The 71322-nt window shown below is 45.5% G+C and overlaps 3 protein-coding genes, 1 long non-coding RNA gene and 1 other non-coding gene across 9 annotated transcripts; 4 read left to right on the top strand and 1 right to left on the bottom strand.

Moving 5' to 3' along the window:
- Positions 1 to 1053: 1053 nt before the first annotated feature.
- Positions 1054 to 8235, bottom strand: LOC123123405 (uncharacterized). Of its 5 annotated transcripts, XR_006460613.1 has the most exons (9): positions 7496 to 8226; positions 7312 to 7412; positions 5869 to 6257; positions 5285 to 5349; positions 4957 to 5112; positions 4353 to 4442; positions 3995 to 4130; positions 2026 to 2150; positions 1054 to 1816 (listed from the first exon to the last, which is right to left on the bottom strand). It is a non-coding gene; the product is annotated as an uncharacterized lncRNA (long non-coding RNA). The 5 variants fall into 5 exon arrangements; XR_006460615.1 differs by having other exon boundaries at positions 4353 to 5112; positions 7496 to 8232; XR_006460616.1 differs by having other exon boundaries at positions 3995 to 5108; positions 7496 to 8235.
- Positions 8236 to 10072: 1837 nt separating this feature from the next.
- On the top strand, positions 10073 to 17230 carry LOC123123406 (magnesium-chelatase subunit ChlD, chloroplastic). The gene is made up of 15 exons (XM_044543909.1): positions 10073 to 10368; positions 10749 to 10927; positions 11049 to 11133; positions 11214 to 11530; positions 11618 to 11741; positions 12659 to 12751; positions 14237 to 14332; positions 14611 to 14775; positions 14858 to 15055; positions 15333 to 15488; positions 15632 to 15739; positions 15923 to 16057; positions 16140 to 16301; positions 16406 to 16526; positions 16792 to 17230. The coding sequence occupies exons 1-15, from the start codon at positions 10105 to 10107 to the stop codon at positions 16872 to 16874; spliced, it is 2286 nt and encodes a 761-aa protein (XP_044399844.1). The 5' UTR covers positions 10073 to 10104; the 3' UTR covers positions 16875 to 17230.
- A 506-nt stretch (positions 17231 to 17736) lies between these two features.
- Positions 17737 to 23939, top strand: LOC123123407 (uncharacterized). The gene is made up of 10 exons (XM_044543910.1): positions 17737 to 17847; positions 17956 to 18054; positions 18402 to 18545; positions 19044 to 20141; positions 20251 to 21109; positions 21220 to 21467; positions 21661 to 21767; positions 22375 to 22522; positions 22754 to 22906; positions 23246 to 23939. Exons 1-10 carry the CDS (start codon positions 17809 to 17811, stop codon positions 23381 to 23383), a joined length of 3033 nt encoding a protein of 1010 aa, XP_044399845.1. The 5' UTR covers positions 17737 to 17808; the 3' UTR covers positions 23384 to 23939.
- Positions 23940 to 24440: 501 nt separating this feature from the next.
- Positions 24441 to 24513, top strand: TRNAE-CUC (transfer RNA glutamic acid (anticodon CUC)). Its single transcript has one exon. It is a non-coding gene; the product is annotated as a tRNA-Glu (tRNA).
- Positions 24514 to 33870: 9357 nt separating this feature from the next.
- LOC123123409 (transcription factor bHLH106) lies at positions 33871 to 35752 on the top strand. Its single transcript, XM_044543911.1, has 2 exons — positions 33871 to 34339; positions 34890 to 35752. Exons 1-2 carry the CDS (start codon positions 34073 to 34075, stop codon positions 35376 to 35378), a joined length of 756 nt encoding a protein of 251 aa, XP_044399846.1. The 5' UTR covers positions 33871 to 34072; the 3' UTR covers positions 35379 to 35752.
- The last annotated feature ends 35570 nt before the right edge of the window (positions 35753 to 71322 follow it).

Consider the following 71322-nt stretch of genomic DNA (forward strand, 5'->3'; position numbering starts at 1 on the left):
GTGACTTTGGAGTGACTCTTTGTTGCATGTTGAGGGATAGTTATATGATCCAATTATGTTATTATTGTTGAGAGAACTTGCACTAGTGAAAGTATGAACCCTAGGCCTTGTTCCTAGCATTGCAATACCGTTTACGCTCACTTTTACCACTTGCTAGCTTGTTGTTTTTATATTTTCATATTACAAAAACCTATATCTATCATCCATATTGCACTTGTATCACCATCTCTTCGCCGAACTAGTGCATCTATACAATTTACCATTGTATTGGGTGTGTTGGGGACACAAGAGACTCTTTGTTATTTGGTTGCAGGGTTGCTTGAGAGAGACCATCTTCATCCGACGCCTCCCACGGATTGATAAACCTTAGGTCATCCACTTGAGGGAAATTTGCTACTGTCCTACAAACCTCTGCACTTGGATGCCCAACAACGACAAGAAGAAGGTTGTGTAGTAGACATCAACTTCCACTGAGAGAAATTTGATTCCCCCCACTAATCCCTTGCGGATCTTGTTACTCTTGGGTGTTTGAGCACCCTAGACAGTTGAGGTCACCTCGGAGCCACATTCTATTGTGGTGAAGCTCCGTGGTATCGTTGGGAGCCTCCAATTAAGTTGTGGAGATAGCCCCAACCTTGTTTGTAAAGGTTCGGTCGCCACCTTCAAGGGCACCAATAGTGGAATCATGGCATCTCGCATTGTGTGAGGGCGTGAGGAGAATACGGTGGCCCTAGTGGCTTCTTGGGGAGCATTGTGCCTCCACACCGCTCCAACGGAGACGTACTTCCTCTCAAAGGGAAGGAACTTCGGTAACACATCCTCGTCTCCACCGGCTCCGCTATTGATTATTTCTTACCTTTACTTGCGCAAGCTTATATTGTGTTGTATCCCTTGCTTGTTCGTTGTGCTTGTTGTTGTTGCATCATATGGGTTACTCACCTAGTTGCATATCTAGACAACCTATTTTGATGCTAAGTTTAATTTGGTCAAGAAAAGCTAAAAATTGTTAGTTGCCTATTAATCCCCCCCCCCCCTCTAGTCAACCATATCGATCCTTTCAATATGTACATGTCAAGTTATGATATTTTTCATATGGTAATAAACACTATTAGATTAACATTGTACGGAGTATGTGTGTGCATGCACACGACACAACAATAATAGATTGTGCTCTTCCGCACGACTACCTTTTCACATGGTAATAATAACTTAGGATGGATAATATCTTACAGAATGATTTCCTGACATGTTACATTTTTGTGATGCACTGGTCTTGGTATCAGGGGAAAATAAGACAACAATGAATTTTGAATATACAATCTACAAATCATAACAGCGGTGACAAGAATGACAACCCATCTGCACATATATATGATCCCAAATTATAAACCTACATCATACTAAAGGAAGCATAGGCGTCAACACAGTGCCCTAACCTAAATTGTACCAAAAAGAAGCTATTATGAAGTGCAAACAATTATACAAAAAAAACTCTCTATTTCCTTAGCTGCTCCAGCAGGCCTATTTGCATCTGTAATCAATACAGGAGATGCATATACATACCAATCCTAGTTACTTTTTTGTGTGTACCAATAAAGACTAGAAACACAATGGCACAACACATCAGAATTCATATACAAAATTCCCATTGCTCTGCTTTCAAGTTCAGTGACAAGATGATGGCTACCTACCTGTCATGATGTACTCCGTGGCGGCATAGCCATAGGTGCTTACGATGCAGGCCAAGATGTGTGACTCGTCACTGACCGGTCCAGTCTTTCGCTAGGCTGAAGTCAGAGAGCTTCGCATTGTACTTCTGATTATGAACATTGCCAGAGGGATTCAAAGAAGAGAAATGCAAGCAAGAAGTATTAGTTTCGTGTCACCAGTCATGAAAAATGATAGGTGTTCATTTTGCTTTCTGAACCATTTATGTGAATCATTCTACTGTTTTTCATGTATAAGGAGTCTTGAATTTGTGCGGATGAAAGCAAACATCAAAGCGATCAAACACGGTATATATACCTCATCGGGCAATATGTTGGATGTCTCGAAATCCCTGTAGATGACGGGCTTCTCAGCTTCGTGCAGGAAGGCAATCCCCCTTGCAGCCCCGAGTGTGGTTGACCATGGCAGTGGCAGCATTACCCCTGCATTAGCAAATCCAAGTACTTGAACAAATCTACATAATGTGGTATTTGATACCATGTGAATAAAATAATGGGACAATTCCATTTCTCCCCCTAACTTGAACCCACACCTGGCATTTACCCCTAAATTTTGAGTATGCTCAAATCTGCCCCTGTGCCGTTAGGTGGTGTTATAGAAATACCCCTGAGCGTCGTTTCTGTTAGGTCAAAGGGGTTTGACCGGCTTCAAGACTTTTCTTGGACAATTATACCCCTTCTTACAAGTGGGGCCAATGGTAGGAAAAAAACAAAAAGATTGAGGCCCACCGTACCGGTTCACCTATTCCTCCTTCTTCAACCTCCCGACGCACGTGAAACAGAAGGGAGGAGCTCGGGCTCCGATCATTGCCGGCGACTCCCGACGCGGGAGCGCTCACAGAGTACCGTGGCAGTCCGCAACACCCTGCCGCATCCGAGATACATAAGCGCGGCACCCGAAGGCCACGGGGGCCTCACCCTGCTCAACAGAGGTGCGGCCATGGCAGGACGTTATGTCGGGGTCCACCCTACGGTCAACCACACAACCATTTGTAGAGGGAGAAATCTTCATCACGATGAGAGAGGCGCTCTGGAGGAAGGAATCGGAGAGGGGAAGCCTCAGGGCTCGGCATCGACGGCGCACTTCTTGTCTTCTTCAACTCCGGCGGCATCATCTCTCGTGCGCGTGTGGTCAATGGACTCCCAGAGTTCAAAAATCGCCTCCATGAGCTTTGCCACTGTCTACTTTGTCTCCCCGCCGAAGGAATTGGCCTGGGATTGCCCCAATCGCCGGCGCCCCTCTCCTTCTTCCTCAGCTCCGGTCCACCGCCGCCGCGGCCGATCTCCGGCCATGGTGAGCCCCCGGCCTCTACGCCATCTTCCTCGCGTTCCTTATTGCTTCCTGAAGCTATTCACGTCGTTCCCTTGGAGCCGCACGACCCGAGTATATCCCCCCGCGAGCTCCGAGATCCACTGCCCCACTGCCCTCGTCGCCGTACCTCGAGCTCACTGTTTCCCATCCTCCCGGCCACCTTGATCCACTTCGGATTCTCGCCCACAGCCTCGTATGACATCTCTGCAGCACATAGACCGCCGACATCTTCCTGTACATCGCCGTCGTGCCTTAGTGCACGCGCTGGTGTTTACCTTCTTTTTTTTTTAGATCCGCTGGTGTTTAACTGCTATCGTTAAAAACTTGTCTAGCCTAATCGTCCTCGTTAGGTATTCCATGGACCCATGGGCCCTCTACTAACTAAAACAAAAATGCATTAAAAAGACAATGACATGTGGGCCTCCAATATCTAATGACCAGTCCTTGTTGACTGGTCTAGCTTTGACTTATTTTTTTTCTTTTTATAGTTTACCTAAATGTGGACTAGTACCACTAAGGGGCATTTTGGACAAATTGCACGGTCAAACCCCTTTGACCTAACAGAAACGACACTCAGGGGTATTTCTATAACACCACCTAACGGCACAGGGGCAGATTTGAGCATACTCGAAATTTAGGGGTAAATGCCAGGTGTGGGCTCAAGTTAGGGGGAGAAATGGAATTGTCCCTAAAATAATAGTGCATACTCGACCACACTGGTCATGCAATTATGAAGAAATACGGCAAAAAGTTTGACTGGACTTTAAAATATCACTGAGTAAATATACAAAATTGCACAGATTTATTACTCAGTGATTTGGAACCAAATTCACGGTAGATGCAAAGCTCGCATAATTGAATGATAGAATGGTTCATGTGAATTAAACCGGTGGGTGACATAATCAAGAGACAATCTTTAGCAAAACAAGCAGCATGCAAAGAATAGGCGCCTTACTCGAAAACAGATGCGATTACACACTCCATAGGGACATCAACTCGTAGACAAGAACCAAGTGATCATCTTCGGAACAATAACCGACCAACTTCACAAGATTTGGGTGTGAGAGCTGCCCAAGGAAAATGACCCCAGCCTGAAAACATAAACATACCAAAAATCAACTTCATATCTACTCCTTCCGTTCCAAAATATAAGTCTTTGTAGAGATGCCACTATAAACTACATACGGAGCAAAATGACTGAATCTACACTCTAAAATGCATCTACATGCATCCGTATGTGGTCCATAGTGAAATTTCTACAAAGACTTATATTTAGGAACAGAGGGAGTAATAACCAGTAAACCAGAGCATACCCAAAATACATATATCGCACTGAGAAATGGTAATCACCAGCCACTCCCTGTGGCCTTGGTAACTGTTGTCTCGGTTCCCTTCGATGGGCTCTGCAATTTTGGAGATTCCACAAAAGATATAACGGAAAGTTGCAAATGGTTCAAAATACTTTGCACAGATCACTGGAATTTTTATCACTGATTTGGTTGGAGAAAAATAACTTGAAAATAATGCATGATGAATGGATTAGATCAGACTGAAACCTATTTCTGGATTGAGAATTAATTGCTTGAAGATGCCAGCGATGAGCGGCAGCGGCCATGCGCCGGAGATCGAGAAGAGGAGGAGAGAAACAAAGAGAAAGTGGAGATGCGCGGGGCTCAAGGACGTGAGCGGATTGGTAGAGCGTCGCCGCTGTTGCCTTTGCCTGCAAGTCGTCACCGCCGCCGGGACGAACGCGGGAGAGGAAGAAATGAGCGACGGCGACCATGCGCGGGGGGCGGGCAGAGGAGTAGAGAAGTGGAGGGGAGGAGGAAATCATTATATATAGCTAGAAACCTAACAGTATTGGCGGATCAAAGAAATAACAGAAAGTATTGCACTTCGTAGTCACATAAGCCATACCAGGAAAGAACACGAGTAGTGCTTGACTTTGTTGAACAGGAAGAAACCCTGTTAAAGTATGGATTCCCACAAAACCAGCAGTCCCTCTTCGCTCGATTAGAAGGGACTAAATACTGAATCCCATTGGCATCTAACATCTCACGCTTGACCACCTTACTGCCAATAAAGTTTATTGCTCAATAAATCATTTTATGACTTATAATTTGTACCACCACACTAATTCTATCATAGAAAACACCGTCTTCCCAGATGGGAAAAAAGCAGGCAATAGCAAGCATATCCAAACCCAAAATGCAAAGAATCAAATTCGGCACAGATAGAAGGATACCTCTGGGGCCACGGCGTCACAGATAGGAGGGTGCAGCTAGTGTAACCCAAGGAAAAAGGAAATCGCTGGCCCAGAAAAGAAAGAATGTTCAGGAAAAAATATAAATTCTACTTACTGCAATGGAAAAGAAGGAAAGGATTGTCAGTACATAATTAAACAAAAAATGATGTTCGGGGAACAGTATAGAATTAAACACTAATATCCTATTCCGAAAAATGCATTATCAAAAGCAAAATAATCTTCCTGGCCTCTGTAACACATGCCTCGACCTTATGAGGCATAACACAAAACCAAGTCTCTGGAATTGAAACCAAGTATTATGAGGCATAGCACAAAACCACTCTAAAATCTCTGAAACACACATCATATTCCTCCCCAAGGTGCTAATTATTCAACTGCGATGATCTAATCAGATTCACATTTCACGACCAAACAGAGCAAGCTCATAGTATGTTACTTGGTCCTAGTTAACTTCAAGAAGTTTTAACAAGATATAATGCTACTTCTTTTTGACTGTATATATACTGTGGAGCAAAGAGAATAAATGGTCCCAAGACGAAAGAAAGAGAAAAAAGGAAACTTACCTAAGAGAGCACATCCAAAACCTAAGGGGGGCTTTGGATCCAGGCCAAGAGTGGAGTAAAAACAGGAAGCATGTCATTCCTTTGTATGAATTGTGAATTTCCGTTCACTCGCTGCCCCCATGCTGCCCGCTCCGTTCGCTCCCCTTTTGTCCGTTCGCTCGCTGCCCCCATGCTGCCCGCTCGCTCGTTTCCTCATAGATGACGTGGATGGCTTCCTTCTTCCTAGCGACCCCTTCGACCTTTATATGTTCGATGATATAGCCGAAATGCAGAAGCACACTTACCGTTTAGGCCCTTCTGCGCAGTAGTCGATGAGGCCGGCGAGGTGCTTGTGCCTCACTCTGCTGATGGCTTCCACCTCCGCCTTGAATTCCTGCTCGGCCTGACCCCTACAAATTACAAAACCAATCCAACATTCAGGTCAACATCCAAGCTGTTAATATCACACTGCATCTCTGACCATATGTGCAAAATTTTCTTCAAATCCTCACTGTTCCATTTCAAATCATCTAGATTACTTATAGAGTGGGCTCTCTGAATGACCTGAAAGATGTTGTCAGAACCTCAACAGAAAACATTCTGATTGGATATTTATAGGATATTTACGACTGCTGCTACGCATGTGTCGATCTTCAGCAATCCATGTGGGTGCATTTGGTTCACTTCAAAGTTAAAACAGCTCCAAAGATGGCACATACTACTACTATATTTCTGCTTGGATATTTGTAGGATCAGGAAAAGGGGAGAAAAGTTTGGTCACCGCTTTGCCTTTTTTGTTGCTTTATCTTTTCTTGAAAGTAAGGACATCCATGAGATCGGTGCATATGATTGCCAACGGACGGACGGATGATCTCAAGTTCTCAACCAACCAAGTAGATGGATACATGCTACGTGCCATCACAAAAAAGCACAAAAGAGCCACCTACCAATATCTCAATCATGTGTAACCGGGAAACAAAACAAAGGCAATGTTGCCATTCTCTGTAGCATTGGCTTAATGCCATAGTGTAGTATAACTACATGGGTTCAATTAATTTGGTTCACATGAGTATACAGCACAACGGAGACCAACCCTATCAATAATCACACACACATAATGCTAAAAAGAATATAGGGTGTGAAACGCCCTGCATTTTATTTGGCCCTTGAGTCAAATGGCATCACAAGATTCTGATGAACTCAAAATAAATTACAATCTTAACAAAAGTCAGATTGTGCACTTCAGTAGACAAAACATGATTGCCGCAAGTTTATTTTGCCCTAAGATATGGCCAGATAAAATAACAGAAATCTTAATCCACAGCCAACAGGAGAACTACAACTAATACCGCACATGCTGTGATTAATTACCAACACATGCATGGACTAATGGAGACCAAGCCATAATTGAGCAGAAATGTACGATGTGGAAGCAAAAGCATCTCTGCAAAGGACAAATTGGACCTTTAACTTAACAGAAGCATATCCTTGCCACAAGTTCATTTTGCCCTTTTGATATGACCAGGCACATGAGCAGCAATCTTGAAGCCACACCAATAGGAAAACTGCAACAACCTCACTTACGGTGACCAATTACCCAACACTTGAATTTAGTTCAGGAAAGCACCAAAGGTATATGGCCACATACCGCCAAACAGCAGCCGCTGGTGAGTAGCCGACCAGCCGGCGTCACCTCTCCCACTGCACCGCAGATCCACGTCTCCGGTGACGACGCCTAACCTCCGTCCACCTTGTATCCCCTGTCCTCTGCATCGTTTCTCTCTCTCCTCAATCTCCCACCCTCTCCCATGATCGATCCTCTTCTTCGCTGCCAGATGGGGAAATGGGAAGAGGCGGCGGCTCCTGCGAGATGGGGAGAGCAGGGAGAGGCAGCGGCTGTGCGGGGAGGGTGGGAGTGGAAAGTGGGGGAGGAGGGCAGCGACCCGGCTCCTTCTGTTGATTACAGAGGCAGAGGGAGGAGACGAGGATACGCAGGAGGAGGAGAGGCAGGAGGTGGTGGAGGCGGAGGCAGAAGGAGAGGAGGCGGCTGCGGGGGCGCGGGCTAGGTCTGGCTGCTTTTCCATTCGTTCGCTCGCTGCCCCAACGCTGCCCGCTCCGTTCGCTCCCTTTTGTCCGTTCGCTCGCTGCCCAGGCTGCCCGCTCGTTTCCTCTCCACTATTCATAGATGACGTGTAAGGCTTCCTTCTGCCTAGCGACCCCTTCGACCTTTATATGTTCAATTCATAGATGACGTGGATGGCTTCCTTCTGCCTAGCGACCCCTTTGACCTTTATATGTTCAATTCTTCCCATAGTTTGTCATACTTGTAATCGAACCATTGCATACGGAGATATTGTAAGACTTTATACGATTATTCATCTATCAATGCCATCTACAACGTGTTTTCCGTCTGTGATATGATTACGATGTGGGAGTAATCCCTTCAGGTCATGGGCTGCATAGCCATGTCGCACTATGTACTTGTGCACATGATCATTGGTAGTTACTTTGCTTAATTGAACGTTATTTATATGTATTATTTGCAACGGATTTGTCTCTTGTCAGAACTGTGTGGTTGTGTGGGGATCATCACTAGAGTCACGTTGTAGATGACGTGATCGATTTTGTCGTCTGATACGGTCTTACCATCATTGATGTCGCATCTTGTAGAAATGTCTATCAGAGGACACTAAAGGTCTTCATCTTGTAAAGGCAGAGTCGTGTTGACAAAGCGATGTCGATGAAGACCTTGGCGATGAGTGTACGTAATGGCGTAGCGAGAAACGTGTAGTGTAGACGATGATACGCCACCTGAAAGTGCCCCTTGCGGTGACGAGTGTCGATGCCCTGTCATGATAAGTCATCAAATTAGGGGGGGTATGCCAAGAAGAAATTCATGGAAAACAACATTCCAAGAACAATAAGTTGGTACTTTCTTTTAAGCCTAAACTATTTATTGAGGGAAAAGATAAGGAAAAACTAGAGTGGAGTGAATAATTGTATCCTTTCCACATCTCGTGTGGATGGTGCATGTCGGTGGCGTCTCTCGTAGATGTGCTAGATGATGATTTTTTCGTGGGCGTACTCGTACAGTGGATGCAGAGACAATGTAGCCCGTCCAGGTTGACTCTGTGTAGATGATCACGGTGTCATGGATCGAGTTTGTTGTGCGTGTGGTGAAGAAACCGTGTCTCATGTTGATGTAGGTGCAAGATGTCGATGATGGGACTGTCGATGCGTCCTGGTTGTTCGTTGGCCGTGCGTGCGAGGCCATTCTACTTGGCCCTGCTCGAGTGGCCTGCTAGCCCTCAGCTTGTTGGGTTGCACACACCCCCCCCCCCCCCCCCCCTTACAGCGCTGGCCCATGGTATCGTCTCGTCCAAACCGCCCTCTTGAATGCACCATACAACATAGGCGGTGCCGCGACATAGGGCAACCTTAGATGCGCATCACCTTTCGATTACACTGACAATACAATGTCACGGTTGGTCTCCGTGGACCTATGACGTTCTATTACACTAACGGTGCTCCTTGATGTAACGTGTTACCCATTGTCATGTTCTGTTGACTTTTCTCGATACATATGGCTCTTAGGGCGTGACGGGTTCTTCTTGTCGGATAATTGTCTTCAAGGATATACATCGTGACCTCTTTTGTTTCTTTCTATACACGTGTGTTGAAACCTTCACACATGGACAAGGGCATCACCTCGAGCTTTGTAAGAAGAGGATCATTTGTCTCCAAAACCAGGATCTATCCATCGAGTCGAAATGAGGTGGAAAAAACCCACGGTGGTTGACGAGAGCACAGAAAAGGTGTGTACGTGACAGATATGGAATCATGGGAATGATATCGTCGCGCAACCGGCCACAGCAACGGTACTACGTGGAGTTGAGGAGGAAGGCCAAGTTTGGAGAAGAGCAGGGCTCCTCAACGGCGAGCTAGACGTTTTGTTTGCGGGTATAGCAGTGCGGGTACCTAACTAAGCGGTAGGGTGACCGACATGTGGACTGGGGCAACACCCATGTAACGAATCTTGTAACGTCGGGGCTCTCTCCCTCCTTCTTTATTTAATGATAAGAAAAGGTGGGTAAAATGGTGTTCGGTAAGCTATTACATCCTGCCGTTTCCGATCGGACGGCCGTGGATCCCCGAGCAAGAACCACGCGGCCGAGATGCGTGCGATGCGGATCCCCGGGAAACCAGATAAGAAACGATAAGCGCTCCCACGCCCACAGAGGACACTCCCCAGTCCCCATGGCTGCCATGGCCACCGCCCTCTCCGCCTCCCTCCCGCACCTCCCGCCCCGCCGCCTCCCTTCCTCTCCCGCCGCCTCGGTCTCCCTCGCCCCCCGCGGCTTGCGGCGTCGAGAGGCTCCTCCTCGCCTGGCGGCCGTCGCCTCGGCCTCCGAGGTCCTCGACTCCACCAACGGCGCCGTTCCCGCGCCCGCGAGCCCCGCGCCGTCGGGGCAGCAGCAGTACGGACGGGAGTACTTCCCGCTGGCCGCCGTCGTCGGGCAGGTGAGGAGATTTCTTTCGGAAGATTCGTGCTGCCCTGGGTGCTGCTGGTTGACTGATTGGGCTGTGGGATTGGTCGCAGCATTTCCCCGAGCTGGTTAGGCGCATTAGGTCGTTCTAATCGACAACTTATGCCATTTCAACCACAATGTAGAAGTGGCAACAGCCAACACGCACAAATTTACATGATTTAGAGTTGTTCACGGAAAATGGAATGCAATTTGTTATGATTTAATCCCAGTAAGGCTTTCCGGAATCCGGAGCTGAAAATGCGGTAGCCAATCAATCGCCTGCAAGCTGTAGTTTTGCTCCATTGGTTTCCTGCATTGCTTTGCGAACTCTACTTGGTTGTAACCTGTGAATAATTTCATGTGGCTATCCAGGATGCAATTAAAACTTCTCTGCTGCTCGGGGCGATTGACCGTGAGGTTGGAGGCATTGCCATCTCCGGGAAGCGCGGGACGGCAAAGACGGTGATGGCCCGCGGCTTGCACGCTATGCTTCCGCCAATCGAAGTGGTTGTTGGCTCAATCGCAAACGCTGACCCCAACATTCCAGAAGAGTAATGTCTTCGCAATGCCATATCTGAAAATTGCTTTGATCATTTCGTCATTTGATGTTCAGCTTCTTCTTGTTTCTTAAACGTTTCACCGGCTTACTTGATTAAGCTCCTCTTATGGTAGATGGGAGGACCATTTGGCTGACCAAGTGCAATATGATGCTGATGGTAATGTCAAATCTGAGATTGTCAAAGCACCTTTTGTGCAGGTAAGGCACACCGATTTAGTGTCATGGTATCTTCCCAGATCGTTGTTAGTTTAATAATGCCGCAGGTTTCCCTATGACAGATTCCACTTGGTGTCACAGAGGACAGGCTCATTGGGTCTGTTGATGTTGAACAATCAGTGAGATCAGGGACTACTGTGTTTCAACCTGGTCTTCTTGCTGAAGCTCACAGAGGTGTCCTTTATGTTGATGAGATAAATCTGTTGGACGACGGCATAAGCAATCTGCTTTTGAATGTCTTGACGGAAGGAGTTAATATTGTGGAAAGAGAGGGAATTAGCTTCCGTCATCCATGCAAACCACTTCTAATTGCTACGTACAACCCGGAGGAAGGATCCGTACGTGAACACTTACTTGATCGTATTGCAATTAATTTAAGGTACTTTAGACTTGAAAGATTGCTTGCTTATTTACTTTTATTACCAAATTCATGGTTTGTTCATTGTCATAACGTTTCATTTTGCAGTGCTGACCTTCCATTGAGTTTTGATGACCGCGTGGCAGCCGTCAATATTGCAACCCAATTTCAGGAGTCTAGCAAAGATGTTTTTAAGATGGTGGAAGAGGAAACTGAGGTCGCAAAAACTCAGGTACTACTGAATGACCGAGTTACTGAGATCATTAATTGACAAAGCTGCACTGTACTTGCTTTATCAAATCAGAGTAGGGTGCAAATTCCATTTAGTTTCGGTTTCGGTTTTCTTTTTTGTTGCGTACAAAACACCTTCCAAGAGCATTGTATATATAAAATCATTCAGTTACAAAATGTATGGGGTCCACAATTATGTAGCTATCAAACAAATGCTCATGGTTACAAAGTAGAAACCAGTGGTCATATGAAAAGCAAGAAATTACATCTGGCACAAGTGGAGCGCATGCTTGGACTTAAAAAAGCATGGACTCTTTATGTTTATAGTGTATATATTATTAGTTAAACTTGGACTTAACGTATATTCCTTCATTTTATATAAATAATTAAGTTTGTGCGAAATAATGAATTTTATAAAATTACCATTTTAAGATGTGTTGATGCATGAGACAATATTAATGTTTCGCATGATCTTCCAACTAAGTAAAGGGCATTGATGGACTGAATGTGAGAACTTTGTCCTCAAAAGGAGGCATGGTTTATATGTGAAAATATTGGAAACTCAAATTGTCTTCAGTTGTGAAATCAAGGACAGATCTCTCTTTTAACTGCATATTGTTGAGTAAACAAGGTAGGCATATATTACACAGGAAAAAACAAAGGATGCATGTCACTCATCCAGTTGGAATATATAGACAGGAAACACAAATTACGAATAATATTAGACATGAGCACGCAGATTGACCACATGACTTCCACTATATGCAACTTTTATCATTTGTTTTGAAGTATGCAAAATCTCAAGTCAAGACTAAATAGGTAAAAAAAAACAGCTTATATGTAGTGACAAGGCAGTATTTGAGTTAAAATCTGTGTTATGTACTGCTCGTCTCACAATGATAATACATGGTCACTCAGATAATTTTGGCAAGAGAATATCTGAAGGATGTTGCTATCAGCACAGAGCAGCTCAAATATCTTGTCATGGAAGCTATACGGGGTGGTTGTCAGGTTAGTTGACTTGTTGAAGCTTGATGTTCTTCCAGCCAATGAGCTTACTTTGAGGCATTGAGCCAACTGATGTAGATAACAATCAATGTTGTTTTGTATTATGCGCAGTACTACTAGCTGCAGATAACAGTCAACATATGTAGCCATGATTGGCTACCCTAGTTTGTATCATATCATTGGAAATATGCATACCTTCTTTAGTTTGACATCATTATTCAAGGTCTTCGGCGAATCTTTTATCTATATATGTACATCAAATGTAACTGGATCGACTAATCAACCCATTTTCAAGTGCTCCAAACTATTTGAGCTTTTGGCAACAAAGCCAATGTTACTGATTTTTTTTACCTTGACCCCATTTCCTGTTGTTACCTCCAGTTGCAAGATGCCACCTGGGCTATTTCATTGTGCCCATTTGGTATGTTATAACCTCGTGTGATCAACTCGTTATATGTTGTAACCAGTGATGTCATTCTACTTCTACTCTGCTTTTTTTTGGGTTGGGTGGGGGGGGGGGGGGGGGGCGAAAACAGGAACCCCAGAAACAAATACGGAAATACATATTGCTGGAAACGAATACAGAGCGAATATGGTGCGGACATGGATATGAAAGTGAATGCTTGCTGGAACTAAGAGACACCTTCAATGCAAAAGAAAAAAATTTAACTAAGAGACCCCTTGAATCATGCAGAAAAACACAAGTAAATGAACAAACTTGTTCTATTACTAAGATGACTATGAATATTATGATATACGATGGTTTATCGTCAATTCATCGTGACAAGTTCTCAATATAAGCGAGCAACACATTGAAAATAAAAATACAGCAGTACATGCCGGGGGGTTGGGTGAGAGGCGTCGTCGGTGGAGGATCGAGGGAGGACGTGCGGGGAACGGCGGAGGATGACCAATAGACGGCTGGAGGACACTGCCGACACCATCGTGTCGTTCCAGCGATGAGGACCCGGTTTGGTTGCCCGGGTGCAGGTGTGTGCGAGCAGGCAGCGGTGTATGATGACCCAATGAGGCAGTGAGTAGGGGAGAACGATTGTGAGATTAAGTTTAGGTGTGTTAAGATTAGGGTTGGGTTGGGCCAGGCCAAAGGTATATGGGCTTTTGCCTGTTGGAATGGGCTAGATATATGAAAAATGTAAACGGAAAATTCAGCGCCTTTGGATATGAAAATTCCGTTTCCATACGTGCTCCGCCAGGAAATGTCATTGCGTGTTTGTTTCCGTTTCTGTTTCCATATTTTCTCTACGTTCCCGTTTTTCTGTGGAACTGGCGGAAAGATTCCGCACCGTTGTCATCCCTAATCTAGATTCTACACACTTACACAGCTATACCTGTTTGACGTCCATCACACCAACGTATTGCTTGTTGAGACAGTTATGCTTATTTATTGTGGTTAGTGCTGAGTTGGAAAGTTAAAAGGAATGTTTTCATATTTATATATTAATTTCTGAGTCTTGAAACTTGTTGCAGGGGCACCGGGCTGAGTTGTATGCTGCTCGAGTGGCAAAATGTCTTGCTGCCATGGAAGGACGTGAAAAAGTTTTTGCAGAGGACCTTAAGAAAGCTGTTAAGTATTTTTATGCTTGTGGATTCTTCATTAAGTAATGAAGCAACACACCCTGTGGAATTTCAGTTGATTGTTTTCTTCATCTCTTAACTTGACTGTTCCAAATGAAGTTTGCTGTGTCTGGTTGTTAAAAATAAACTATAAAGTAGCATGGAAATTTTAGTGCTGGCATAACCCATTTTTTCTTTCTTTTGCTATGCTATTTCTGTTTGCATCTGTATCAAAAATTTGAAGTGTGTTCTACTTAATATTTGACACGCATGACATCTTCTTGCAGGTAGAGCTAGTTATTCTACCTCGTTCGATCATATCTGATAACCCACAAGAGCAGCAAAACCAACCGCCTCCACCCCCACCTCCACCACCTCCACAAAATCAAGATAACGCAGAAGATCAAGATGAGAAGGAGGAAGATGAGGAGAAGGATGAGGAGGAAAAGGAGGTTGAATATTATAATTGAGCAACCCGTACTTGATGCCTATTCATTTGTTTCTTAGAGCTCATTAATTGTTGTTTTCTGACAGGATGATGACGAAGAAAACGAAAAACAAGATGACCAGATACCCGAGGAGTTTATTTTTGATGCCGAAGGTGGACTAGTAGATGATAAACTCCTTTTCTTTGCTCAGCAAGCACAAAGAAAAAAAGGAAAGGCTGGACGAGCAAAAAATGTCATTTTCTCAGAAGACAGGGGCCGATACATAAAGCCTATGCTTCCAAAGGTTTTAAGTTTTACCTCATCACACTGCAACTTAAAACACTTGATTGTTCGAACATTCCTGAATCCATGCTCGTGTTTTTTCGTTATTCAAATAATGCTTTGGCACTTCTCTTATCTAGGTCTGTTTTATTGCATTTTGAATTCCTCCGATGCCTTCCAGTCTTTTCCATTAATTTTACTGATATAACAGACACCTTCCTTTGCATATCACTCCCACCTTATTGCTTGGTACCCTTTCTCACCAAATTGGCTCATCTAAACAGTTCATTCTGTTGTAGGGTCCAGTCAGGAGGTTAGCTGTTGACGCGACACTTCGGGCAGCTGCACCATACCAAAAACTGCGGAGAGAAAAAAGTCTTGACAAGACAAGAAAAGTTTTTGTTGAGAAGACTGATATGAGAGCCAAGAGAATGGCTCGAAAAGCCGGTGCTCTGGTCTGTCTCTCTGTCTCTCCACACTTGCTTGTGCAATTTCATGGGAATCTTTATATTAGGCCAGTCATGTTTTATGTATGTGGCAAACCTGATTTTTCTTACCGTGAGACATCACAACTCTGTTTGGACTTATTTCATGACAGGTCATATTTGTTGTGGACGCTAGTGGCAGCATGGCTCTGAACCGCATGCAGAATGCCAAAGGTGCAGCATTGAAGTTGCTTGCAGAAAGTTACACAAGCAGAGATCAGGTACTTATGAAATGTAAAAGTTTAGCATTAGAATTTGTTATCTTTTCTTTAGTGATTGTGATTAGCATTTGTTACTTGTTGCATACCTTGTAAGCCACCTCCATTTGTGATTCCCCTTTGGGTAATCATCGTTATATGGACAGTTCGTGCACTAACTTTCGCTTCCATTTTGGCATCCCTCAGGTTGCAATTATTCCCTTCCGTGGAGACTATGCTGAGGTTCTGCTTCCACCATCAAGATCCATTGCAATGGCTCGCAAACGTCTTGAAAAGCTACCATGCGGTGGCGGTTCTCCTTTAGCTCATGGCCTGAGTACAGTAAGAACCAAGAACTGCGTTGAATTCTTCTGTAGTGCCAGGACATCTATAATCTGGATAACATTGTGGATTCTACTTCAAGGCTGTCAGAGTGGGATTGAACGCTGAAAAGAGTGGCGACGTTGGGCGTATCATGATCGTTGCAATCACCGATGGAAGAGCTAATGTATCACTGAAGAAATCCAATGACCCAGAAGCTGCAGCTGCTTCAGACGCACCAAGACCATCTACTCAAGAATTGAAGGTACCACTCTTATCCTAACACCAAACAATGTATCCTTGGGCCATCATTTTGAAGTTTCCTGCTGTGTTCAAAGGGCACTGAAGAATTTGTTTCCTCTTTGCAAGGATGAGATACTTGATGTGTCTGCAAAAATATTCAAAGCAGGAATGTCGCTTCTCGTCATCGATACCGAGAACAAGTTTGTATCTACGGGATTCGCCAAGGAAATCGCAAGGGTTGCCCAAGGTATTCTCAACACTACATCTCTCAGATTACTAAGAATAATTACACTACTCCATCTGAAGCCTGTAGGAAACCATGCCTGTTCTTGTTTCGATTTTTTTAACGCATTTTCATGGTATAAGGTAATATGAGTGGAGTTCGAGGAACCTTGTCACCACTTAAAAAGATAGACCTGCCATCTTCATCACTAATTATAAGCACCAACATACCGTAGATTTGTTATCTGCATAACCTTCCATGAACACAGCCTTTTTCCTTGCTGTGCCAGGGAAATACTACTACCTGCCAAACGCTTCGGACGCCGTGATTTCGGCCGCCACCAAGACCGCGCTGGCGGACTTGAAGAGCTAGAGAGCGATCTCGGAGCGTCGATCAGCACCCGCCCAACTATTGTTTGTACCGTCTGATGATAAAAGTTGTTTCGTGCAGTAATTTGTGCAGCTGTCCTTAGTTCTTTCTGTAACTTTTTTGGGACGTGCGTTTCAGCTCTTATGACCCAATTTTGGTGTAGGTTTTCTTTTCTTCTTTCTTTCTCTTTTACCAGCACCAGCAGGGCTAAAGTCCGAGCATAACTTCGTGTAAATGTCGGAATTCTCCCACTGCCTCTCTGATAATTGGCCTTGTAAATCTACTGCTGTTAATTTTCGAGGCAGAAATGTGCTGCTGTTGGGTGTCACTAAATAATATTCCTTCATTTTTGTAAAGCATATAAACTGATATTCTTTCTAAAATTATGCGAAGAAAGTTACCACCGGTGACGGCACGGTCGAAACATATGATGCGTTTACCCAAAAAAAATTGATGCTGTTGAGTATCACGAAATAATATTTCCTTTTTAAAAGCAAAAATAAGTTTTTTTAGGTAAATTAAAGGAAAAAGTAAGTGTGGGAAGGAAATTGTTACCTTTGGCAGAGCGTGGTTGACAACAGTAACATTTTTTTTACGCAACGTTAATAAGAGTAACAAATTTCCAACAAAAGGCTGTGGTCAAAAAAAAAATTCCAACAAAAGGCACCCTAAAAATAGATCCATCAGAAGATGACGGCCCAGGCCCATACCTCGGGGGCACCAGGCCGGGCCCACCTGTCAGACGGTGCGGCGGGAAGAAAGACCTTTGCTGCCACATTATGGCGCGAACCGCTGCGGTGACCGGTGGCGGGAGACGGAGGAGAGAGAGGCTTATCAAGCAAGCCAAATTTAGTACAGAGAGAAAACCAGAGGACCCCCCCCCCCCCCCTCGTGGCGGCGCCCAGGCCCAGCCGCAGCCGGCGACTGCCCCGCCGCCATGTCGACCTGCGCCTACCACTCGCCGCGCTTCTCCGAGGTAACCCCGTCCCCCGCTCTCTGTCTCTCGGTTCGGCGGGAGGGAAACGTAAACTGTTGGGGATGCGCCCTCTTCTGACGCCCTTCTGCGCTTCTTCGAGTTCTTCAGGATAACGCGTGGCTCCCGCAATGGCTTCAGCCGCATCGGCACCCGACGGCCGGCGAGCGCCCAGGAGACAGCGCCGGCGTGTCGTCGCCGCCTTGTGAGGTGATTTTCTATTCTTATTTGTGCGTCCATTTGGTGGTAGGTAACCCTATAGGCTCTGAGTGTCTGGTCTGTCCTTTGATTTCTCAAATGCTTGCAAGAGCCTTGCTATATTTCAGTCGAGTGTGTTCCCGGAAGGGGGGGAACCCCGGTTCAGTTATTATTTTTGCCTAACCATGCCACCTTGTCGACAACAACTGAAACTGGAGATTGGCCATCGGTACGAAATGGCATAAGATTGAATTGGATCTGAATGCATTTGCTGTGTTTGTGCATATTTATCTATATATGTTTCTCGGTGCACTGTCTGTTCTGATCTGATGCGATGTGTTATCTTCACTGAACTGCAGAACTGTGTGTTTATTCTGGACCCTGCACAAGAGCAACGGAGTTGTCTGAATGCCACCGTAAACGCTGGTGGTTACAGCGGGTTCCGTCTGCATTTGTCGGGAGATGAGGACACACCTGCTGCAAGTATTCCAACAGGCAGAGAGGTAGGCTAAGATTCTTGATGCTAATCACTGAAGCTTGGTAAACACTTAGGTTATTGTCATTCTGTTGGATCAAATAAATCAGAAGATGGTAGTACATGTAGATGTAGCCTTTAATGATTCAATCCTGCATACCAATTATGACTGTGGATTTCCTCTTGCCCTGAGTTACATTATTTGTTCCAGGGATGCACACTTGTACAGTGTACTTACTTTTGTTCCTTCAGTAATCTTCCATTGAATGTGGAAAGAATAAAATTGTAGGTTCAGTATGCCATTTTCATCTTGCCTATTGTTATGGTTTTAATGGGGTTCTAACTTTGTGCATGTGTTTTCATTTTCAATCACCTTGATGGATTGCATTATGAGCGAACAAGTTAGTATAGTAGCAAACATAGGCTTGAAACAGCCAAAATAAATGGCTCTTTCCTCTGCTGCACAAACATAATCTTCTTCTTGTCGTGTGCTGTTATAACATAGGTTGGGTATTTTTCCCTCCAGGTACTGCCTTTCTCTCTGCACCTTTCTTCAGAAAGTGCAGCACAACTCTCCTCAGTTCAAGCCAATGTTAGCCCTCAGATTCTAAACTCTGGTGCATGCAAAGGACAATTCAAGGGCTCTTACGTTGATGGTCAAGTACAAGAGATCAAAGCTGAACAAGAGGCTAAAAGCCTTAAGGATGATAAACAACTAGAAGTCCGTAGAGTGGCTAGCAAGGATATCTCCTCAGTTCAAGCCAATGTTAGCCCACAGATTCTAAATTCTGGTACATGCAAAGGACCATTAAAGGACTCTTATGTTGATGGTCAAGCACAAGAGGTCAAAGCTGCGCAAGAGGCTAAAGGCCTTAAGGATGATACACAACAAGGAGTCAGTAGAGTGTCTAGCAAGGATGTCACTAAACCACTTGGTGCAAGAAAACATCAACCATCTGGTGGAAAAGTTCATGTTCAGAAGCTCCGTAAGGCAGATGCTAATGATGCGGTTGAGCTATCTATTGCTGCCTCTGAGGCTATGGTTATTGCAGAAATGATACTTGATGATTGCCAGCCTGATAAGTTGACTGCAGCTGCCCTCGAAGCTGCTTTGCGTGTAAAGGAAGCTCGGAAACAGTGTTTTCTTGAGGAAATAGAACATGATAGTGGATCCTTTCAAAATGGTCTGGATGAGAGTGATTGGCTTGCAGAATTGGATGAGATCGAAATGCTTGATGTATTCAAAGATGTTGGCCTGTGTACTGTTCAAACTGCTTGTTCATCTCAAGGCCACAACACAACTAACTTGAAACAGAGCATCTCTCAGCCTAGTTGTGCCCCACATGATGTAGACATTTGTTCTTCCGAGGAGCAAAATAAAGAATGGCGCAGCCAAGATGATTGGACCAGTGACCATGTACCTGATTCTTTGGCAGAGAACATTTCTGCTGGTACGCTAGTAAAAGAATCAAGTCCAGGATGTGTTTCTGTAAAGCAACCAGCTCGAGATAAAGCAATCTCTTGCTCGAGAAATGAGGAAGCTGTTTTCCAGAAGTTGACTCAAAACAACCATGCTTTTACTGAAAACTTGAGGAATCCAGTAAGAGGTCAAAATATCACGAAGGTAAATTTGTTGCCCATGAACATTTTGTTATAACAAACTTAATCAATCCTATGCCTATCTCATTCAGCACTCTTCATCTATGTAATCACAATGTAAAATATATTTCCAGGAAGCTGGAAGAATTGTTGAAGAGACGAAGTTTGGTGGTCGTGCAAGGAAGCATATAAGGACTAGCTTCATTTCTGAGTCAATGGATAGCATGAATGAGTGCTCTCCTGCACCTAGAGCGGTATCGACAGAAATGGTTGCCTCTTCAAGAGCATCTTTTCTCCAAAAGAATGAAGGTTTCCATGGAGAGGATCAAAGTGCAGAGTCGTGCCATCAAGTAGTATGTTCAAGCTTATCACCTGAGGATCCTCTCTGTTCATTTGTTCCATGTAGCATATCTTGCAATGAAGTACCCACTAGTCAACCTCCTGAATGCAAACAGAGGAATGAGGAGAACAGTGAACCGGTATATTGCAGGGAATCTCTGAAGAATGACCTAGATGTAGAAGCCGGTCCATCTTCTGTGCCGTTAGATAAGACACCAGAATCTAATCCATGGAGGCGAAGAATACACAGTTCCCTCAGGCCTTTTAGCATGCTAGGACCTATATCAAACATCTCGGGAGGTAGTCTGGCTCATAATGATGTTAATGTGGCAGCTTGTCAGAAGGAGAGAGGCACAACGATAATCTTAAATAAGAAGATACAGCGTATCCGAGCCTCTAATCAGTTCATAGAAAACAATGCTGAAGCTGGAAGCTTGAACGGATTTTCTTTGGTTCAGAAGAAGTCATCTGATGCTCACGATGATAATGAGCATCACAGCAAAGAGCAATATATCCCATCAGAAGTTTTGCCTCAACCCACAACATATTTGAGCGTTGGTAAACGAGGCCTTAAAAGAAAAGGACCCCAATTGTTGAATGCTAAACTTAGTACTAGACAAACCAAGAGCAGAAGGGTTAAATCTCGATTCAGTTGTACGTTCTGGTTTATGATCTCTTATGCTAGATATGTACTATATATCTTGAGTAAATATGTGCACGGTCAGTACATACTTTTGGTGATCCTCACTCTTGTATCTTTGCAGGGTCTGAAAGCAGAGTTGCTGACATGCAGGAGCCCAGGGAATGCACTGGCAAAAAAGAAGCCCTATTTCATGGACTAGAGTTTTTGGTGACTGGATTTCAAAGTCATAAGGAGAAAGAGATTGTGTCTGTAATACGGAAATTTGGAGGTTGTGTTCTTTCAAAAGTGCCACCCTGTCCATTTGATAAAAAAAGCAAGCTTGCAGAGCTTGTGAGGTGGAAGCCTCCTGTAGTTCTTTCCCCTAAAAAGGTTTGTTATACCATTTCCCTTTTGTTTCTTGGGTACCATCCCTCGTTCATCATGTATCCTTTTATAGTTTTAGTATATGATGTAGCCTGTAGGAGAAATTGGTGTAGGGCTGTAGGCTCCCATTTAAAATTGCATATCAATTTTCTTTACAGTACCAAATTGCACTGTGTCTGATAGGTGTTTGTTGCAACAGGTATCGACAGCTAAGTTCTTATATGGCTGTGCTACCGATTCCTGGATTTTGAATTCCAATTGGCTTTTTGATTCTCTTCAAGCTGGTTTACTGTTGCCACCTGGAAAGTAAGCAATGACACCTTGCAGCACACCTACCCTGGAATTTTAAATTTTATCACATCTTTGTTCGTGAAAGCTTCAGTTTTCATATCTTTCTTGAAGTAGTCGAGGGAAAATTACCGAACACCTTAAAAGTGTATATGCATTTTGAGATCTGTCAAAAGCCCACATGAAGCTTTCTCAATTCGATGCCAAGCTTTTCTAAGAAACGAAAGATATTTCATTTGATGGGCTAAATTATCTGAACTTAAACTCAAGCAACATAGGGTACCTAAAAACTATCTTTTTAAATGGTTAACTAAACACTGACACGATTAATTAGCTTAAGTTTTCATACTGTAATTCTGAATATTTCTCATACAACACATGGAAAGTCGATGTAGATGCTTTTAGGTAAGTATATTAGTCCATCTAGAATTCTAGATGAGGTTCCTTTGTAAGAATCCGAGCCGATCGATTTGGGTGTCAAACATACTCAAGGCACTTTGCTGTGAAGATTGTTTATCCTAGCTTTATTTTCAGCAACAGTGAGGAACATTTGCTCTGTTGTCCATATGGATTAGGTTAAATACTTTGCTCTTGATGCTCAACTTTTGATATACCCTTTTGCTAGGTATTTAATCCGACAAAGGCATACAGTGGAGATTTCAACATTTGGCCAATCAGTTTACCTAAGAAATAATAAATTGGTATTTCATGGAGTAGGATTCTTGATCCATGGCAAAATCAGCTTCTGTTCAAAATTTTCGAACATTATCAAGGTATGTTGCAAGCCTGGTGAGAAAACATGATGGATGACCTACTAATCAAGCAACATTTTTTTAGTGAATTGTAATACATCATATACTATTGTCATAGTTAAGAGGCATTGTCTTAGTTCACTCTTAATTTGATGGATCTGATTTTTTTTACCACTGATTGTGTCAGATATATACATGACTAGTTTCCTTTTCTACACGATCTGTCCCTTACATTATATTTGTGTTCCACAGCATGGAGGTGGCCAAGTTTTTGTATCTCTTCAAGGATTAATTCAAAGCTTGAAGGATAAAAGTTGTTCACGCGGAATCATTCTTGTTGCAAATGAGGCGAGCGCATCACGCCATTTAAGCCATTGTGGGCTGGAACATGACATAAAAACAGCGGTTAGTTGAATTTTGAATGTAGAACTTCCATTCCAGATATAGGAAAGGGACTGGATATAAGCAGCAACTGCTCAGAAAGAGTAGACTGTCTTTCAATGCTTGAATACTACTAGCTCTATAAGTAAATACAGAGAAGTAACTTGTCACAACATATCTCAATCCATTGTCTACCTCTCGTATAGAGTCTTGTTGTTTCATCTAGACCTTCTATAAAACTCAACATGGCCGTATCACTGTATTTACCATTCAAAATGTTTCCCTATGCTTTATCCTTTTTTTTTCCAAACTGGTATTTATCATCTCCAGTGCCTCTAATTCTCCTGTATCTCTCTCTTGCAGCCAGCAAGCTGGATCATAGGCAGTCTGTTTTCTGGGAAGCTGATTCACCTGAAGAAAGACCGCTGCGCCCCATTCCGGCGGATTAAGATGCCATCATTCCAACAACAGCGTGCATTTGAGATGAGTCAAGAAATATAATTCTTGTCACGAAATGCCTGGAGCACCATCATCGTCCAATTGCAAGCAGAGTTTTCAATGGCATGTTTCTGTCACGACTTGGATTCGCCTGTGCTGCGCTAAGGCCTAAGGCTGATGTCTGTCTTTCATCATTTTTTGCAAATACGAGAAAGGGTCAAAGCGTGCGTAATGGTGATGTGGTAGTGGTATACAGCCGCCCATATTTGAAGAATTCCAAGGGCTAAACTATGGAGGCGGATTATGTTAGGCATTCGTCCTTAAGCTATATCGCTCCTGTTATTTTAATCAGGGAACTGTTGTTCATTTCTTGAACACCGTGACATTCACTGGAGATTGTACACTGCTTAGAAATCGGCAGCTGAGCAACTGTTGGGCATGATATGTTTTCTTTAGATCAATAGGCTTTTCGTCCTGTTTCTTTCTATTTAAATCAACAATGCTTTTCTGCAGATGGACTAGTCCAGACTTTTGTATATCAATCTCCTTTCATGTATTTATGAGAATATTGTTTTGTTGTAACTTGTAAATACAATGCTAGAGAAATATTATGGATACACAAAATTGTTGATTTAAATTGTGAATACAGTGCTAGGGTGTGTTTTGGCTTCATTTTGGGGCTGTGTTGCAGTCCTTAGAACTTCAGTGATGGTTCTTTTCTAGCTCTGGCTATGGCCAGATTGTTCTGTTTTGCGCTGTAAAGTTTCTTTTTAACCACCAGCAAAAAAAAGATTCTTTTAAACCTTTCTGGTTCCCTAATGTCCTGACCAAACCCTTTTGGGGGGACTAGTGGGTCGCCCTATGTTACCGGTTTGTCATGATAAATGAAACTGGGAGGTATGCATCGTAATTCAGAAGAAAAAGTTGTTGATTCATAATATTTTACTGCCTATTGCCGCTGTTCAAATTAATACAGTATAATTTATCTATTTGGACAAAGGAATACATATGGATATGGCTGTATTAACTTTGGCTCAAAGGGCGTGGTTAGATAGTTTTACCCTGACTGAAACTAAAACTGGCAACCATATTAACACGGCTGTAACAAGTCTGAACGTGATCCGTCGTAGTCTAGGTGGTTAGGATACTCGGCTCTCACCCGAGAGACCCGGGTTCAAGTCCCGGCGACGGAATGTTTTTGGTTCTACGCAATTTTTGGTTTTGTCTACGCAAATGGCCACGCATGTGAAATGCGCCGGTTGGGTGCAGCGTTTTTGGGCTGATGGATAGATGGATCTACATCTAGGAGTATACACTAACAATATATGATGAATGATCCTTTCAAAATATATATATATATGATGAATGATGGCGTGGTGGAATAAGACGGTGTGTTTGCAGGGCGCTTTGGTGGGCGAAGGCCGCAAAGCAGGAGGCGGCACCCTCATTGAGCTGCTGAGCAGCCAGCATAATTGCGGTTCGCACGGGGCACTCGTGCCTTGCACAATCATTACCCTCTTCTCACCCCTATATGCCATTATGATGATGCAATGTGTTGCCCACATATGCACAATACACACCAGTGCAGTGCAAACACTCTTCCTTTCACATCTCTCTTTGTTTTGTCCACGTCTAATGTTTGTAAGTGAACACTAATTCTCTTTCTTTTTTTCTCTCTTGATGTGGAACTTCTCCCTGCTTTGTCCACATCAGTAGAAATTTCCTCTGGAGTAAATTGAGGTGACCATAGCATGATATCATCGGTTCCACAGGTGGATGGATTCGGGAGTAAGATGTGTCATCATCCATCCATGTCGTCAACTTCTTACCTTGCAAACCGTGTATTCACTGTCATCAACGGTGACACCGGGAATGATGTAGACCGTCAAAGATCTCCCTTTTCTCCCAATATCGATTGTATTGTTCGTTACTACATAAAAATATATAAGAGGAAAATTCGAAAATATACTATATGTAAGAGAAACTTTATTTGCAGCCAAATCGCCATGGATGTCGGTTTCTAGGAAGTTGGTGGTATATGATAAAATCGACCAAGGATAAAAATACCCGGATGGAGAACTCATCAAAGAAGAACAAAATATCTAATTTTTTTTACATTAGAGATGTAATTTAAACTAAAAACAAAGGCTCCTTGCTCACTCAACAAAAATGGCAATGCTAGAGAAGGGGCGAGAGCGCTGGCACCAGACGACGGAGGGGTTGTCCTCTAGTATAGCATAATCCCCACTTCTTTTTAGCGAGGGCTAGAGTAGATACTTTTTTGGTCAGGCAATAAATTTAGCTGGACACATCATGATATCGTCAAATCCATGGGTGAATGGAAGTGAGAGTTAGACGTATCATCCTCCATCCATCTCGTCCACTCCTTACCCTGCAAACCGTGTATTCATTTTCATCGATGGTGACACCGGGAATGAAGTGGACCATCAAAGATCCCTCTTTTCTCCCAATATTGGTTGTATTGTTCGCTACAACATAAAAATATATAAGAGAAAAGGTCAAAATAAACATATAAGAGAAGATTTGTTTGCAGCCAACTTGCAATGGATGTTGGTTTCTAGGAAGTTGGTGATATATGATAAAATTAGCCAAGGATAAAAATACCCCGGCGGAGAACGCATGAGAGAGGAACAAAAAATCTAAAAAGAATGAAATTAGAGATCTAAAATTACGCAAAAAATAAAGGCTCCTTGCCCCCTAAACAACAGTGAGAACGCTCGAGAAGAGGCAGGAGGGACCGATACCGGACAATTGAGGGGTTGTCCACTAGTAGCATAATATCCACTTCTTTTCAGCGAGGGTGAGATTAGATACTTTTTTGGTTAGATAGTAAATTTAGGTGAATGTAGCATGATATCATCAAATCCATAGGTGGATGGGTGTGAGAGTAAGATGTATCATAATCCATCCATGTCGTCAACTCCTTACCTTGCAAACCGTGTATTCACTGTCATCGGTGGTGACACTAGGAACGAACTTCACCTTCAGAGATCTCTCTTTTCTCCCTATATTGGTTGTATTATTCATTACCGCATGAAAATATATAAGGGAAAATTTGCTTGCAGCAAGACTCGCCATGGATGTCGGTTTTCAGGAAGTCAGAACTATCATAAAATCATCCAAGGATAAAAATACCCAGATGGATAACTCAACAGAGAAGATCAAGGGAAAAATCTACACCCTCCATTCCGAGCGAGGGAGTAGAAAATAATAATTGAAATTAGAGATATAAATTTACACTAAAACAAAGGGTCAAAGGAGAAGAGGCGAGAGGGACCGGCACCGGACAACGGAGGGGTTCTCCTCTAGTAGCATGACCCTCACTTCTTTTTGGCGAGGGCTAGAGTAGATATAACACAATGGTAATGCCAGTTGTCAATGTTTTATTCAACTCATTACTGCAGAAACGGCTACAGCAGCCATCTTACCCGTGTCGGTACAAAACACTCTTCCTTTCACATCTCTTTGTTTTGTCCACATCTAATGTTCATAAGGGAACACTTATTCATTTTATTGCTTATAAGAACATCCCTTTGTTTTGTCCACATCACTAGAATTCTTCTGTCTACTTTTTGGAGAAAAATCCTCTGGGGTGCTTACAATTGCCAACTGAAAGAGAAATTGAAGCACATGAGAGCCCTACCCTTTTTAGGCAGTAAATTGGGCCCTGTCACTGGTAAGGGTTCCTGCATTTAGCGACTGAGCATGCTTACACCTTTGGCTATGTTTGAAATGCTTCGCTACCAATTGAGTTCCATGTCCGTTCGACGATGACAAAAAGGGAGGGAAACAGTGGAAGAGGAGCTAAGCCCCTCTCCAATAATCTAAAATATATATTACACCTCGTATTATTCAAATTTTTTGTTTTAGAATTGACATCTTTTTCTATCAATAGGGACTAAGATCTATAGTTCCACGATCAGTAGAATACATCGAACAATGGCCACGCAAAAAATTCAAATGAATTTTTGTCCAGATTAACTTCAACAAATAGCACGATTCCAGGAACCATGTAACATACACTCAATGCAACTTAATTAGCTCAATGGTTCGTTGTACTCAGTGAGATTCACCATGCTTCACTACCGTTTACAAACTTGTGCCCCCATACTATTTTTTCTGTAATCCCATTCATCAAGGGAGGTTAGGGACGAATAGGCAAACAAGTACGTTGATACGTACGTGTTCTAGGGTTTGAAAGACATAAGGCAAGTGATACATCCATTTTGCATCATGTTTTCCTACTGTTATTTATATTGTTTTTATGCATAATAATGCTTTTTGGAGTAATTCTAATGCCTTTCTCTCATAATATGCAAGGTTCACATAAGGAGGGAGAATACCGGTAGCTGGAATTCTGGACCTAAAAAAGCCACGTTAGGCCACCTATTCTGCACATCTCCAAATGAGCTGAAACTTCGCGGAGAATTTTTATGGAATATATAAGAATATATTGGAGCAAATAACTACCAAAGAGTGCCCACCAGGTGGGCACAACCCACCTGGGCGCGCCAGGGAGCCCAGGCACGCCCTGGTGGGTTGTGCCCTCCTCGGCCCACCTCCGGTACCCCTCTTCTGGTATATAAGTCATTTTGACCTAGAAAAAAAAATAAGGAGAGGACTTTCGGGACGAAGCGCCGCCGTCTCAAGGCGGAACTTGGGCAGGAGCACTTTTGCCCTCCGGCGGAGCGATTCCGCCGGGGGAACTTCCCCCACAGAGGGGGAAATCATCGTCATCATCATCACCAACAACTCTCCCATCTTGGGGAGGGCAATCCCTATCAACATCTTCAACAGCACCAACTCCTCTCAAACCCTAGTTCATCTCTTGTGTTCAATATTTGTACCGGAACCATAGATTGGTGCTTGTGGGTGACTAGTAGTATTGATTACATCTTGTAGTTGATTACTATATGGTTTATTTGGTGGAAGATTATACGTTCAGATCCATTATGCTATTTAATACCCCTCTGATCTTGAACATGATTATTATTTGTGAGTAGTTACTTTTGTTCTTGAGGTCACGGGAGAAATATTGTTGCAAGTACTCATGTGAACTTGATATGTGTTTGATATTTTGATGGTATGTATGTTGTGATTCCCTTAGTGGTGTCATGTGAACGTCGACTGCATGGCACTTCACCATATTAGGGCCTAAGGGAATGCATTGTGGAGTAGTTATTAGATGATGGGTTGTGAGAGTGGCAGAAGCTTACACCCTAGTTTATGCGCTACTTCATAAGGGACTGATTTGGATCCAAAAGTTTAATGCTATGGTTAGCTTTAATCTTAATACTTTTCTCGTAGTTGCGGATTCTTGTGAGGGGGTTAATCATAAGTAGAAGGTTTGTTCAAGTAAGATCAGCACCTAAGCACCGGTCCACCCACATATCAAATTATCAAAGTAGTGAACACGAATCAAACCAACATGATAAAAGTGACTAGATGAAATTCTCGTGTACCCTCAAGAACGCTTTGCTTATCATAAGAGATCGTTTTGGCATGTCCTTTGCCACAAAAGGATTGGGCTACCTTGCTGCACTTTTGTTACCATTATCGTTACTTGCTCGTTACAAATTATCTTGCTATCAAACAACTCGTTACTTATAATTTCAGTGCTTGCAAAGAATATCTTGCTGAAAACTACTTGTCATTTCCTTCTGCTCCTCGCCGGGTTCGACACTATTACTTATCGAAAGGACTACGCTTGATCCCCTATAATTCTGGGTCATCAGCAAGCCCCCCCGCGTCGTCTCCTCCGAGGCGACTCGGGGGCAACCCTAGCGCCGCCACCGAGCTCTCCCCTCCCTCTTCCTCCTCTCCGCCGCTACCAGAGGGGCGCTCGGCGCTGGCGCGTGGCCCGATGATGGTGGCGGCGGGGACTTGGCGCCTCCTCCTCGGATGGAGGGCTGTGGCTCCTGGGGCAGCGGCTCCGGCCAGTGGCGGGCGGCGACGACGGGTGCTGGTGGGTGTCCTCCCATGGGTGTGTGGGCAGCGTGGAGGTCGCACTCAACGGCGCAGCGGTGGCTTCTCGCATCCCACCGGGTCCCCTTGAGAAGCTTCGGTCCCGGCTCGATCTGCTCCGATCTGCGTCGGCGGTGGTCCCTGGCGGTGGAGTCCGTTGTCTTGTCCTGCCGGGCAGCCGGATCTAGCGTTTGGGTGTGATTTCAGGGGAAACCCCAAGCCGGCGCGGCGGCCCCCCAAAGTCGACGTCTTTGGCGCCGATCCCCTCCCTGGAGGCTTTGGGGTGGACCCTCCCCCTCCCACCTACCCCTTGAGCTCCAGCGAAAGCCGACTCTCCCCTGGTCTGGGCGTCGACGGCACATCGGTGGCGTGCTCCTTCTTGAAGGCGGCGGTCGGGATTGGCTTTTGGTGGTGGAGTGGGCGGTGTCACGGTTCCGAAGCACGGCAGCCTGATGTTCCTGCTTCATCCTGCTCGGGCTCGCCCTTGCGTGGTGAACCTTCGGTCTTCTTCATGGTGGCACGTCTTCGTCTGACAGCTCGCGTCCTGTGCTTCGTGCTGCCTCTGTCGGCTTTGGTTCTCGTCTGGATGGGCCTCCGTTGCTCGTGGGTCAGCGTTGTCGGCTTCTCCTATGGCAGACCGGTCACCTTGAGATGGGTTATGTGGTAGCCACTCTGCCGGTCGCCGGTGCGGCACCCATAGAGCCTGGGTGAAAGGGTAGTGGCCCTTTGCGACAGTGGAGACATCTCAACTGTTGCCCAAGTTTGGGTGGATCTTGAAGGAAATATGCCCTAGAGGCAATAATAAAGTTGTTATTTATATTTCCTTATATCATGATAAATGTTTATTATTCATGCTAGAATTGTATTAACCGGAAACTTGATACATGTGTGGATACATAGACAAAAACACAGTGTCCCTAGTGAGCCTCTACTAGAATAGCTCATTAATCAAAGATGATTAAGTTTCCTAGCCATAGACATGTATTGTCATTTGATGAACGAGATCACATCATTAGGAGAATGATGTGATGGACAAGACCCATCCGTTAGCTTAGCATAATGATTGTTAAGTTTTATTGCTATTGCTTTCTTCATGACTTATACATATTCCTTTGACTATGACATTATGCAACTCCCGGATACCGGAGGAATACCTTGTGTGCTATCAAACGTCACAACGTAACTGGGTGATTATAAAGATGCTCTACGGGTATCTCCGAAGGTGTTTGTTGGGTTGGCATAGATCGAGATTAGGATTTGTCACTCCGAGTATCGGAGAGGTATCTCTGGGCCCTCTCGGTAATGCACATCATGATAAGCCTTGCAAGCAATGTGACTAATGAGTTAATTGCGGGATGATGCATTACGTAACGAGTAAAGAGACTTGCCGGTAACGAGATTGAACTAGGTATGAAGATATCGACGATCGAATCTCGGGCAAGTAACATACCGATGACAAAGGGAATTACGTATGTTGTCACTACGGTTTGACCGATAAAGATCTTCGTAGAATATGTAGGAACCAACATGAGCATCCAGGTTCCGCTGTTGGTTATTGACCGGAGAGGTGTCTCGGTCATGTCTACATAGTTCTCGAACCCGTAGGGTCCGCACGCTTAACGTTCGATGACGATTTGTATTATATGAGTTATGTGATTTGGTGACCGAATGTTGTTCGGAGTTCCGGATGAGATCACAGACATGACGAGGAGTCTCGAAATGGTTGAGAGGTAAAGATTGATATATTGGGTGATAGTATTCGGACACCGGAAGTGTTCCGGATTGTATCGGGTACATATCGGAGTACCGGGGGGTTACCGGAACCCCCCGGGGGAAGATATGGGCCATAGGAGGGAGGCACACCAGCCCACAAAGGGGTGGCGCGCCCCTCACAGGGAAGGAGGCCGAATTGGACTAGGGAAGGGGGCGGCGCCCCCCTTTCCTTCTCCCTCTCTCTCTCTTTCCCCCTCCCCCCCTCCGGTAAAAGGAAAGGGGGGCCGAATCCAACTAGGAGCCCAAGTAGGATTCCTCCTACTTGGGCGCGCCTAGGGCCGGCCTCCTCCCCCTCCCTCCTTTATATACGTGGGGAGGGGGAGCCTACAACACACATCAATTGTTCCAAGCCGTGTGCGGCGCCCCCCTCCACAGTTTACGCCTCCGGTCATATTCACGTAGTGCTTAGGCGAAGCCCTGAGCGGATCACTTCACCATCACCATCATCACGCCGTCGTGCTGACGGAACTCTCCCTCAACACTTTGCTGGATCAAGAGTTCGAGGGACGTCATCGAGCTGAACGTGTGTAGAACTCGGAGGTGCCGTACGTTCGTGCTTGATCGGTCGGAATGAGAAGAAGTTCGACTACATCAACCGCGTTAACAAACGCTTCCGCTTTCGGTCTATGAGGGTACGTGGACACACTCTCCCCTCTTGTTGCTATGCATCTCCTAGATAGATCTTGCGTGAGCGTAGGAATTTTTTTGAAATTGCATGCTACGTTTTCCAACAGATGTAGCCGGTGCTCAATGCTTGCACGGGGTGTCCTTCCTCTCGTGCTCCCAGATGGCTAGTTGGTGTAGGCGTAGTGCTGGTCGTCGGCAACGGTGTTGTGTGCTTGGCTCCAGTTGTTGCCATTGTGTTGTTCTGCCTGGAACCTTGTATCTTCTTTCCGCTTTGCTTTGCATTCATCCCCTTTGTAATGTGGTGCCCTTGTAATCCTGGCCGGTTGATGGCTTTGTTAATTCAATGTCGGGCTAGGTTCGAGCTCTCCTCGGGCTCGGCCGGCGCCTTTTCTCTAAAAAGAAAGACATAAGGCAACAAGGAGGCGTCCAACTTTTCTCAATGACTTGTCGGCACTGCGGCAAGTCCTTCTGTCTTTCACCAGCCACCACGACAGCGAGAGGATGGGGGAACCTTAGATCTATGTGTCTGGTATGTGTCTTGTCGGGCAATTGAGTTTTTTCATCGCTCGTGAAGTTTGGGCAGTGGCAGCGATGTGAATAGTGGTTCATCGGCTTTCCGTATGTCATAGGCCTTCCTGGGAGTGGTATTGATGAGTCAGAGGATCGGTGTCGATCGCCGAGCACTCAGTCTGGCGTGATTAGCATTTATCTCTGGCGACGACATGCAGAGGGGATGATGTTGCCGCATATTTTTGTTCTCCAACTCCATTTCCGTCTGTTGAAGCCAGCAAAATACTATTCGTCGGGGAACTTGTGAGGTTTGTTCCCTGTTTTGTGTTTGTTCGTTTCCGCAAAAAAACAAGGGCGGTTGACAATCACGATTACCAGTGTCGGTCCAGGATCCAACAGTAATCATCATAGGATTGTGCACGTAGCTGGTTGCCTAGATGGGATTTCCACAAGGCAGTTTACTAGATTCAGGCCCTCACTGTCGAGGAAACACCTTACTCTTTCTTTGATGTAATAACGGTGGACTAGCCCCGTATGAGAACTAGGGTTTTGAGTACAATGGTGAGATCACAAGGATCAGGTAGGTATGAGATGATTTCCTAGCCATGCCTTATATAGGGGGACAGAGCTAGGATTTACATGATTACCTGGTCGGTGAAATCTAGCCTAATCTCGTGGGATACTCCTAAATCCCGGTCGTGATAATCTTGTACACCAAGTTGAATTTTGAGGGGCTTTACACCAGCGGCGGAGAGTCATGGGGACCAAATCGGGCCATAGCTTGTTTTTGTCTTCGGCTTTCTCTCTAGAGTTGTTACAAATTTGGCCCAAGAACCACCGATGGCCCACTGAGCAAGTGACCGGCCTGTCCTTCAATATGCTTGACGCTCCGCCACTGACTTACACCAAGTTGATGATGCATCCCTCCATTGTTTAGGTCGTGGGCTTGGGCCGCCCTATGGCCCAATGAGCCGACTGCCGGCCTACGAGTACACCCAGGGGTCTGCCATCATCGACCACTGTGGTATTTTCTCAACAACGAAAGATCAGCCAGTGTGAACCAATACCCTGTTATTAATACCAGTCCTTAATTTGGATTTCAAATGAACTTGTTAATATCAGCATGATCTGGTCACGCAAGGAAAACCCGGGACGCACTGTTCAATTCTCCATAGGTGGATAGAGAGGGACCTACCCGGGTTTCACTTTCATCCAACTGGCTAAGCTAGTTCAGGCAGTGGTAGTGCCACAACGCGGCAAGGCAAGGCAAAACATTCCCCGGGAGTGTGAGCCAGCGTACGCTGTTGCACGGGAGTCAAACGACGGATCGCCATCACCGCCACGGCCGTATCTCGTCGGAGCGCGACGGCCGGCGCAAGGTCGGCACCATCGCAGCCGTCCAACCGCCCCCGCCGTGACATCTCTACCGCCCCTAGAGCCAGCTAGACCAGCACCACCTCCCATCGGCCATCATCCCGTCATCCCTAGCTCACAGGGCTCGTACAGGCACAGCCCTCTATCTCTGACGGGTCAGCAAGCGGGCCCACCAGCCACTCACTCACCTCACCTCGCCTCGCCCCGTCTCCCTCTAACATTCCCCCCCCCTCTCTCTCTCTCTATCCACCCACATGCGCTCTCTCTCCTCGAAGCCCCGTTTATTTATTCTCGCCTCTCCTCGTTCCCCCATCCCATCCGTCTCTCTCTTCTCTCCTCTCTTCGATTGCAGTCCATGTCCGAGGAACAGTAGTTAGTTCACAGCACAACACCACCGCGGCAATTAGTTTGTTAGTTAGCTTGACGAGGCGTGATCAAGGCACCTCGGCGTGAAGCTCTAGCTTCTAGCTAGCTCTGGCGGGCATGTTTCCGGCGGAGGCGTCGTTCGCCGGCGCGGAAGCGGCCATGCTGCCTCCCTTTTTCGTGGGATCCATGTGGCAGTCGGCGCCGGGCGGCGGCGCGGCGGCCTTGTCCGAGGAGGACGAGGTAGCCGCCGCTGCTGCTGCCGAGGCGGCGCACGACCGCGCGGTGGCGGCGACGCGGAACCACCGCGAGGCCGAGAAGCGCCGCCGTGAGCGGATCAAGTCGCACCTCGACCGCCTCCGCGCCGTCCTCGCCTGCGACCCCAAGGCATGCAATTTCATTACACATCCAAGTCCTGTGCCCTCGTGATTTCCCCCTAATTTAGTTTCTGCGCAACATGCTCGATGCGAGATCGATCAAGCGAAATCTTTATGGAAGAACTGGATTGCCTGTCATCCATCTGGAATTCTACCGTGGATTGCAGTGGGTAGATGCTATCCCCATGAGTAGCTAGCTGTGCTAAGGTTCTCAGCTCAGCTAATCCTTGTGATTAAAGCTGGATTTTGTGTGTGCAAGTAGCACTAGAATGGAGCCTCTCCTAACTACTAGCTGCTATCATCCTATGAATGACACCGACTAGCTAGGTCAGGTTAGGGCTGCCTCGTCTCTTGGCTTGTTCCTCTTCATGATTTGCTTCTTTTGTGCCTAGTACCATGTCTACAATTTTGCATAATTTTTTCACCTTCTCCTCTCTACCCTTTTTCATTTCTGATCAATCATAAGCTCTAGGGTTCGTCATCTGAGAGATTGATTGTGCAAACAAGATTTCTTGATGAACTTTAGCTCATGAACTGATCTTGTACATGTGTGTTTACAGATAGACAAGGCAACGCTGCTGGCCAAGGCGGTAGAGAGGGTGCGGGAGCTGAAGCAGCGCATGGCCGGCGTCGTCGGTGAGGCGGGCGCCGCGCCGGCGAGCCACCTGTTCCCCACGGAGCACGACGAGATCGTGGTGCTCGCGTCGGGAGGCGGCGCCGGCGGCGCCGCGGCCGTGTTCGAGGCCTCCCTCTGCTGCGACGACCGCTCCGACCTCCTCCCGGGGCTCATCGACACGCTGCGCGCGCTCCGCCTCCGCACGCTCCGCGCCGAGATGGCCACCCTCGGCGGCCGCGTCCGCAACGTGCTCGTCCTCGCGCGCGACGCCGGAGGACACGCCGACGACGACTACTCCACATCCTCCGAGGACGGCGGCGCCGACTTCCTCAAGGAGGCCCTGAGGGCCCTCGTGGAGAGGCAGGGCGCGGGCGCCGGCGACCGGCCCAAGAGGAGACGCGTCGCTGACATGAACATGCAAGCGGCTGCTTGATTAATCAGCTAGCCGGCCGGCGGCCATAGCTCCTCATGGTATCAGCTGATACGGTTGCATATGGCGATCGATCTCATGCATGCCATGGTAATGGTACTACTACTATACAGCGTGTTAATTTGCTTTCAAAGTAAACTAGTTTTGTGTGATGGTTAATTAGTTTCAATTCTCCATATATACCACTATATGGCTGACTCTCCTTGGTAATGCCAATATGCCATGTATAACTAGGGATATATATTACTACTCTTTTACCACTAGGGTTTGCTTGAGCTTTAATCAAATGTTGCTTCAAAGCCAGGGCAAACCCAGCCCCTAAAATACCAGTTAATGTCAGAATATATGCACAATGCAAAGTTCCAGACTTGATGCCATATGCTACATATACATTGGATAACTCTGGAAGCATTTCTGTTTACAAGATCCCACAAGTCCATTTTTGATCATATATGCTGCATGCATGCATGCATGTAAGACAAGTCTTCGGATCAAACAAAGATGTTTGCATGCATACATGTAGCAATGCATGGCAAGACCTAAGATCAAAACAAAGATGTTTGTTCCAACGCATTGCATAGCAATGTAGCAGCATGCTTCCTGTCTGTCTGGTCTTGTGAATGAATGAATGTTTGGGGCTTGGACATATTGAATGATCTAGGCATGCATATGCCAGATTGATTGTTTGAATATGGAGGAGAGGAAAGGGGAACCAATCAATGATTGCTTGTGTTGGTGCATGCTGCAGTGCACAGTAGTATGGCTAGCCAGTGTGGCATGCAGCAGAGTGAGCAGCTAGCTCTCATGACTACACATGAGTGCATGCATGGACTAGTTTGCTAGTACTGGTACTACATGCATGCTGATGCCTGCTGCTGCATGCCCTGTCTGGTCTGGGAAAGGGGGGAAGGTGGATGAGCTTTTGTTTCTTGCTGGTTTCCTTTTGTAATCTTGCTCCTCTATGGCTTTTTTAGAGGGAGGAGGGAGGGGCAGAGATCTCCATGTCAGGCCACCCCACTGTGTCTGTGTGCATGCTCTTTTGTGGGGACAAAAGGAAGACATGGGTGTGTGTAAAAATGTAAACTTGTAATCAAGTCATTGCTGTGATGTGCTTTCTGCCCACACTAGCTACTTGCTGGGGCTGGCAATGGCATGGCTACTTTGCTGGCTAGCTTGGCAGTTGGCATGCAGAAGTAGGTCACATGAATACACATACCTAAACGCTTGAATCTAGGGCGTGGAAGTAAATGTGATTGGTTTTGTTATTGTGACACTGGGTATTTGGTAAGTAATCCATGGGCATGCCAAGTTCAAATGGAAAAAAAATCAGGCATTTCATGTACGCAAGCAATAATCAACTAAACCAATAAGTGTCTTCTTTCTGAAAACATGAATACAAATTGGCATCCATGTCCATATTGCAATATACTTGAAAATAGTGAGAAATCGAGTTACAGCATACATAAGAACTTTGGTTCATAGGATTCAAAATAGATAGGGCACATTGTTATGCAGAGACCGGATAAGACTTCATTTCAAGTGAGGTCTGGGTTTCTGCCTAGTGGTAGGTTCATAGTGGTGCATCCATGTTGATTACCTAGGGTTCCAGTCCTATCTCATCCGGGTGGGTTCTATCTTACCCACTGGACATGATTTTTGATATCTTGGTGCGATGTTTTGAGTGAACAAGATATCCCTTTAAAAGAGATAAGCATATTCCATGTATCAATACATAATCAACACCAAATAATGAGTTTGATTTCGACAGGGAGAGGAAAATAGGATCCTATAGAGATTTTTCCAAGAAGTTAGACTCGGTCGAAATTTTCCTTTAAAACTGAGAGCAAAGTTCGCACATAGAAATTTTTCCAAAGATTCATTACTCAATAAAAAATCCAAGGATTTAAACTCTTAAAAGAACAAATTCATTTGAATTATTGAAAGCTAAGAGAGAGGCCAAAAGACACATGGAGTGCAATACAATTACTGTGGGCACAGATTTATGTAATTATTTCATCATAGTTTCCATCATTGTTTTATCAATACTACTAATAATACATCATTAAGGAGGACAGACTTTCAGAAGATCACATGCATATGTGTACGTAAGGCTGTGTCTCTGCGGCACAGTACTAGTATGTCGTTGCTAGTTCCAATCTTTTTATCAGACGAGAGCAGCTGCAGGAATCACATGTTTTCTACATCGAGATAAGAAAAGAATGCCGTGTGTCTGTACGACTGTATATATACATATGTATGTCAGGGCAGGGCAGGGCAGGGCTGGGCTAGATGGTAGCTAGCAGGGCATGGCGAAAGTTCTGATCCGAGCTCCAGAGAATGCAATATTAATTGTTGAGAGTTATGATGCGTACGGGTATGCATTGTTTTCATGATTTAAGCATGTATTTTATGAAAAAAATAACCATTGAATCATCATGGAAAAATAAGTGATTCACCATAAAGCATTGGAAACTATTTTGAATGTGAATCCAATGATATATTTTTCATGGTATACAACTAATATTTTATCAATCAAAGTAATGGAGAAACGTCTTTCCATAAACGCGGCCCTATAAACCCGAACAGAGAAGATATATGACGCCCTCTGTGACCACCTAGGTTAGAACTTCATGTTTGAATTTCATTAAGTTACAAATTATATATGGAAAAAATCTGTTTAAAAATGATATATTATTTGGTTCAAAATACAGTATCATGTGCAAATTTTTAATGATTATGAGTCTTTAAACGTATGTGACGCTCTACAAAAATGAAGGGCTACAGATCATAGTCATTACCAGCAATCTATCTATAAATACACTATATATGCTCCTTTATTTTGGAGCTCTCTCATTTAATTTAGGTGTTCAATATCGGATTTGGTTCATGATTTGACTGGGTCAACAATTTTGATTGAAATTATTTTGAATTTGGTTCATAGTTTTTATTCAATTGAGGTGTTCAGTTCTGGATCAGGTTCCCAGTTTTGACTGGATCAAAAATTTTGTATCTCAATATATAGACATGTAAATGTCTTGCGTGTTCTCAAAAAAATCAAGGGCTAGAGTGAAGAACAATAACATTTTTTTGTGAATACAAGAACAAGAACAATTATCCATTAAAATGCAAGAAAAAACTTTACATTTCTCCTTTGGCCTGACTTTATAGCGCTAACACTCTATTTAGGGATTATTTGGATTGTAAGATTTTCATAGGAATATTGGAGGATTTGAATCTCAATGAATTTTCCTATGAAAGCAATTTAGATCATAGGGTTGAGACTATAAGATTTCTATGGAATCCATTCCTACGCCCCCTATTCCATAGGAATATCAACATGAGCTGAAACCTTATTTTATTTTTCCTTTGAGATGCTCTCTCTCTCTCTCTCTCTCTCTCTCTCTCTCTCTCTCTCTCAATGCTTTAAAACTCCTATGGTTATTTCCTATGCACCATCAAAAGGTACCTCTAACAATACCCGCAAAAAAAAAGGTACCTCTCACAAAATTCCTGTGTTTTGAAACCCTTTATAACTTCATAGTACATGGTCTTTGAATCCTACGTTTTTCCTGTTCCTAGGTTCTTGAATCTCCTGCAATCCAAGAAAGCCCTTACAGTTGATCGAGCTGCGATGGACAATGTTGGAGGAGCGATCAAAGAGGGAGGGAGAAGCGATAGAGTTGGCAGGGAACAAAGGGTTTGTTTCCTAAAAAAAAAAGCTTATCTTGGAGTGTTCAAATGCACCACGGTGTTTCACCTCCGAAACATTAACATGTCTTTACTTACGGTTTTGCTAATTCTCAGCTGGGATTTTCTTAGTCCTCAATTGGTATCGAGTATTGTTGATATGATGTTAGAACGGTGCAAGATTTTATTAAAAAAGAACTGAACTTTGAGAACAAACCCTACTATTTTTCCAGTACACATGATCAAGTTATTACTACCGAGATCAGATTTTAATGAACAAATTTTGTAAATCAACTAAGGGTTAGCCAAGTTGACAGCTATCGAGATCAGATTTCATTTTTTTTACAGATGAGTAAAAACAAATTGGTGGATATACATGAGAAAATTTTGTAAGAGTAAAAAAATGTATGAATAAATTTATAAGACTGACTGAAAAATAATTATATTCCAGTCCATGAAGACATAAAAAAAAAATCATGTTTAACTAAATTTGCTCTGGTCCTTTGTCCAGTGCTAGCGAGACAGGCTGCCTCTTCCTTTTATGGCCGTGCCGCCATCGACTGCTGGCGGCCGCTCGTCCAGTCGTCCTCCAGATTGCAGACAATGAGCGTAAATAAAATGGCCGCAAGACGAACACGTGCATGTACACGAAAGTGACAACACGACGAACCAGTGGGAATGTGCATTGATGAACATATATCCTTGTGTGTAGAGAATGTGCATGTGTCGCTGTGCACGTACGTAAGCCTCTAAATTAGCCGCCCTGCACGGTGGCAATAACCGGAGGGCAAATACGAGTTCGTCACGATGGATGCATATCTCATACTACACGTGTGTACGTATTTAATTAATGTATATTCCCTTTTAAAGAGAGTGGAAATGAAAGAAGGAAATCCCAAACGCCGATGTGACTTCATGGCTTGCTGGATGGAACCTGGAATCAAATCCTCGTGCTGATTTTCCAGGGACGAGGGCCAGTGAAGTGCCCTAACACTAAGGCTGGTCACAATGAGCAAGAACATAAGCTAGTAACTTACATACTTCCTTAGACTATATTACTACCTCCATAGTGGGTAGGAACATCTATGTAGTGTCATGCAACGATGTATTTATTAGGTTATAGACTCATTGTTTCTTGAAGTGTGCGATGTTTCGGTAACTTAGCTAGTTACCACAAGCACCTCTCTCTTCATTAAATATGTGCCACATAAGCAAAGTTGTATTGGAGTGTGTGATGTTACTCCTAAGTTCCTCCCCATTGTGACCAGCCTAACAGTGTCTGCCGTACGTCCCTCTCCCAACAAAGCAGTGTCGTGCGACCGCCGAATGGCTGCAAAAACCATGAGTTGACAGTACTCATTATCTATGGAATTTTTTTTTCAAATGGGTAGTTTCGCGCGAATTTCATAGAAGATAGTTTCTTTAATGAAAGAGCAAAAATAAAATCGGGTCATTTCAGCATGTGCCAAATTGTTTTTGAACTAGATTCAAAGCTAACTAAAATAATGGTCAAAATCCATCATTACTTTCATGAAATGTTTGTGTTTCAATAAAATTTGAATTCTTCTCTTCGCCATCCAGCCAGCGCCTTTTGTCTCCTACCCATGTACTCGACTTGCCACCATTCCCCCGGCTAGGTTGAAACTTTTGTCAGTAATTTTGGTGTGTACCAAAATATTCTTTTTCTCTCAAAATGTTGCACTAAAGTAAAGATAGGTTCAAATTTCGGTCATATTTAGATGAGAAAAGTTTTTTTTTTTGCTCACTCAAGTTCTTGAGGGAGATATTAATTTGGTCCCTCATCTTTTCTGGTCGATATTTTGATCTTCATGTTTCAATACGGAACACAATTTCCTCTAAGATCAGAGACAATGGGTTAAACTGATGATGTGTTACTGGTTTTCTGGTAACTAGTTGGCACGTCGAGCCACTTAAACGAAATGCCAAGAACCTGTCCACAAATAACAAGGCAAGCCCGAAGCCGTTGGTCAGCTAGCGCCGAGGGGCTCCGTGACGATGCCCTCAAGAGGATGACGAGGCACAAGGCCACCGTCGTCGAGCCCGAAAGGACGTACGAAAGTTTTCACCCCGGAGCCCTGGTACCGTAAGGTCAGAGGACCTACTGCGACGCCCTCGAGAGGGACAGTCGTCGTCATCGTCTCCGGCGCCGTCCGGAGCGGAGCTATCATGCATTCACCTTTACCAAGGGCGCCTATCGACGGTGCCATCAAGCATGTCACCTCCGCTGTGTACGTAGACGGGGCGGTCTGACTCTACCACCACCCCAGGTCCATCCAAGATCCAGCTCCATCAAAAAAGATACTAGAGCTCCATCAAATGCGTACGTACGGCGGTGGTTGCGGTGGTGTGGATGGATGGACCCAGAGCACGTAGGCACGTAGTACGTACGTGGAAGCCGCGGAGAGAGATGGACGGCCACCGGCGCAAGTAGCTAGCTCGGCGTGGTGACGGCGGGTACTTGTCCGTCCGTCGCGTGGGTACAAAGGAAGCGTGCCCGCACGCAAGGGGATCGGGCGCAAGTACTACTACAGGGTTGGGTCCGCCTCACCCTCGTGTACGAGTCGCTAGGCCCGGGACGGGACCATCCTTAATTTTCACACGCAGACAGGCACGTCTCTCTCGTTCCCCACTGCTGTCATGTGCAGTTCGGTACGTGATACCTACGGTAGTAGCTAGCTACGCGCGCACGCGGCCTTCATTTCATGTGCCCCTCGTCGCACGGAATGTATGTATGCCAGTACAGGAGCTGCACTGCATCGGTCTTGATCATCACGTATGTATATGTGACACGTACGCTGTACGTACAAGCAGGGAGTACTGTGTATGCATGCATGCATGTGTGTATCCTTAATCTCCTCCTTATGTGGGGCTAAAGTACTGGCCATGAATGAACGAGCAGGCTTGTACTGACCATGAGTACGTTTTTATTTAATAATTAACCAGGGTATGAGAAGGAGAGAGGAACACACACACACACACACACACACACACACACACACACAAAGAGAGAGATGGCACCACAAAAGACAGGGTGTGGGAGAGGAGCGCGTAGAGGATCCGGGGCACGCGTGCTGCGAGTTGTGTCAGCGGCAATCATCATTCCCTTTGCCGGTCCCATACATGCAACGCAACCAACCAAACGCTCTGTCCCTTTCTTCAATCCCTCCCTCTCCTCTCTCCTCTCTCCTCGCACGTGACGATCATGCCGTCATGCTCAAAGGCCCCGCGCCCGTCTCCACCTCGCCACTCTCCCTATCAATTGCTAATCATGTTGCCACCTTTTCATTCCTCTAACTAATCACAGCTAATCATCACCGCGTCTGCGTGCCCGGCCTTAACCGCTTTATACAAACATCGCCTTTCTATCTATCTCGGCTTGCTATAGCTCCTTCCAATCCTTTTTGCATACGTTCTCCTCCTTTCACACCTACCCACCTACACTACAAGCTTGTTGCATGCATTGCCCGCGTAGCTAGGCAAAGGGCTCTAGCTTTCGGTAATCCAATTCCCAAGTTGGCGACAGATAATCTCTTTGCTTTGACACGTTAGACATGTGCTTAGAACCCCGTCATTACCATACTCCTATAACTGCTTCAGTGGGGTCCATCGACAGCTCCACTGAGATTTTTCTTTATGTCCAAATGTAACCTAAAACATCATGCTTTTTTTTGCGGAAAGGCGGCCAAGACCCTTTTTTTTTGCAACTTATGATTAGCGAAACTATCATTCTTGATTTATAGGATGCGCATTTATATGAGCGCTTGCGTCTGTACTGTGTTCAAGATTTGTAGGATGGAACCATATTGGCATATTCTACGTACTCTCTCCGTTTTTATTTACTCCGCATCTTAGCTTTGGTCAAAGTCAGATTTTGTAAACTTTGACAAAGTTTATAGACAAAAATATTAACATATACAATAACAAATCAATACCATTAGATTCATTATTGAATACACTTTCACATCATATAGATTTGCTATTGTAAATAGTCATATTTTTTTCTATAAACTTTGTCAAACTTTATGAAGTTTGACTTCAGTCAAATCTAATATGCAGAGTAAATAAAAATGGAGGGAGTACCAAAACTTGGCGCGGTTTTTGGCGAAAAGAGAAACAACATACAACCAACGGACAATCAGTTAACCGTCTCCAGGGTTGGCCGCACACAGCCGCCGCCTCCTCTCCAATAAAAAGTCTAGGGTTCCTCTGCCTTCTGCCGGCACCGCCGCCAGTCCGCCTTGTCTCCGATGGCCTTAGGGCTACTGGGGCGTGGTGGGTCTCAGCCCTTGCCGATGGGAGGGCTCCATTTTTAGATGTTTTCTTGAGTTTTCTTAGGGTTTGTGTCCTACTCAGGAAGACAAGACGGCGGCAGCTCCCTGAAGATGGAATAAGGTTCTCCCCACCTAGCCCCTGTCCAGTTGGTGCGTCTAGTATCGTCGGAGGGCGCATGGAGGTGTGCCTTCGATGGACCTCACAGGATCCGTGCGTTGGTTGTCTTTGGTGGATCTACTCAGATCATGTCTTTATTCGTCTACATCTGTGCGTCTTCGGGTTGGATCCTATCGATCTATGCATCTCTTCATCGGCGGCGATTTCTGTTCTGGTGTGCTGGTCCTATGGGACCTTAGCACGACAACTTCTCGACTGTCTACTACAACAAGTTTTGCCCAGCTGTGGCGAGGGAGAGGCCATGACGAGGCGTGCATTTGGCTCGTTTCAGTGCTTGTAGTCATCGCTAGGTGGTCTACGGATCTGAATGTAATTTTAATTATTTCCAGTGTTCGTTGTACTGTCATGGTCGAAGATGAATAGGGGACGGAAGTTTTTCCAAAAAAGGAATGACCAAATAGTTGTTGCCAATTGGTATGTTCCTTTTTTACCAAGGTGGAATTCATAATTGCTACACTTGTAAAACACGCAAAGGCTAGCCAGATGTCACACTCTCTCGCTAACCCAACAAAAAGAGTTCCGACTCTTGTGTGGACCACGAATTGACAAGAAGGTGGAAGAACCTACTAGCTACTTCCATCAAAGTAATTACGAACAGACACAGACGAATAACTTAATTATCCAATCTACCGAAAAGAACCAATGGTAAAATGTGGCAAGCAGTCACAAGCTAGGAACCAAGCTGGCCCGGAGAGTCTCATCCATATATCCATCATCTTCTACCTAGCTAGCTCTCCACTTTGCACTCCTTGGGAAAGTTATTACTTTCTTTTGGATCTCCAAGTCGTAATCACTAATGCGCAGGTCAAACCACGGCGCCTAGCTCGCTAGCCGGCACGGTAATGTACCACGCTCAAGACGAAAAGGGGTATGAATGATCGGTAGCTTTTGACATGCGCGCTCGAGAGTCCATGATTAACCGCGAGGCGAGGCGCTAAAAGACGAGGAGGCGGCCAAAAAGACCTTTGGAGCCATGGTCGATCGACGAAATGAATGGAGAGATAGATGATCGTCGACACACAGCCTTCGTGCCCTACTCTACTGCATGACATGTTTGGGTGTCTCCCTGTCCTGGCCGCTGCGTGCAATGGTAAAAAAGGGGTAAAGGTGGTTTGAGTTGTTCCTCGGATCGTGAGAAGTCACTCAGTCACTCTCGCTCGTTCACCAACGGGGTAGTCGCCGTGCATGCATGCGTGCTCAAAAGAAGAGACTCGGGCGGAGTGGACACGCGCGCACTCGCACGGAGCGCTGCATGCATGTGAGTGTCAGGAGTGAAAACCATGTTCGATCGACCCGAAAGTTACTTTCCCGGCAGATGATCAGCGCCACGATCGAGCGCGCACCACCTTTTCTTAATAGGTCGATGGGATGGAACAAGCAGTAGTTAATCTGATGCTTTTTGGCAAGATTAGAGAAAGCTAACCGTGGTGCATGCGTAGATCAACTACGTTATTCTAGCATGTACTAATGCTGATGGGCTAAATTATTAGTCCACAGAGAAAAAAAATCAGAGGCCCGCTCAAAATTCTTGTAGTGCCCCTGGACCGTGTGCATGCATCCTACTAGCACTGTACTACTAGTCACGAACAGTATGGTGACTGATGCTCACTGCACGCGACAGAGCGAAATGCTACATGCATGCTTCCGCTGAAAGGAAAGCCTGAACCGAGACTGTAGAGGCAGGCACGCCACAGTTACGGGCACTTGTCCCGCGGGGGATTCAGAATAATTTGCCCATCCATCGATCATACTGTGGTAAGCAATTAGGCTGGCATCGGGCGCCGCGCCCCTGTGTGAGACTCAGACAGCGACCGTTCCTGGTTTGAGCCAAAAGAGAAGGGAGAAAGGGAGAAACAATTTGTATGATCAGACCCAAGCGGAACAGTGTGCGCGCGCGTGGTTGAAATGAAAGATGCCATTCTTTTCAGATCGGAGTTGTCACGGCTTTTGCACGACAGCCCCCTGCTGTTTTAGGACAGAGGTGGTGTCTGTGTGTGTGTTGCCCATATACAGTTTCCAAGTACAGTTCATGCGCACCGAAAGCTAGTCTGGCCATGGCGAGAGAGAGAGAGAGAGAGAGGGAAATTAGGATGATTAGAGGTCAACCGGCCCATTGGCCATTGGGAGTTTTGGGCAGCTCGCACTGGAAAAAAAAATCCTGCGTCGCTTTTGGTGGAAAAGCTAGCCGGCCGGCCGCCCGGACGACACACGCAGAGGCAGACGACGATCAAACGAAGAGAAGAAGAGGAAGTCAACATGCATGCATGCACGCCACCCACACACATCATATCCGATCCATCACGGGGAACGGCTTTACGAAAGTCTCTCTTTCGTGTGGACTGTACGCAGCACTCGCACGCTAGCTACTTCTGGTCAACAACACTAGTTATCAGGCAGCTATCGGCTCATCGGCAGTCTATATATCTTTATTCCTTTTTTCCTTTTCGATTCGAAATAGGCTTCCCCTCCTTTCTATCGACAGCTCTGCCTATGGGGAATGTGTCGTCGTGGCAGCGCCTTCAGCTCCCTTCGTGGATTTGTGATCGATCGGTCGTCGTCATACGTAAGTACGTTGTGACGAATCATCATCATCATCATCATCTTCTTCTTCTTCTTCTTCTTCTTCTTCTTCTTCTTCTTCTTCTTCTTCTGTCCGCATGGACCTTTATTCATTTTAAGAGACTGTATGCCATGCTAGGTAAATTATCTGTCGAATTTTCTTTCAAGAAAGAAACATCATCGGTCGAGTTTTAGAGGTAGGATCTCTCTTGGCCTTGGTTTGTCTGTCAAGGTCGTCTCGTCATGGACTTCAAAAGCTCAAATCATCTTCTACACACTATGCCAACTTTTCATTATCATCAATCTGAAAGCCACTTCTGTTTTGTTAATTACTGCAATTTTCTCACTCGCCATTTTGTTATCCGGGTCCGCAATTTTCTCACTAACTCTTTTTTTAGGGTATTTTCGAGGATAATTTTCTCACTCACTCATGCCATCGAAAGCAAAACTGGGAACAACCCACATAAAGCCCAACCCATCTACCAGTATTTCCGGCTCGACCCACTTTCAACTAGAGATTTCTAATTTCCCACCTAGGAATCCCACCCACACCTCTGGCTTTGTCTCAAAAAAAAAAAAAACCTCTGGCCGCAGCGACGCTGTATGGCCGGCCCGTTTTACGGGATTGGCTGCGTCTTTCTTTCATCGATTTTTTTCTGTTAGCTTTATTCAGTTTCCTACTTTTGTAATTATATCCATTTATTCATTTTTCAAAATAGGATATTTTAGAACAAATCCAGGATTTTATAATTTTAAGATCTTTCTATAATTGATGGAAAATTTTAAAATTCGATTTTTTTGAATCATCTACATTTTGTAATTCATGGGCCGATTTTGTAATTCATGAACATTTTTTAAATTTGGGAACAAATTTGAAGTCATGAACATTTTTGAAAATTCTAGAACAATTTTGAAATCTCATGAAAAATTATAGTTCATGATTTGTTTCTAAATTCGGGAACAATTTTGAAGTCATGAACATTTTGTAAAATTCGGGAACAATTTTAAAGTCATGAAATTTTTTCGAAATTCATGAATATTTTTTTATAATTTGAAACAATGATTGTGGTAACAATTTTTGAATTCATGATCACTTTTAAAATCCATGATTTTTTTTTAAATTTAGAAAAAAATCAAATCCGTGAACTTTTTGAGATTGTGAATATTTTATGATATCCTTGAACATTTTTCAAATTCACCATCTGTTTTTAAATTCATGATTTTTTTCGTATTTGCAAATATTTTTGAAAATTCTTGAGCATTTTTCAATTTCATTAAAGGGGAAAATTAAAAAGAAGCAGGGGAAAGAATAATAAAACAAAGAAAAGAAAAACAAACGACATTATAACCTTGTTTGCAGCCCTCATCTAGAGAATCTTGTTTTCAATAAAAAAAGTTAACATGCACAGAAGATGCAGGTCTACCTTCTAACGGTTTATCACTATATATTATCTCAATCCCATTCATTTTTTGGTAAATAGAAGTTTTATTCCATAATTATAGTGTTACAATCAAAGAGGCTTATTCAAAGTTCGACTATAGTTTGCCAGTCGATTTGCAACTCTGGTTTGTTCCCACTGAATCTTCTGTGGAATAAACTCATCATTCATCAAAGCTCTAATCTCCATGATGAGATGTCCATAAACGCTAAGCTAGCAAGTCCATCACCTGATAACACAGATGGTGCCTCCGAGGAATCCGGTTGGACAAGAATCAGGAGGTTCGTATGTTGAATAGCCAACGCCCTCCCTTACATAAGAGCATGTGTCTCCACTTCCAAAGTATCTCTGCAGTTGAATATAAACCGATGGCAAAGATAACACTCCCATCATATCGCGTGAGTATCATACCTGGAGCTACCGAACCATCCAATTGTAGGAATGAGCTTTATCAATAGATAAAGCGGCATGGTGCACGAGCAGAGCGGCACACGCGAAGGATGACAACACAGTGCATGCAAGTGCCACGGAGCTGACTTTCGTTTGCAGCTGTTGTCCTTTCTTATCCAAGCGGCAGGACATACAATTTCGCGCGCGCGCGCACATATACACACACGCACACAATTTGGTATATACAATTTCTTCTATAATTTGCACATCATTACCTGCAGGCATTAGATGAAATGGTATTCTTCTTTGGGATCTATGACCTGATCATGCAAAAATCCCGTTATTTCCTCTTGAAGTGCTCGTATGCGATCCGTTGGTAGGAGTTGATCCCACATCTGTTGCATCTATATTAAAGAAGGAGATCAATATGAATATATTAGTTGTGTGTATATATATTAGATCATGATAAAAAGAATTGTGAATTGTGTTTATGTACCAAAATATTTCTTCCATTGTTGCTCCTTTCTGTCATAAAGCGAATGTTCTCGCAAACGTAGTATGCACATAAATTATTCCCCGATGCCTGCCTCATGCACTTTACGAGAATAGAATTCAATCAGATAATAATTAATCAAGCATGATAATGGTATTGAAACTAGAATTAAAGAGATGCGCGGACGTAGCTAGTATTACTTAATTACCCTAGGTCACACCCATTTCAGCTCTTGTTTTCCATGGGCCGATAACATCTTTGATGAACTTTTGCCAAACCCTACCCGGCAAAAAAAATGAATAATGGAGTTATTAATTACTTGATATCAGGAAATGAACTAAAGAGTCCGACATAGTGCGATAATGATTGAAATTACCTGTCGAGCATCATATTCACGTTGTGGTATTCTTTAGGTTCTTTAAGTAGTGAGTCTAGTAATTTAACTTTTCTCTCGCCAACTTCAATGATTAGCAGGATCCAGTGAAAACTGCATGTGCACATGTTTGTATAAGCGGGCATGTGCATAACTCATCAACTACACTTATTAATATCTAGTAAGCAAAATAGAATTTGTAGTACAAGACAGTAACACTCACCCGAAGTTGTAAGGAAGTAGTATTTCTGGTCGGGTATTTAGTTGCTTCAAAAACTCTAGCAAGCTAGTCTCTGTGTCTTTTGCGCCGATTTTCCACACACCTTCATTAACGGTATTTGGGTCAATGAACCCAATGACATAGAATCTATCTCTTTTCATTTCATAAATCTTCATTCTGCATAATACCACATAAAAAATATAGTGAGGATAATTACAGGCAATGAACGAGCACAGCTAGAGACTTAAATTACAGAAAGAAATCACTTACACACAATAGCAACTGACGAGAGATTTTTCGAGTGCGTCTTGACTGAATAACTGAAACATTTCTTGAAACTCAACCCACAAATATTTTTCATGGAAGTAATGCTCTGCCGTGACTTTCACCATAAGGCTCTCTCACCCGTTCTTTATTTCTCTCAGGTACCAGTCATGCAATCTGCGCATTTTTGTTGATAGAAGCGGGACCTCCTCATGCCTGACCAGAGGTTGGCCGGGGACATATTTTCCATGCTGCTTCCTCCTCTTGAATCATGGGGAGATCCTCGATGCCTAGGAGTTGTTCAACAGTGACACCGGCCTCTCTAGCCATCTCTCTAGCAGCTCGGTTATTACCGGCTTATCGGCGGTACTCACATGTGATTGTACAATAAGTGGGGGGATCGATTGCACTGCCTGTTCTCCCAGCTGGGAAATAGTTTTCCCGCTTTTCTCACTACCTGTAAGGCTTGACTCCTTATCTTTTTGTGCACGATATGACTTGCTAATAGGGCATTCATAGTCTGATTGGATTTTCTTCACAATCAGTTTATAAAGATCCAAAAATTGTTGTATGAAATTCTCTGGTATTTTCTCCTTTGGCAACGGGGCGGTTTCTTCGCAAAAAAGGCCTTCACTTCGGCATCAACTTGGGCATTGGTTTCGTCGACAGTCATGTCGTAAGCCCACTTCTTTTTGGCAGGGGAGAGGCTTTCTTCCTTGGTGATCTCTTCCACTTTGGAGAAGGCTGACGCGCCCGTGATCGATATGGCGGACTCACGCTGATGGGCTCCGTCTCGGGGTGGTGTGGAGTCGGCTGACGCGGTGGCGAACTAGCGTCGCGCTCCGTCTCGGGTGGGTTGGAGTCGGCTGACGCGGCGGACTTGGAGGAGGAGTCGGCTGACGCGACGGGCTTGGAGGAGGAGTCGGTGGTCTTGGAAAGACGATGCAATCCTTTCACTACAAAAAAAGACACATCCGTGACATTTTGGGCCGAACGAATTTTTTTCCTGTCATACATATGACACTTCTATGACGATAATTGTGACAAAACCTGGTATCATCATAGATGTGGTGGGCTCCTACTTCTATGACAAAAAATCATGACAGAAAATGGGCTTTTCGTCCTGGGCGGGCCGGAGACGCAGTTGCATGACATTCTTTGGGCCGTCCATGACGGAAAAAACCATGATAGAAGCGAGGGCGAGGAAAATTTCGGGGAGTTCCCGGTTACGGTGGGAGGTCGGGGGCCGAGCGATGCGCGTTTCTCTCGTACACGTACGCGCGTGTGTGCGAGGCGTTGGCTCTAACTGAACCCGAGCGAGGCGTTGGGCTCTAACTGAACCTGAGCGATTGCACTGTAGGCTACGCGTTACTGAACCCGAGCGATCGATCGATGGCTGTTAACTGAACCCGATCGAGCGATTCCTTCGCTACTGCTGCTAACTGAAGCCAATCGATGCTGCCTCTGGGATGAACAGTGAGCGTTGCGGGGGGGTTTGGATGAACAGTGAGCGGTGGCGTTGCCTCTGGATGAACAGGACCCCGTGGTTTGGTGGAGGGCTGGATGAACAGTAGACGGTGGAGGGGTGCCCGTGGAGAGGTGGTTGAACAGGACCCCGTGGTGTGGAGGGTTGGATGAACAGTAGACGGTGGAGGGGTGCCCGTGGAGGGGTGGTTGAACAGGACCCCGTGGTGTGGAGGGCTGGATGAACAGTAGACGGTGGAGGGGTGCCCGTGGAGGGGTGGTTGAACAGTAGCCGGTGGAGTAGCGCGCGGTGGAGGCTGGATGAACATGAGCCCGTGGAGGCTGGAGGAGGTCGACGGTGGAAATGAACAGTATCCCGTGGAGTCCCGTTTTGCGGTACGCCACACCCCTCCCGATGAACAGGACCCCCGTTTTGACCGTAGGAGGTCCGTTTTGCGGTACGCCACACCCCTCCCGATCAACAGGACCCCCGTTTCGACCGTAGGAGGTCCGTTTCGGCCGTTTTGCGGTACGCCACACCCCTCCCGATCAACTGGACCCCCGTTTCGACCGTAGGAGGTCCGTTTCCTCCGTTTTGCGGTACGCCACACCCCTCCCGATCAACAGGACCCCGTTCCGAACGTAGGAGGTCCGTTTCCTCTGTTGTGCGGTATGCCAGGCCTCGTTTCCATCGCCTGTTCCGCCCAAGCCCTCCCGATGAACACGACCACGCATTCCATTCCGACCCAGCCGGTTGGCTCCCACGCGTTCCGTTGCCTCCCGATGAACACGACGCATTCCGTTGCCTCCCCATGAACACGACGCATTCCGTTGCCTCCCTATGAACACGACGCATTCCGTTGCCTCCCCATGAACACGACGACGACGCTGTTTCTCCGTTCCGACCCAACCATGTCAACGAGCCCTCGCCGTACGTATGCGCGAGTAGGCGTTCGAGACCCCGCCCGTATGTACACATACGTGGCCGTATTTTCTTTCTTGCACCCTCGCCGCTGTACGTACGTGTACATGCTACGTGCGCGCCTCTACTACGACACGTGCGCGCCTCTACATCCACCAGTATATATGTACGTACACGTTCGCGACCAGAATGACAACGCTACGTACGCTTCGACCAGGTGGGTCCCGACTGTCAGGCACTTCCTTGCGTGCGAAGATGTAGCTGGTGGGTCCCAGCAGTCAGGGGGGCGAATCGTTTTTTTTGCCCGGATGCACTTCCTTGCGTGCGAAGGTGTAGCTGGTGGGTCCCAGCAGTCAGGGGGGAAACGTTTTTTTCGTGAAATACGGTGGCCCGTCCGGTGGGTCCCCGCAGTCAGGTGGAGGAATAATTATTTTGCGCGTAATAAGGAGGCACTTCCTTGCTGCGGCTGTGGACCCAGCTGTCAGCGTCTCCACGCACAGTACTCTTCCGATGGAAGTCGGTCGTTGACCACATTAACCATGCCGCGCCGAGAGCACCACGATGGTGGACGACGGCAAGGCCTAGGAAGGGGAGGACACGGAGGCAGAGAAGACTCGACAGTTGTTTCCCACGCGGAGGGGAGTACGACTGTACGAGGGTTTACTGGTTCGTCTGCCGTCGCCGGAGAATAACAGCAGGTGTGGGTGAGTAGAGGGGTGGCTAGGCCAGCGATGGGAGTACGGTGGGGCGGTGAGGCCTGCGCGGCAGCACAGCCGGCCGCGGGGAGGAGGGAGCAGGCAGTCCCGCCGGCGCTTGTTTGACCGGCTGGAGCAGGAAGAGCAGAGATTGAAGAAGCACGACGGCCGTTGGATGGACATCCAACAGTCAGTGCTTGTGCGTCAACCTTTTTTTAGGAAAGCCTCAAATATGTGGAAAACAGCATACAACCCATCTGCCATTATTTCTAATAATTTACAGCCCATTTGCTAATTCTTAAGGTTTTTTTTGGAGCCCATATTCTTTTTGTTAGCATTACAGCCCATATTGTGGCCACGGTTAAAAAATTATACGAAATTTTGCATATTTCGGTGCGGTCCGAACTGTTTTTAATCCCAAAATTTCGACTCACATTCAAACTGATTTTAAAAATAAATGTATATCAATATAAAATCCAACAAATTCTCCACGCATAAAAATTAATGTAATTTAAAATCTTGAAATGAAAAAAAAAGATATTTGAAACTAATTACTGGTTTGATGTGTTTTAAAAATGTACAGCCCATTTCTCATTACTGATGGGCCATTTTCTCGGCCAGCCGAATGAAAGCTCTCCTCGTCTTGAAAGATTTGCAGCCCAACAGGCCTGACAAAGCGACTTACTTGGCAAATCACAAAAAAACTGGGCTGTGGCCGTGGACCCAGCTGTCAGCCTCTCCACGCACAGTACTCTCCCGATAGAAGTCGTTCCTTGACCACGTTGACCACGCCGCGCGGAGAGCACCACGGCGGTGGACGACGGCGAGGCCTAGGAAGGGGAGGACGCGGAGCCGGGGAAGACGCGGCAGTGGAAGCCCGCGCGGAGAGGAGTACGAGGGTTCACTGGTTCGGCTGCGGTGTGAGGCTGCCGTCGCCGTAGGGCCTGGCCAGCGGTGGGAATAGTAGGGGCGGTGAGGCCTCTGCGGTAGCACAGCCGGCCACGGGAGGCAGGAGCATGCGACACGACCGGCGCTGCTTTGGGCGGCTGGAGCAAGAAGACCAGAGGTTGAAGAAGCACTACGGCCGTTGGATGGACATCGTACGGTCACTGGAGCTAGAATCATTCATATTGACTAAGTTGACAAAGCCCTTCGTCCCCGTCAACTTAGTAGGCCCACAAGTCAGCCTCCCACCATGGTGGGTCCCAGCTAGCCGGGGGAGTATTCTTTTTTTGTGCGTAATAAGGAGGCACTTCCGGTGGGTCCGAGCTGACAGCAGGGGGAAACGATTTTTTCGCAAAATACTGGTGGCCCGTCCGGTGGGTCCCCGTTGTCAGGTGGAGGAATAATTATTTTGTGCGTAATAAGGAGGCACTTCCTTACGGCCGCCGTGGACCCAGCTGTCAGCCTCTCCACGTACAGTACTCTTCCGATGGAAGTCGGTCGTTGACCATGTTGACCACGCCGCGCCGAGAGCACCAGGGCGGTGGACGACGGTGAGGCCTAGGAAGGGGATGACGCGGAGCCTGGGAAGACGCAGCAGTGGAAGCCCGCGCGGAGAGGAGTACGGGGTTCACTGGTTCGGCTGCGGTGTGAGGCTGCCATCACCGTAGAATAACAGGGGGTGTGGATGAGTGGAGGGATGGCCTGGCCAGCGGTGGGAGTAGTATGGGGGCGGTGAGGCCTCCACGGCAGCACAGCCGACCACGGGAGGCAGGAGCAGGCAGCACGACCGGCGCTGCTTTGGGCGGCTGGACCAAGAAGACCAGAGGTTGAAGAAGCACTACGGTCGTTGGATGGACATCGTACGGTCACTGAAGCTAGAATCATTTATATTGACTAAGTTGACAAAGCCCTTGGTACGCTCCAACTTAGTAGGCCCACAGGTCAGCCTCCGAAACGGTGCGCCCCAGATGTCAGGGGAGGAATCATTTTTTGGGCGGCCGAAGCTAAGAATATCCGAGATTGAAGAAGAAGCACGACATCCGTTGGATAGACATCCAACGGCCACTGCTGCTAGAACCGTGTGTTGACTATAATAAGTTGACAAAGCCTTGCATACGCGTCAACTTATTTTTTTAGGGGACGCGTCACTTAGTAGGCCCACAAGTGTGTGGCAGAGAACTTATAGCCCATTTGCGTTTTGTAAGAATGTACATCCCATTTTTGAATTCTAATGAAATTTACAATAGCCCATTTACAGTTCGTTAAAAGTACAGCCCATTTTCCAGCTAGGACAACGATTAATAATTTCAACCAACCGTTGAAGACAGAATTCAATCCCACATTTTGATGGGATCCGAAATATTTTTATCCCGAAATTTCTAGTCAGATTAAATATAAATTTGTATTACGTAAAAATCCAACGAAACATTGCGCGCGCAACAATGAAAATTTAAGATTTTCAAAATCCATAAATAATATTTTATAAACTAATTTCGTGTTTGGTGCATTTTTTTATAGTTACTACCTAGTTTTTATAATTACATCCCATTTATTATTTTTTAAAGCCCATTTTCCTGTTAAGCCTAATGCATCCCTCCTAGGAAAGATTTGCAGCCCAGCGGGGCGGAGAATAACAAGTTGACCTTGCCTGGGTATTCCTCAAAAAGACGTATAGCTGGGCTAGCCATTTTCATCTTGAAAAAGTTAGTATCTGGGCTGGATATCTGGCCTGGGCTAGACGGGCCACAGCCGGCCCAGTTAATACCCTGCTCTCCTGTGAACAACAACGAAATCATCGCCAAGAAAAACTCTGCAGTGCTCACGCCTCAAAAACACAAATACTACTCGAGCTGCTTGGTCCCAGCTGTCGGCCTCACCTTGTGCAATTCTCTCGTTTATATTGACTACATAGGTTGACAATGGTGTGGGACCGTGATGTCAGGAAATCAGGAGAAAGCAAAAAAAAAGTTGTACATAATAAGGAGGCACTTGCGTACGTACGGCTATGGCCCTAGTGGGTCCCTAGTGTCATCCAGTTAAAATAAAGTCATCTCCTGAATCCTCATGTTCGTTGACGATGTTAACAATGCTCGGCGCCACGGCGAGCGCAACAACTCGAAGGACAACGGAGAGGGCCTCGCGGGCCCTACGGATGGTCTGATACAGCGCCCGCTGCTCATTCAGGAAGCCAGGATCATCGGACACCTATGAGCACCTTCGAGAAACTGAGACGGCATGAAACGGTAAGGCCGCGCTTGGGAGCTCTGGTTTATTTCGAACCTGTATTAACATACAAGTGTAATTTACTCATCATCGGAAACAACGCGTAAAATACAGGCGTAATGAAACCGAGGGCCCGAGGTCTGTAAGTAAAACCTGTTCAAATCATATCTTATTGTGCCGTGTAGTTTCCCACGCTTTGTATTCTTTCACTGCTGCTTTGTCTTGAACTGATATGATTTGAACCGTGTCTCTATTTTGATTTGGCAAGACAATGCAATGACCATAGGACATAGATATATGTTTGTTTGATGCTTTTATTATGTACTAGTACTTGGCAATAGAAGACTTGGTAGTTTAATCCTGTCCACCTTACTAATGAACTGGTTCACCGAAATGAGTTTCATATACTAGTACATGCTAAACTTGTTATGTGTCTGCTTGTTTCTTCTTTTAAAATGCTGACAGAATATTGGGGAAGAGTGCCTTATTAAGCAATGGTAAAGGAAGTAATGTAGATAAGGTTCAGGATAGTGACACATCCTTGTTGGTCTCCAACAAAGCTGATAAAACAGCTAAGGAAGACTATCTTGAAGACAGCGAGACAACCCCAAAGTCCTGTCTTAGTTTAGTGTTTGAGTTACTGGCCACTACCGCTTGCACAAGCTATTCAAACTCACTGTCTGAATCAGTTAGGTTTCTTGAGTCTCAACTACAAGCTGAAAGACATCGATCAGCTGTGCTGCGACAAGAAGCGGAAGGACTGCGGAAGTCCCTGGAGCATTCAGATGCACACTTTCTGGTGCAACAGCAAGCGTTGGAGGATTTTAGCGCCAAATAGGACAAAGCTAATCAGCTTGCTAAGCTTATTGCCAGCATGGTGGATACCCAGGATAACGTTTCTTGAGCTCTTCTGAAGTTGTTTCAGTTATGCTCTTGTTTTGCTGCCGCGTTTATTTGCACTGGTGGCCAGTTTTGACGGCCAATGTATGTAATGTGCTGCTTTGTTCCCTATATTTGCACTGGTGGCGAACTTTGATGCCCAGTGGATGTAATAGGTGTAATAGCGGTAATAGGCTAGCGTTAATTGCTTGCTTATTTATTTCCTTATTGTCTTGTTTAGTTGTTTGCTTGTAGTCACTGCAGTTCTTTTCTGTTTTTTTTCTAGTGGCCACAATAGCCTATTTTTGGTAACTAGGCCAAAATAATCGTGGCAACACACGGACTGTTGTAACCATGGGCCCCCTGCAGGTCGTATGATCCATGGGCCTTCGTCCGGCCGTAGGATCCATCGGCCTTCTATACGGGCCTTAGGGTCCATGGGCCTTCTACGGGCCGTAGGGTCCATGGGCCTTCTACGGGCCGTACGATCCATGGGCCTTCTACGGGCCGTAGGCCTCATACGGGCCGTAGGATCCATGGGCCTTCTACGGGGCGTATCATCATTTCGCCAATCATGCGCCGTACTATTCGTGGACCATAACGGGCCGTTAATAGGCCGTATTTGATAACTCTATGAAACAACCCAACGGGTTTTTTTGACATGAAAATGGCCCAACGTATTAACGGTCCGCAAACGGGCCGACTGTAACGACGGGCTGAATTTGGCCAACAAGCAGAAAATGACAGTAACGGGCCGTATGTAACCGAATGCTGCAAATGAGCCCAAGAATCAATGGGCCCTGAGAAGGCCGAAAGATAACTTGGGTTGGAAACGGCCCAATGGAATAACGGGCCGTTAATGGGTATAAAGTGATACACTGTTCATTATGGGCCAGTTTCACCACGGGCCGTTAATGGGCCAAGAGTTACAAAGGTCCTCATATGGGCCGAAAGAAGTCATGGGCCACACATGGGCCGGAAGTTAAAACGGGCTGAATCATATTGGACGGCCCACATGACGCTACTGGGCCTAATTCGGATAGGGCGTAACGGGCCCTGGGTTAGCGGGCTGTAAATGGGCTATATGCGAACATGCCGTTAACAGGCTTTCCGTGGGCCGGCCCGCCACCTTTGGACCAAGTCAAACGGGCCGGCCTTTTCACAGGAATGGGCCTCTATTGGGCCGTGCCACATGTCGCCGTATCATAGGCGCCTTCGGTCCAATGAGCGGATAACATCTGTCCCAACGGTGAGCCGACACGTGTTTCCTCCAGCCAATGATGATTTTACACGTGGAAAATCCCCATTGGTCGGGGCTGTTAATGGGTTATCGGATCCAAAACCCGACCCAATAGCTTAACGGCGTTCCGTTATGGTGGATGCCACGTGTCGATCACCCTTGACGAAAGCACTTCTGTGACGCGCGATTTATCGTCATGGAAGTGGACACTTCCGTGATGATAATTTTGGTAATGTCATGGAACACTTCTACGACAGCACAGGTATGACTATCTTGATTCTATCATAAATTTGTAATGGATGTACATGCATGACAAAAAATGCGACCTACTGTGACAAACACGTATCATCACGAAAGTGTATTTTTTTTGTAGTGTTTCTCCATAGAATGACAATACGTGTGGCGTCTCCCAGTGTGCGCTCCTCTTGACCTCCAGGAATGTTAAGCTCTAGTGAGTCATATCCCGACATCACTTCATCCACCCCGACACGAGCATAGCCAGCTGGAATCGGATTGCCATGGAAGGTTGCTTCAGGGGGATTTAGTAAAGCATAGCCGATCTCCACCTTCATGGATATGTTCTTCTGTTTCATGTGTAGCTCACACGGTGTCGTATCTTCGATATCATCCACGAGATATCTAACCAGCAGTGCTTCATCGGCCAAGACCCCCGTGGAACCCATGCTGCTTTTCGGCCTCGATGGGACGGTGCTATCCAATGCTGGATCTGCTTGGTGCTGCCGCTGCCTTTCCTGGCTAAGTGTGTTGATCTACTCCTGCTGCCGCATGAAAGCGTGTTCCAACTCCGCGTGCTTTGATTCTACCTGTTGAAGGTGGTCTGCTTCCTGCTTCTCCTCCTGGTTCTTCTTTCTCGCACGGCGTCTGTAAGTGGGGTTCCACTCTACAAACCCCTCAACCCACGTAACAACGCCTTTGCCTCGTGTTCGTCCCGGGTGTTCAGGATTCTTCAGGGCACGCGTAAACTCGTCGTTCTCTCTCTCGGGCTTGAACGCCCCGGTTCGAGCATCTTCTATTGCAACAAGTAAAGCGTCGGAGGCTTCTTTAAGACTTGCCCGCTCCATAATTTCCCATGTATTTGGGTCGAACATTCCCCCATGCGCATAAAACCAAGTCCTGCACCTGTCGGGCCAACCCAATGTTTTTGGAGTGACCCATGCATCAATCATCTGTTCCTTAGATTCATCCCACTTAGGTCGGCCGATCTGGTAGCCACCTAGCCCCAAAACATGGTGACATTTTTTTGCAGCATTAATCTTGTTTTTCCTCGACCGTTCCTTAGCTACTTCTTTTTCCTTGAACTTCACAAAAGAGTCCCAGTGGTCTCTTGCCTTCTCCAGTGCCCTAGTGAATTCTGGAGTCTGCTTTCCTGCTGCTTCGTAGGCGGCCCATATTGTTTTCTTGTGGTTGCAGAATTGTGTGGCCATCTTCTTAAGAGCACTCTTCTTGACTTTCTCCCATTCTGCATCTGTCAAATGCTCTTGTAGGGTGAAATGTGACATGAATGATTCCCAAAGCAGATATTTTGCTCTTTCGGAGACAAAACTAACTCCTCGATCTCCCTTTGGCTTATTTCATTCTTGAACGGTGATTGGGATTTGGTCCCTGACAATAACTCTGCACTGACGAGTAAATTTATCCGCATTCTTTTTAGGAGCAAGCGGTTGGCCACATGGTTTGATCTCATCGATGTTGTACTTTATGCCAGGCTGCAACCTTTTGGCCGGGCCTCATACTGCCCTGCTTGTAGAAGATTTGCTCGATCCGGAGGGTTAAAAGAAGAAAGATTCGTTAATATATATATATATATATAGAGAGAGAGAGATAGATAGAGAAATCAATTAATACATGTAATGATCACCAGAGGTCTTATATATACCTCGCCGGTCTTTGTTAATTGAAGAACATTTCCTTCGCCATCATTGTTTGTGTGGCCTTCGTCTCTTGGTTCTTCCTCAAATAATATTCCCTCACCAGAATTGCTCAGATATTGTGAGCCGTCATCTTTAGGTTCATTCTCTGGGCTCGGGGAGTGTATGATGTCGAACATGATCTCGTCTCCATCTCTGCCGCTATCGTCCATAGCTTAACTAATCCATAAGAAAGAGAAAACAATTTAGTATTCAAATTAGAATGCATTCAATAAGCAAAAACTGAATCATAGTAGATAATATGCATCTCGAATAATATCACTAATACATCTCGAATAATCGAGATAATATGCATCATCGAATATTATCGAATATAATCTCGAATACATCTCGAGTATTATCACTAATACATCTTGAATATTATCAGATAACATCACTAGCTAATACAGATCGAATATTATCGAATAATCTAGTTCACTCGCGGTTCCTGAGGCGTGGGCAGTAGACACCCAAAGAGAAGGAACCATCATAGGATCATAGCTTAGGTGAGATCCCTGAAGAACCTGCCAGGTATTGGAGAACCTGACGTCCAACGCAACCATGTATCGATGGACGTGCTTGTCCTCCTCCCTGACACGGCGATGTACCACCTCCTCGGGGGCAGGCTGCCTCCGCACCGAAAATGGCCCACGCGACCGCCACCAAAGAAGCTCCGGGTCGACGACGGGAGCCCGGCTCCTCAGCAAGATGCGCGCCCCAGAAGGTAGCACCTCCCAGTGCCAGCCCGGCGGAGCCCAGCCCCGGACATGGCGCCTTTCAAGCAGGTTCTCGCCGCCGAGTTGATGAGGATGCGGGCCAAGCATCGTCGACGTCGAGAACAAATTCTTATGAAAACAAATTCCTATGCAATAATTATCATATTATTATGCTACGTACTCATATGAAAAAAATTGCAAGCACATACATCAATATAGCATACATCATTCTACATATCCATCCATCATTCATCCATCGATCATTCTAACATTACATCATTTTTTATTTGGTTTTCTTTTCCTTCTTCATTTTTTTCATAATATATATACATCATTCTACATGCATATCCATCATTCATCTACACACAAAATTAAATACATAAGTTCATCTAACTTATATATATTCATCTAGTTAACTTACATATATTCATCTAAATTAAATACATCTCTCATTCATTTTTTATGTGTGTGTGTGTGTGTGTTCAATCCAGCACCGGCTGGCGGGGCTCCTACGCCGGAGATGGACGGGGCGGCGGCTAGGTGGGGGATGGGCTCGGGCCGGGAGGGCGGCCGGCGAGGTCGAGGCGATGGTGGCCGGTAATGGCGGACGAGGAGCGGGCCGGGGCTTCGATCGATTCAAAGGGAGGAGAGAGGGGGAGAGGAAGGAGATATGGGGCTCACAGCGTGGGCTCGGTGGCGACGTCGAGGGAGACGGCGAGCGGCGGCGCGACGGCGACGAGCGGTAGCTTGGCCGCGTCAGGGCTCGGGGAGGAGGCGCGAGCGGCCGGCGTCGGGGGCGGCGACGACGAGGATAGGCTCGGGGGCGGCGGCGTGCTCCAGCAGCCTGGCGGCGGCGTGTATTGATACGTCTCCAACGTATCTATAATTTTTGACTGTTCTATGCTGTTATATTATCTGTTTTGGATATTTTATATGCATTAATATACTACTTTATATCATTTTTTGGGACTAACCTATTAACCTAGTGCCCAGTGCCGGTTGCTGTTTGTTCCTTGTTTTTGGCTTTTTCGGAAAGGAATATCAAACGGAGTCCAAACGGAATAAAACTTTAGTGATGATTTTTCTTGGATCACAAGACACCCATAGGAATTTAAGAGGGGGCCAGAAGCTTCCCGAGGAGGCCACAAGCCTCCTAGGCGCGCCCCGGGAGGGGCGCGCCTGAGGGCTTGTGGGCCCCTCGGGAGTCCTCCAACCCTAATTCTTGCTCTATAAATTCCCAAATATTCCCAAACCACCAGAAGCGTCCACAAAAAATACTTTTTAGCCACCACAAGCCTCTGACCTCGTAATATCCCATCTTGGGACGTTTTCCGGCGATCTGCTGGAGGGGGATTCGATCACGGAGGGCCTCTACATCAACCCTATCGCCCTACTGATGATGCGCGAGTAGTGTACCTCAGACCTACGGTTCCATAGCTAGTAGCTAGATGGCTTCTTCTCTCTCTTTGATCTTTAATACCATGTTCTCCTCCATGTTCTTGGAGTTCTATCTGATGTAATACTTTTTTGCGCTCTGTTTGTTGAGATCCGATGAATTGTGGATTTATTATCAGATTATCTATGAATATTATTTGAGTCTCCTTTGAATTCTTATATGCATGATTTTATATATTTGTATTTCTCTTCGAACTAGCGATTAGGTTTGGCCAATCAGATTAGTTTTTCTTGCAATGGGAGCGGTGCTTAGTTTTGGGTTCAATCTTGCGGTGTCCTCACCCAGTGACATAGTAGGGGTAGCGAGGCACGTATTGTATTGTTTCCATCAAGGATAAAAGATGGGGTTTACATCATATTGCTTGAGTTTATCCCTCCACATCAGGTCATCTTACTTAAAGCGTTACTCCGCTCTTATGAACTTAATACTCTAGATGCATACTGGATAGCGGTCGATGTGTGGAGTAATAGTAGTAGATGCAGGCATGAGTCAGTCTACTTATCACGGACGTGATGCCTATATTCATAATCATTGCCTTAGATATCGTCATAACTGGGCTTTTCTATCAATTGCTCAACAGTAATTTGCTTACCCACCGTATGCTTTCTTTAAGAGAGAAGCTTCTAGTGAAACCTATGGCCCCCGGGTTTATTTTCCATCATATATTTTCATATCTATAAACCAAAAACCCAAAAAATACCTCGCTGATTTTTATTTACTTTTATTTTGTTTTACGTTTTAGTAATCTTTTATATCTATCTCTATCAGATCTCATCCTTGCAAGTGACCGTGAAGGGATTGACAACCCCTTTATCGCATTGGGTGCAAGTGTTTGATTGTTTATGCAGGTGCATAGATTAGAGACTTGCTTATACCTCCTACTCGATTGATACCTTGGTTCTCAAACTGAGGGTAATACTTATCTCTACTTTGCTGCATCACCCTTTCCTCTTCAAGGAAAAAACCAACGCAAGCTCAAGAAGTAGCGCATGTATGTGGGCGCGCGTCGGGGAGATCGAACTGGCCTTTGGAATTTTTCCAAGTGCCCTTTATATACAAACTGGAAAAAGACCTTTAGTCCCGGTTGATGGCTCCAACCGGGACTGAAGGCCCCCCTTTAGTCCCGGTGCGAGCCACCAACCAGGACTAAAGGTGAACTTCACCAGGCCGAGTGGTGGGAAGCCCAGCCCTTTAGTCCCGGTTGGTGGCTCGCACCAGGACTAAAGGGGGGGGGCTTTAGTCCCGATTGGTGGCTCCAGCCATCGGGCGGTGGAAGTTTAGTCCCACCTCGCCAAGCGAAGAGCGCCCAGACCTGTTTATAAGCCCCGCTGCTGCTGCAACCTTGAGCTCCTCTCTAAAGCAGGCAGTACATGCCTAAATTTCCTCTCTTTGGCCTGTTGGGCCTACTTGCCCCGCGGGCCTGCATCCTGGCCCATGTATAGTTGGGTTTCTAGTCGTATGCAGGCCGTGGTGGCCTAGTAGGCGAGAATTTTTTGTTACTTTTTTAATTTTTTGTCCCGGTTTGTGGTGGCAACCGGGACTAAAGGACTTTTTCCAGTTTTTTGTTCTTTTTGTTTTATTTATTTTATTTTGTTTCTACTTACAACCAAATATTTAGAGTTTTTGAGTGAATCTTTTTGCTTTAGGTCAAAAAAACTAGAACTTTCTATTAGTGCCAGTAGTTTTCAAATTTGAATAGTTTAAATTTGAATTCTTTGAAATTTGTGTGAATCACTAGTTTGTGAATAACTTTACTTTAAAAATATATTTTTGAGTGATTCTTTTTCCTGCTGTTTAATATTAGTGTGTTTTACCATTATATTCAATTTGGTAACTTTACTTTAAAACATGAAATGCCTTTGTAACAGATGAGTTTTCGTTCGAAACCCTGATACTTTGAAAGAGATTGTCCAGTTTGTACACGAAGTGCATCCATTTTTTTCCATAACCCTCTCAACTTTTTAGCATATGCTATGTGGGTGAAATTATGATACGGTGCCAAGTTTCAACCTTTTCAGAGTTCATTTGTAGTGCTTTTCAATTTCAGGATCATTTAGCTCAAAAATTCATCAAATGCATGAAAATAGCGAATGAAGTCAGAAAGGGTTGAAAATTGATGAAGTGGCTTTGAATGGTGCATGTTGAACGCACAAAAAGTCTGGAGTTGAAATAAGTTTAAAAAACTGAAATGCCTTTGTAACAGATGAGTTTTCGTCCGAAACTCTAGTACTTCGAAAGAGATTGTCCAGTTTGTACACGAAGTGCATCCAGTTTTTTCCGTAACCCTCTCAACTTTTTAGCACATGCTATGTGGGTGAAATGATGATACCATGCAAGTTTCAACCTTTTCAGAGTTCATTTGTAGTGATTTTCAATTTCAGGGTCATTTAACTAAAAAATCATTAAATGCATGAATAATAGCAAATGAAGTCAGGAAGGGTTGAAAGTTGATGACGTGGCTTTCAATGGTGCATATTGAACACACAAAAAGTCTGGAGTTAAAATAAGTTTAAAAAATGAAATGCCTTTGTAACAGATGAGTTTTCGTCCGAAACCCTGATACTTTGAAAGAGAATGTCGAGTTTGTACACGAAGTGCATCCAGTTTTTACCGCAACCCTCTCAACTTTTTAGCACATGCTATGTGGGTGAAATGTTGATACCATGCCAAGTTTCAAACTTTTCATAGTTCATTTGTAGTGCTTTTCAATTTCAGGGTCATTTAGCTCAAAAAATTCATTAAATGCATGAAAAATATCGAATGAAGTCAGAAAGGGTTGAAAATTGATGATGTGGCTTTGAATGGTGCATGTTGAATGCAAAAAAAGTCTGGAGTTAAAATAAGTTAAAAAAATGAAATGCCTTTGTTACAGATGAGTTTTCGTCCGAAACCCTGATACTTCGAAACAGATTGTCCAGTTTGTAAACGAAGTGCATCCAGTTTTTGTCGTAACCCTCTCAACTTTTTAGCACATGCTATGTGGGTGAAATGATGATACCATGCGAAGTTTCAACCTTTTCAGAGTTCATTTGTAGTGCTTTTCAATTTCAGGGTCATTTAGCTAAAAAAATCATAAAATGCATGAAAAATAGCAAATGAAATCAGGAAGGGTTAAAAATTGATGACGTGGCTTTCAATGGTGCATATTGAACGCACAAAAAGTCTGGATTTAAAATAAGTCTAAAAAATGAAATGCCTTTGTAACAGATGAGTTTTCGTCTGAAACCCTTATACTTCGAAAGAGATTGTTCATTTTGTACACGAAGTGCATCCAGTTTTTGCCGTAACCCTCTCAACTATTTAGCACATGCTATGTGAGTGAAATGATGATACCATGCCAAGTTTCAACCTTTGCAGAGTTCATTTGTACTGCTTTTCAATTTCAGGGTCATTTAGCTCAAAAAAATAGCAAATAAAGTCCTACATAATGCATGAAATATTTCGTTTGGACATAATATTTCTTCACATTTCAAATGCCAAAATACATATATACCCTAACTATTACAAAGACTCCCTTCGGTTTGTCTGAAGTGGGACTTTCAAGATAAGTCCGAGAACTCACTAGAGAAGAAAGTGATGATGGTGAAGCCGGTCACATCCCAGAGTGGGATCTTGGGGTATAAAACTTTTTCTTCGCGTGTGTCCCTTTGTGGCGTAACCATGGACAATCTTCATCAATTAACAGGATGCTTGGGTCAATCTTCACTGTGAAGGGATCAATTTCTTGAAACTTTTCATAATATTATGACATGTCTGTCTTGTCCTCCACTCCCATGATGTTTCTTTTCCCTAAAAGAACTATGTGGCGCTTTTTCTCATCTTATGATGTATTCGCTTCCTTATCTTTTCTTTTTTCTCGGCTTGGTACACATGTCCTTCACATAGAAACCTACTCCACATCATTGGCTAGGACGAATGGTTCGTCTGTGTACCCAAGATTGTTGAGATCCATGATAACCCAAAAGTATAGGGGATCGTTTGTACCCTTCTTCGATTAATAAGAGTGTCAACGAGGAGCTCAAGGTAGAACAAATATTCCCTCAAGTTCTATCGACCACCGATACAACTCTACACATGCTTGACGTTCGCTTTACCTAGAACAAGTATGAAACTAGAAGTACTTTGTAGATGTGATAAGATAGGTTTGCAAGATAATAAAGAGCACGTAAATAAAATCTAGGGTTTGTTTAGATAAAGACACAACTAAGTTAGTTTTAGTAGAGAGCTTTTGTCAACAAGAAAGTTATTTGTCCCTAGGCAATCGATAACAAGTACCGGTAATCATTCTTGTAATTTTATATGTGGGAGAGGCATGAGCTAGCATACTTTCTCTACTTGGATCATATGCACTTATGATTGGACCCCTAGCAAGCATCCGCAACCACTAAAGATCATTTAAGGTTGTGAAACCCAACCATAGCATTAAGTATCAAGTCCTCTTTACTCCCATACGCCATAACCCACTTATCCGCGTTTGGGCTACTGTCATCCCCCGCAACACTGACAATAAGTAAACCATGAACATATTGCAACACCCTACAGCCGGGGCCCCTCACGTTTGCACGAGACGGGGGGCACCATAGGGCAGCACCATAAATAAAATGTACAATCATACCGACCAAGATCACGATTAACCCATAGGACAAAACGGATCTACTCAAACATCATAGGATAACCATAGATCATTGGGAAATAATATATGGATTTGAGCACCATGTTTAAGTAGAGATTACAGTGGGGAGAAGGGGTATTACACCGCTGCATAGAGGGGGAGAAAGTTGGTGTTGACGGTAGCAAGATTGTTGATGTAGATCGCCGCCCCGATCGTAGCCCCGGCGGCACTCCGGCGCCACTGGGAGAGAGGGGAGAGAGCCCCCCCTCCTTCTTCTTCTTCCTTGGCCTCCCCCTAGATGGGAGGAGAGTTCCCCTCTGGTCCATAGCCACCATGGCCGCGGAGGGGCGGGAGCCCCTCCGAGATGGGATCTCCCTCTCTGTTCTCTTCTGTTTCGCGCTCCCCAGATCTGGCCAAAAACCGTTTCTTATATTCCCGGAGATCCGTAACTCCGATTGCGCTAAGATTTTAACACAATTTTTTCCAGATATAAGCTTCGTTGCACCCAAAGTAGAGCTCCAAACGACATTCGAGGAGGGCACAACCCACCACGCCACGCCTGGCTCCGGGACCGCGCCCTGGTGGGTTGTGCCCACCACGGGCCTCCGTTTGCGGTGATTCCAACTCCCAAAAATCACATATATTCCAAAATAATTCTCTGTGAAATTTTATTGCATTTGGACTTCGTTTGATATGTATTTTGTGCGATACAGAAAATATGCAAAAAACAGGAACTGGCACTGGGCACTGGATCAATAGGTTAGTCCAATAAATCATATAAAAAGTTGCCAAAAGTATGTGAAACTTGTATAATATTGGCATGAACTAATCAAAAATTATAGATACGACGGAGACGTATCAATCCACTGTTGTCATTCCGTACCGCGTGTCTTCCTTTACACCGCCTCTTGTCAGATTGACCCATTTGCACCAAAACAAAGGGACCTTCAAATCACGTCCATAGTCAAGTTCCCATATCTCCTCTATGTAACCATAATATGTGTCCTTTGTCCTATTGGTGTTTGCTGCATCAAAGCGGACACCACTGTTTTGGTTGGTGCTCTTTTTATCTTGGGCGATCGTGTAAAATGTATTCCCATTTATCTCGTACCCTTTGAAAGTCAATATAGTCGAAGATGGTAACTTGGCCAGCAAGTACAACTCATGTGCAACAGCGTCGTCATGCATGAGACGTGTTTGCAACCAACTGCCGGAAGTCCCCATGTGTTCATGTGTAATCCAGTCGTCAGACTGCTCCGGGTGTTTGGAGCATAGAATATTCTTGTGTTCCTCGATATACGGAGCCACCAAGGCGGAATTTTGTAGAACTACGTAGTGTGCTTGCGACCAAGAATGTCCATCCATACATATTACTGAATCCTTTCCTAGCGTGCCTTTTCCACCCAGTCTGCCCTCATGCTGCGATTCGGGAACACCAATCGGCTTAAGGTCAGGAATAAAGTCAACACAAAACTCAGTGACCTCCTCTGTTTCATGGCCCTTGATGATGCTTCCTTCTGGCCTAGCACGATTATGAACATATTTCTTTAAGAATCCCATGAACCTCTCCAAGGGGAATATATTGTGTAGAAATACAGGACCCAGAATGGCAATCTCGTCAACTAGGTGAACTAGGACGTGCATCATGATATTGAAGAAGGATGTGGGAACACCAACTCAAAACTGACAAAACATTGCACCAAATCATACTGAGCAGGCATTCAAAGAAGATTTCCTTCTCTTCTTTGGTAAGAGCGTAGCTGGCAGGACCATGATACTGCTTTGGATGCATGCCGTCTTTTTCGTGCATACGTTGCTGGTCCTCCCGTGCCTCCGGTGTATCTTTTGTCTTCCCATACACGCCCAAGAAGCTTAGCAGGTGTCGGTGTAAAAACTGGCGGATCTCGGGTAGGGGGTCCCGAACTGTGCGTCTAAGGCGGATGGTAACAGGAGGCGGGGGACACAATGTTTACCCAGGTTCGGGCCCTCTCGATGGAGGTAATACCCTACTTCATGCTTGATTGATCTTGATTATATGAGTATTACAAGAGTTGATCTACCACGAGATCGTAGAGGCTAAACCCTAGAAGCTAGCCTATGATTATGATTGTTGTTGTCCTACAGACTAAACCCTCCGGTTTATATAGACACCGGAGGGGGCTAGGGTTACACAGAGTCGGTTACAAGGGAGGAGATCTACAGATCCGTATTGCCAAGCTTGCCTTCCACGCCAAGGAGATTCCCATCCGGACACGAGACGAAGTCTTCAATCTTGTATCTTCATAGTCCAACAGTTCGGCCAAAGGATATAGTCCGGCTGTTCGAGGACCCCCTAATCCAGGACTGCCTCAGTAGCCCCTGAACCAGGCTTCAATGATGATGAGTCCGGCGCGCAGATTGTCTTCGGCATTGCAAGGCGGGTTCCTCCTCCGAATACTCCATAGATGATTTCGAACACAAGGAGCATGTCCGCCGAAATCTCGCACAGGCTGCCTGCTCAAGGGCAGGTCATCCCCACTCCCGAACCCAACGAGAGTGTCATATTTGTTTCCCACTTCCTCCGAGGGCTAGGCTTTAGTCTTGATCCCTTTGTTAGAGGGCTTATGTTCTATTACGGGCTCGATTTCCATGATCTGGCTCCGGATTCCATCCTTCACATCTCGTCGTTTATCGTCGTGTGTGAGGCCTTCCTCCGCATCGCCCCACACTTCGGCTTATGGCTCAAGACCTTCAATGTGAAGCCGAAGATGATTGATGGGTGACATGCAGAGTGCGGAGGTGCCATAATAAGCAAAGGCGTCGATGCTCCATGGCCAAAGGGATCCTTCCCAGAGATGTCCAACTTATGGCAGCGGGAGTGGTTTTACATCACGGCTCCCTGAAGTACTAAGTGGGTAGCTGCCCCTGCCTTCCGTTCGGCCCCCCCGCCACAACTGGCGTCATGGGTCAACAAGGGGCTGGACTGGGGGCCGGCCAATGACGTGCCGACATTGCAGAGTCGCATCCGAGATCTCCTCAAGAGAGATGTCAGCCTTGTCAAGGTAATGCAAGTCATGCTAGTTCGTCGGGTCCTGCCATGCCAACGTCAATCTCTCCGTATGTGGGAGTTCAACCCGGAAGGACCACGAACCATTCAACAATTCTTCGGCATGACACTCTAAGAGATGTATAGATTGTTCTTCGGATCACGAATAAAGTGTCCGGACACCACCGAGGATGCGGGTCTAAACTACAATCGTCCAGACACCCAAGTAAGTAATTCTTCGGCCGAACATGCTGTCTCTTTATTTATCACAACATCATTCTGAAAAGTCGCTCTTTGACCAGGACTAGATAAAAAAGGCGAAGATGATCAGGTGTTCGGCCCCCTTCCCGAAGGCTCAGCGGATCCAGTACTGGCCAGAATGCTCGAGCTCGCGCCTTATCAAGCGCCATCAGGGGAAGATAAAGGGAGGAATAAAGAAGCCGAAAGCGGGCCTCACTCATTACTCATCCAAACCGGGGGAATTAGTGTCTCCGCGAAGGAGGATAACTGGGGAGAAGAATCTAAAACTCCCTCTCCCCAAGGAAGGAAGAGGACCGCCTCTGAAGACTTGGAAACAATGGTTTCCAAACGAGGGAAGAAACCTTCGCCAGGGGGCCCTGCCCCGGAGGGCATCCTTACCGCACAATACCCGCAAGGGGATCAGCCCTCCACCGAGTTGTAAGTAAACAAGAGTATTTTATAGAAAATATATCTTGCTTCATTTCTGAGTACGATAACTGAGACATATGTCTTGTAGTTCGGATCGTAGCCCTTCTCGACAGAGTTCGTCTTCGGGGGATCTTCTTTCGGAGATGATGGAGAGCGAAACGCCTCCCCATGCCTCCCCGCCTCATGAGGCGGACGACCCTGAGGTGTCGTCACGGAGGATTTCTCCTGATCCACCAAGGCCAGAAGGTAACCCTTCGGCCACCCAAAGTCCGGAGTATTCGGCTCCTGAGGAGAGCAACAGAAAGAGTCCGGGACTGTCCAGTGCACGACCGGATGCACTGATGAATCTTCTGGAGCAAGCGGCTATCTCAGAGGCGCAACGTACTCTAATGGGTACGGTGGTTGAGAGGATTTCATCCGCCGAAAGTGGGTTGCATGAAGCTTTTATGAGCCTGCTAAGAGGCTTTGAGGTACGCAAGGTAATATTTTTTTTTGATCGTACCACACACGCTAGGTGTGCCCTATGCAGATAGTAGCCCCTGAGACTCTGGTTGCCGTCGAAAGGCGGCAAACAGAGGATCATAGTCCCAGGTAATGATCATGCTGCTTTCATGTGCAGGTGGCTGAGGGTCCGGTGGCTAGCCGGGCTGGTGAGTTTGCCGAACTGAAGCGACAACTTGATGCGGCAGATGCCGACATCGTGCTTGTAAACAAGCGGCTTGACGAGGCATAGGGTGTGTATTCTCCAGTGGTTAACAGGTATTAAGAGGAGCATGATGCTAGTATCTATAACATTCTGTGACTGCAGATGGAGCTGCCGCCGTGGAGACCCTTCGGGCAGAGCTTGCCCGAGCCAAGGAACAAGCGAGGAGAAGTGATGCGGCCGCTCTGAAGGCGGCCGAAGACTTAAACGCTGAACAAGCTGCACATCGCCAGAGCGAAGAAAAAATAGCCAAGATGGCTGTTGAGCTGAAGGATGCCACCGACCGGTATGAGCTTCTTGAAAAGGAAAGCCAAGCAAAGGCGGCGGACCTGAAGAAAGCCATGGTAGCAGCCAAGGAAACCCGCTCTAAAATCATAGCAGCGAAGGAGGAGCTTCATCAAGCCGGAAGTATCATGGCTGGGAAGCCCTTTCTGTTGCGGACGAAGTTTGGAGATCCAAAGCATGCCCCTCTGGATAAATTATGGAGTGCTGCAGACGTGTACTTGGACTTGGCAACGAGTGCTGTTGATGCGACTAAGTTTTTCAAAGATCAAAAAGATCATGAAGTGGAAAAG

Source organism: Triticum aestivum, chromosome 5D, assembly GCF_018294505.1.
Source record: "Triticum aestivum cultivar Chinese Spring chromosome 5D, IWGSC CS RefSeq v2.1, whole genome shotgun sequence".
NCBI lineage: Eukaryota > Viridiplantae > Streptophyta > Magnoliopsida > Poales > Poaceae > Triticum > Triticum aestivum.

Bases quoted from the DNA above. Each gene is read 5' to 3' on its own strand.
- LOC123123406 (XM_044543909.1), top strand. From the start codon at position 10,105: ATGGCTGCCATGGCCACCGCCCTCTCCGCCTCCCTCCCGCACCTCCCG. The intron at 14,333-14,610 runs GTTAAGTATTTT...ATCTTCTTGCAG, and splicing joins CAGAGGACCTTAAGAAAGCT to GTAGAGCTAGTTATTCTACC. The intron at 15,740-15,922 runs GTACTTATGAAA...GGCATCCCTCAG, and splicing joins GTTACACAAGCAGAGATCAG to GTTGCAATTATTCCCTTCCG.
- LOC123123407 (XM_044543910.1), top strand. From the start codon at position 17,809: ATGTCGACCTGCGCCTACCACTCGCCGCGCTTCTCCGAG. The intron at 18,546-19,043 runs GTAGGCTAAGAT...TTTTCCCTCCAG, and splicing joins GTATTCCAACAGGCAGAGAG to GTACTGCCTTTCTCTCTGCA. The intron at 20,142-20,250 runs GTAAATTTGTTG...ATATATTTCCAG, and splicing joins GAGGTCAAAATATCACGAAG to GAAGCTGGAAGAATTGTTGA.
- LOC123123409 (XM_044543911.1), top strand. From the start codon at position 34,073: ATGTTTCCGGCGGAGGCGTCGTTCGCCGGCGCGGAAGCGGCCATGCTG. The intron at 34,340-34,889 runs GCATGCAATTTC...GTGTGTTTACAG, and splicing joins TCCTCGCCTGCGACCCCAAG to ATAGACAAGGCAACGCTGCT.